The 72,089-nt window shown below is 42.0% G+C and overlaps 1 long non-coding RNA gene across 1 annotated transcript; it reads left to right on the top strand.

The window, feature by feature from the left end:
- Window positions 1–28,592: 28,592 nt before the first annotated feature.
- LOC310846687 lies at window positions 28,593–33,543 on the top strand. The gene is made up of 3 exons (XR_014565472.1): window positions 28,593–28,741; window positions 31,582–31,932; window positions 33,281–33,543. It is a non-coding gene; the product is annotated as an uncharacterized lncRNA (long non-coding RNA).
- Window positions 33,544–72,089: the final 38,546 nt, after the last annotated feature.

Consider the following 72,089-nt stretch of genomic DNA (forward strand, 5'->3'; position numbering starts at 1 on the left):
CCAATGGGATGCAGTCCAAACGGTTCGAGGGACCTATTTATGCCCATGCACGTGACCCAGAGCTTCCTCTTTTGGCGTGTGCATTCGGAACACCCGCCCACCTCTCCCTACTTTTAGGGCTTTGCTCTTGACCTTGCTATGCCGTCATGTGTTGTCTGTCGTTGGGATAGGGGTACGGCAGGAATTTTCCCCACTTGGCTGATTGGCTTTTGCCATTTGGGTTTTGCCTGCCGCGTAGCAAATCATCACAACTTGTAAGGTTGCGGATAGGCTCTGGTTCATGTGATAAGGATGGGAGAATGCTCTCGCCATCCCTAAGGGAAGGGTATTCCATTAAAAGAATCCAGGGACTTGATGGTTTGGTCAACCCCTGAGAAGGGGTTGTGCCCGTGCCTGAGTACAGAGGGGCATTTGGGTGGCGGAGATAGCCTGTTCCCGGCTTTCCGCTTATCCAGGTGTTCACCCTTGGCTGACCTATGCTGGTGCCCTGGGTCAGCGCTACCTGCATGGCGGGGAGCTAGTTTAACCAGAGCCTATGCAACCACTCACTTTCTGTAATCAATAAAGTTGTGGCCTAAATTCTGCCAAAAACCAAGTGTGAGTCAAGTGTGAATTTATTTAGGGGGGAGGTTTCTGGGTCTGAACACACAAAAGGCTGCTTAGTAGTTGCAGTGTGTTGAAAGAGAAAGATGCCGGAGGTTACTATGGTGGTTTGTGTGCACGGGGAGTACACGAAAGGAGGGGAAGGAGGAGGCATGGATATGTGGGTGAAGGTGAAAACGGGTGCAAAGTGGGGCCGCAGAATAGGGGGAAAGAGTGGCTTCAGAAATGGGGGTAGGAAGTTGAACAGCAAAGTAGCGGTCGCATTGGGGTGGGAAGTTGGAGCTCTAGGAGGTTAATGTGGGGGGCTATGGGAGGAGGTTGGTGAGCAGAGTGAAGAGGGGCACACCCCTAATATCACACACATACATACACACACACTTTACCTTTTAGCATAAAAATTATCCCCGCCCCCCTCACCCGCTTTTTATTATCCAGATTTAGGAGGCCAGATTTAGAAACACAAACACAAAACTTTCTGCTAATTTTATATTACTCCATCCCTTCATTCAGACATCTATGCAAATACATAATTGGATTTCAAAAACAATGTTTAATTAGATTGCCTTTTCCTTGTCTCCAGATAAACAATGTTTTAATTTCCTCTGATTTGCATAGGTGTGTATTGGTTAATTTCACTCCTTTCCAAAGAAGCCTTTCAACCTGCCTGTGTGACTCATTTAAGGGAAAATGTGCAGCCTTTTCATCTAAAATCTAATTAAGTAGCCCAGAAGATTTTGCCCTGCTGAGCCTTTCAAAGGGTCCCCACCTCCTTTTTGTGTATCAGAGCGTTCAGCCTCCTTGATGCAGATACATTTAGCATATTAATGAATGCTTCTGTCTAAAGATCTCCTGCTTTGACTTTCTGGATCAGCACCAGGTACCAGCTCTGCTTTGTTTACTTATTTAAGTCATTGCAAAGAGCATCCACTTGCAGATCTCAGTTCCCCATTTTTAAACTGCATGGAGGAATGTAGCATTTGTAACAGTGACAAACTTATATTTTTATCAGACAGCTGTCAATAAAGCTGTCAGGCCAGTCAGATGCTTGCTCTGGATAGCAGTAGCTCTTTGCCAAAATCCATCATTAGCTCACCCAGTATATTCTCACTCTTGTAAAGTTCAGCTGAATTATAAATTGGGCCCCATTTCTTCTCCTTGGAAATTTAAACACAATTCTGCGCAGACCAGGAACCCCAAACCAGCAGCTGCTTTGTGCAATGTACATGTGCAGTTCTTTAATCTTATCCCTTTCACTTCTATGAAATTCTTACTGAACCACAACCTAGGCTTCAAGCGCAGAAGGTATCTAATGTGAATCTCTAAATCTCAGGAGTTGCTTTGAACCACATAGCCAGCCTGAGCTGATTCCAAATTGACCCAAGAGGAGCTTTTCCATTTACTCAACAACATTCGGTAATTTGCTATGTGATTAGTCATTTACCTAATGACATGACGAAGAGATGGTCTTTGGAAATTGACACAGGAAGTCAAGACTGGCAGAAAAGAGAACAGGAAGTTGTAAATTAAGATAAAGGACTGCAGGATTTGTTTAGTAAAGTTATTAGTGTACTCAAGCTTAAGGGTGGATGAATCTGCCAACTTCCGTTTTTCTGATTCTCATTTTTCCTATCCTCAATTCAGTTCTTCACATTTCTGCAGCAATTTACATTTTTTAAAATAATTCTCATGAAAAGTTGTCATCCTTTTAGTGTGACTGGAAAATCTATGGCCCTCCAGATGTTGTTAGACTACAACTTCCATGCTGGGTGGGGCTGATGGGAGTTGGAATCCAACATCATCTGGAGGGTCACACCTTGTGTTAGAGGAATTGCAACAGACAGAATGAAAGAAAGAAGCAGGCTGAGACTGATTAGACTAGAAGAGGGCTTAAATGCTCCTTAGTCTGCCTCAGTCTGGCCATTTAATACTTGCCGTGTAGCTGTTATGTACTGAATTGAATAGGAGCCAAACTGCAACAGTCTGATTGGTCCTAGAACAATAGGATCCAAAAGGCAGCAGTCTGATTGGTCCTAGAACAATAGGATTCAGAATGCAGCAGTCTGATTGGTCCTAGAACAATGCAGCAATATGATTGGTTGGCAGGAACCACCCAATCATGCTCCAGATAGAAGTGAATCCACAACCTGATTGGCTTACAGTAGAATTCCAGAATTAGCCAATCATGTGCAGCCCATTGTGTAAATAATGTATATAAAGCAGATACTTTGAGGGGACATTCATTCATTCCTCCTCACCACTATGAGCTGAATAAAGAGCATGAAATCACTTTGCGACTCTGAGTATATTTCAGTAGCTATTAAAACTTGTGAACTTCACCCAAAAGCACGCTTAGTGCCTCTGAATCCAAAAAAAACCAAATGCCCCCTGGAAGAACAGCTGGCTGCATACAGTCTAACACATGGGTAGACAAACTAAGGCCCGGGGGCCGGATCCGGCCCAATCGACTTCTAAATCTGGCCCATGGACAGTCCAGGAATCAGCGTGTTTTTACCTGAGTAGAATGTGTCTTTTTATTTAAAATACATTTCTGGGTTATTTGTGGGGCCTGCCTGGTGTTTTTACATGAGTAGAATGTGTGCTTTTATTTAAAATGCACCTCTGGTTTATATGTGGGGCATAGGAATTTGTTCTCCCCCCCCCACACACACACAAAATAGTCCGGCTCCCCCACAAGGGCTGAGTGACAGTGGACCGGCCCCTGCTGAAAAGGTTTGCTAACCCCTGTGTCTAACACAAGGATTCCCACTCCCATCAGAGATCAGACCCAACAGGGAACAATCACCCCTGGAGCTGGCTTTCTCCATCTCAAGGTATGGGTTAGAACAGGGGTAGGCAACCTAAGGCCCGTGGGCCGGATGCGGCCCAATCGCCTTCTCAATCCAGCCTGAGGACGGTCCGAGAATCAGCGTGTTTTTACATGAGTAGAATGTGTCCTTTTATTTAAAATACATCTTTGAGTTATTTGTGGGGCATGGGAATTCATTTTTTTTTTCCAAAATATAGTCCGGCCCACCACATGGTCTGAGGGACGGTGGACTGGCCCATGGCTGAAAAAGGTTGCTGACCCCTGGGTTAGAACCTCCGTTTCTGATGGGACCTTATTCTGCCTATAACAGTGCTCCAGTCTCTACATTTTTATACTGCTGTGCTAGGAATATGGCAGACAGCCATGTCCCTCTGTTCATCCAGGAAGCTTAACCCCTACACTGTCAGACCAATATAGACCATCTGCACTGTAGCAATGAATGGTCATGGTTCTCCATGGTTTACAGAGGGGTCTGTTCTAGCCTTACCTGGAGATGCCAGGAATTGAACCAGGCAAAATGCAACACATGTGTTCTGTGTTAGAGTCAGACAATGGAAGTCTCAAATCTGGACTCTTGTGCAGGAATAAATTTTCTTTACTGCAAGGAAAGGTGGATGTGATATTGCATATATATTTTCCCCCATACAAATTTGCAGAGCCAGGAGATGTTGATTTCAGGAAGCCCTCAATAACCTTGCAAAGTTGACATCCTGTTCAGTGAAATGAAAAACTGAGCTGTATTACAATATCAGTTTTAAAAGAGTTCATTTTGTGCTTTCAGACTCTGCAGGAAACTATAATAAAATGCATCTGAATTGTGGCTGAAGTAATGCATAGCAAAAGAAGTCTACTCCGTGGCAATTTTGCTTGCAGCACTTTCTTGAACAATTTAAGGGCTGACTCTTGCTTGAAAGCTCTGTAACAATTCTCTGCTAGTGCAATTTGCTAAAACTGCAAAAAGACCCAACTTTCTACACCCAGGATCAACACAGGATTTGAAAATAATTCCTGAGAAGCCCTTGCAGGATCATTATTTTTCATTTAATAAAATTGGAGATTCACAGTTCATAAAAAAGTTTTATGAGTGTTGAAAGTGACTGAATTTCTAGATCAGTATTTTCTGTATACACCTGCTGGAGGTGCTTCTAATTGCCTTTGCAAGATCATTTCTCATTCACTGCCCAATCTAATGCATGTCTACTGGGATGCAAGGTGTACAGACCTCAACAGAACTTATTTTCCTATTGGCATAAGTTTATGAGTTCAGGTGGTCAAGCACTGCCTAGAATCAGAGTGCAGGACTCATTCCATCCATTCAGTTTTAAGCTATGAAGAACCTTAATCTTGGATATTGGTCCGACGACAATTAAATGCTTTTAAATCATGAGATATTAAAGTTGCAATCCTTTGCCCAGTTTCCAGGGAATAGGTCCCACTGAAGTCAATAAGACTTACCTCTGATTGGACATGTATGGAACTGCGCTTGTAAGTAGATGTTGGCATATTAATGGTCAAAATAGAACTGAACATTGGAAGATGGACTGTGAACAGTGGCGTAGCGTGGGGGGTGCAGGGGGGCCGGCCGCACTGGGCGCAACATCTGGGGGTTAGGGTTAGGGGGCGCAAATTACTTGCCTTGCCCCAGGTGCTGACAACCCACGCTAAGCCACTGACTGTGAATCTGAACAATTGTCACACTTACTTCATTTAAAGTGGCTGTGCTTTATTATCCTGTAAAGGAGGATGGGGGCTTGCATTTTTTTAAGCTTAGAATCATAGAATTGTAGAGTTGGAAGGGATTGCAAGGATTATCTAGTCCAGCCCCTGCAATGCAGGAATCTCAACTAAAGCCATCCAATCTCTGCTTTAAAAACTCCAAGGAAGGAGAGTCCACACCCTCCCAAGGAAGTCTATTCCACTGTTGAACAGCTCTTACTGTCCGAATGTTCTTCCCGATTTTATGACAGATTTTTTAAAAACAGGCCAAAATTGATTTTCTTGAAAGAATGTGTGTGATCCACAGTGTATGATTACAATTGCTCTTTGCTAAGCAGGAGAGAGCATCATTCAGCGTTTGGTTCTGCATCTGAATTCGAATCTGCTTTAGCAAAAAACCCCGAAAGCTTCAATATTCTCTCTCTCTTTCTCTTTCTCTCTCTCTCTCTCTCTCTCTCATTTTTATTAATTTTTCAGTTTTAAAATTTCAAATACTAATTTTACCTCCTTACGATATCAGTGACTTCCCTTCTTCTTTTTCCATGGTTCATTTTGCATATCTTAAATCTCTGCATAGTTTACAAAACTATACCAATCAGTATTCCATTATTCCATCCATCAAAACTTATTTATACTGTTAAATATATCTTAATGCTGCCAGCATTTTCAGCTGTACACAATTATTTTCCGTATATTCAATAAATGTTTTCCAATCTGCTTTAAACATATGCTCTTCTAGTTCTCTTTTTCTATATGTTAAGTCTGCAAGGTGTGCATATTCTTTTAACAAGTCATTCTTCTTTGCTTGGGACCTCGCTTGTTTTCCATTTTGGGGCTTTCAAAACATGGGCCACAGTTGTTGCATACACAAATAATTTTTCTGATACCTGGGGATTTCATTCTGAGTTATCCCCAACAGAAAGGACTCTGGTTATTTGGGGAAAGTACTTTTAAACGTTTTTCTCAGAAAAAAATGGTGGTGGTGAAAAGGACTTTTTAGAAAAACTTAGAGAACATATCTACTCAGAAACTTAGGGAGTCCCTGATCTACCTTCTTAATGGCATGACCTGACTCAAGAATGTGAGCCAGTGTAGTACAGTGGCATAGTGTGGCATGGTGGTTAGAGTGTCAGATTAGGATATGGGAGACCAGGGTTCAAATACCCACTCAGCCATGAAGCTCACTGAGTGACCTTGGAACAGTCACTGCCTCTCCATCTAACCCACCTCACAGGGTTGTTGTGTGGATGAAATGAGGTGGGGGAGTACCATGTATGGTACTGTGAGCTCCTTAGATAAAGGGGGGCTGTAAAAGCAAGAAATAAATAATATCCTGACCCATCTCACCCAAATTCACTTTGTTATTTGGGTACATACAGAGCCAATGCACACCCACTTACACACACACACACAACTTTACATGTATTGTGTTATTAAACATTTAGAATGGCATATAAACAACACCTAACATATCTAACACATGATACCTTACTTTACCTTCACTTGTATGTATGTTGCATACCATGAGTAGCTGCCCATGCAATCAGCAATCCTTTTTATTTTTTATTTTTTCTCCCAGGGTTCCCAGTCCCATATACAATTTGTATGCACACAGATTCTCTCATAAGTTGTGCTGAATGCATTTAGGGCAGCAGACCTGATCCTACTTTCTTTCAATGCTTCAGTGTCTACACATTTACTGTCTGCACAGCCCTGAAGAGGACCTGAAAGATGGAGATAAAAAAACCTGAAGGCATGAAAGAGAAAACACAAGTACTTTGCTGCATTGTTATATAGTAATCCTTCTTTAATTTGAGATCCAGTGCACAAAAGGGATGGGCGAATCAGAATATGTTGATGGAATATATGTCATCATATCATAATCACATAATTGTATAAAGCCTGTGCTTTCTCTAGCTATAGAAAATGTAGTTTATTAATTTTAATTTGCAAAAAACAAAACCTTGAAACTGCCGTTAATGAGGATTTACATTTAGAGTAGCTGTAATTATCAACTCACCGTTCTGAGAATGAAACCTGCATATAAATGCTCCTAAAATGTTGAAGCACCACCTTGACATTTTGATCCTAAGCAATATGTGTGCGGCAGTTCAAAACAATTACTTACTGCAACTCTGTGGGGTGAGGGTACATGTTTGGTAAGAGATCAGTGGAAGGCATAGTGTGTGTGTGTGTGTGTGTGAGAGAGAGAGAGAGAGGGAGGCTAGCTTTGAGTAAGTTGTCAAGTAAAGGGAGCAACAATGCACCTTGTCTGAAATAAAAGTACCACATCACTTGCAGTGGGGCATATGGAAACTCTTGCACTTCCTACCTTTCCCTTTGAGGAAGGACTGTAGCTCAGTGGTAGAGCATCAGCTTTGCATACAGAAGGTCCTGGGGATAATTCCTGGCATCCCTGGAGAGTAAAGAACACTGAACTAAGACTACCAATGGTCTGACCCATTCAGAGGTGCCACTTCCATGCTTCCGTGGAGGCAGTGGGGGGGGCAGCAGAGCATGGGTGCATGTCCGTAGTGGGCCCCAACAGAGGCCCCATGATGGAGGAGGAGGCCCTGGTCTAGTAGTCGCCGTGATTCCGGAGAGCCGGAGGTAAGGCAGCAGGTGGCGGGTGGAGGCCGGGCACCCACAGCAAAAGTTGGCACCAATGGACCCACTATAAAGCAGCTTCCTATGTTCCTCGTCAAGTCTCTAGAATTCTTCTCCAGCTGGGGTTGCAATCTGAGCCAGAGAATATTTCCTTAACCATTTCCCACTTGTCTGGCCTCACAGCAGACAACCCTTGCAGTACTGATATAGGAATTAGGTCCCGGACATGTCTTAATTAAAGGCACATTTTCAAAGTAACAGTTGAAAAGGACCTGTCATCCTTCCTGGGAGACTTTCTTGTTTCAATTCTCCTCTTTCATGTGCCAGGAAAGTAAAATATAATGACCCATCTGGGTCACGAGAAGCAACCTTTCATATAGCAAAATGGATGGATGAAGGAAACATTCTTCCATCGGGAATACGAGAGATCTGAGTGTGATGTTGAAAGATCCGTTCTTCAAGTGCTGACAAAATTTTCTCCTCCGCAAATATAATTCCCTTCTGGCAAGTGGTTAAAGGGCATACAGAGAACATGTATCAACTTCAGGTTTCAGAAGTATTTTTAAAAATAAACTGCACAATGTGCAAATATATTTTGAAATGCTTAGACCTCTTGAAACATCCTTTCTGTAGCAGTTGCTATTTATTACTCCACTCAAAGTATTCAAAAAGCCAGTTCATGTTTTATGGGTGGAAGGAATGATTGGATTCAACATGAACTCTAATGCTATTGCCTTACCTAATGTGCTGCAGCTAGTGTCTATAATGTGGGGTTGAGGAACCTGTGGTCCTCAATATGTTACTGGACTCCAGCTCCCATTTGCCCCAGCCAACATAGCCAGTGGTCTGGGATGGTGAAATTTGCAATCAAATAGCTCCTGGAGGGCCACAGCTTCTCCATCTTTTCTATACATTTATTTACAATTGCACACATTAGCACCAGACTATGCTGATGAATGGCAGTGTCAGAGGTTTATGTTCTCATCGATGTTCTTGGTTGGAAGCCATGAATAAAGCTGAGTTTAGCTCAATGTTGTACATTTGCATTTTCTGTTTAAACACCACCATCATTCAGACCACCAAGATTTACACCCACTCCCCCCACTGGTTCTGTTTGTTTTTAAATCTCCAGTGCTCACAGAGTAAAGAAACTGGCCAAGTTATTGGGCTATAGTTATGTTGTGTGTTTGTATTTCGGTTGCTGTCGTGGCCTTTCACAGAGCCTTGGAACAGACTTTAGAGTTGCACCTGCTCTGTGTTCTCCAGCCAAAGCCTACACAACCAGGTGCTTCAGAAGGAACATCAAAGAAAGAAGGCATTGCTAACCTTCAGTGGCCAGGATGGCATTAGGGATCAGCCCCACTGGGCACCTGCTGCAGCCAGGGCAGACTTGGATCTTTCAGATTTCACTGATGCCCTGTGCAAAGCCAAAATTCAGCATCCACCCCCACCTCTTGCCTTCTGTTCTTCTAAATTCATTATGTCATCATTGTGACACCCTACGGTGTCCCCTAGGCTTGGCACCCAGTGCGGCAGAACCAGTCACACTGCCCTAAATCCACCTCTGACTTTAGCCCGTGTCCAAGGAGGGGACCCCTACATCTCCCTGGTCCTGGTCCTCCTTTACCTCTCCAAGCTTGCCATCAGTAAGTAGGGCAAAGAGAAGGAGCCGCATCCTCCCTTGGCCTTGGCCTCTCCTTCATGGTAGTGGTACAGATTGGGCCCACAGAGCAAGGATGAGTGTCTGGGCAGCAGTGAGGAGGATGGCAGGTGGGAAGGCATTCAGGGAGAGAGAACTTCCAAGGGTATCCTGCCCACCCAACATAAAGTGAAGTCAACCCTTCTTGTTTGCATCACCTCCTGTGGCTTTCATATGGAGCCCCCGGTCGTTTCATGGACTATTGACCCGTACACCACTAATCTGCTGCCACCAACCAGGTTCTCCCCAGTAAAAGACTTAGTCTCAGTTGGGTTCTCAAGTTAACAATGAAGATTGTAGTTTATTGCAAACACAAATAAACTTTAAATGTATTCAATACGCTGTTACCCTTTACCCTCTTAGTCCTATTTTATCCTGTCTCTAACTCTCCTACCTCCCCTTCACACAAGAACTAACTGTCTTTCTATTTCCATCTGTCTTCCAACTGTGTTCCCAACTGCTTTTCCCCAACTGTCTAAACCTCTGGCAAAGCCTTTTTAAAACCAGATAGGCTCCGCCTCTGGGCTTTTCTACTGGTCTACCTATTAACCCATTCTCTCCCCCTGTACAGACATTTCAAAAAGAGCGGGCAAACGCCACACCTCCATTTTCCCTCTGAGGTCCGTCAGCAACACTTCAATCAAGCACAAGGTTCTCAAATCTTGTTACTGAAATGGGACTCTCTTTCATTTGCAGATTGCAATGAAGGACAAGTGGAAGGGTGACAGCTAGAAGCAGGGAGTCTCCTGTGTTTGTGGAAGTTCCCTGCATGCTTCAGAATGCTGGAGAGTCATCTCTGCTGAGATGTAAGCTTCACTAAATCACTGAATCAATCTTCTACCCAGGAGAGTGTACTTAGGTTTACAGTCAAGGTAAGTGAATTGATCTCCCAGTATACCAAGCCATTTTTCCCCTTCTTTCCAGCGCTGTAGGAATAACATACGGTACATTTCATACTCACTCTGCTAACTTCCTGCCCAAAGGATAAAACAGTGAAATGCATCATTATAGCCATCACAGTCATTAGTTAACTACAAGTTTTACAGTATTCGTTTGTTCACCAGCAGGCTCAGATAAGACAATATAGCTTTAATTACATCTGGTTCACACATTGAAATTTATTTTTACCCACAAGGGTTGATTTATTACTTTCCTAAACAAAAGCTTACAGCTCATTTTATGCAGCAAGGTTTCCATTTAAATGAGGAATTATGCAGCTTTTTACATCACAATGAAGTTGCATAACGCCATTATACACAGAAAGCAGACAGCAGGACAGAAAATGTCTAGCCATTTAGATGCTTCCAGAATGTAAATTATAATAAGAAGCCAACCTGTTCCTAATCTTCCAAAGGGGATTTAGTGTAAATAAGAACAAGGTTTGCAACGAGGTCATTCATGGAAGCACTATACAAATGTCAATTATTAATTGCCCTTTTATTTGGACGTCAAACACAGATACACTTTCTCCGACTTTTAGCTCCACTGATTTTATGGCACTTACTCCCATGGACGAGGCAAATTGCAGGCATCTTTCATGTGAAATCACATACTCATGATGCAGATATCCTTAGACACTCCCCAGCAGTGAAAGTAAATGGAATTTATTTTCAAAAACAAAAACAACAGGGTATAAAAGATGTGACACTTACATTCCAGGCTGCATGAAACTCCCAATATTGGCTGTGCAAGCCCACCTGTCAATCAGAGCCCACTTAAGTCAATAACTCTTAAAAATGGAACATCATGAACATTCCTTTGTTCTTTCTTCCCCTCTAACTGACCCCCTAAGGTGCTATGTTAAAGGTAAAGGTAAAGGGACCCCTGACCAATAGGTCCAGTCGTGACCAACTCTGGGGTTGCGGCGCTCATCTTGCTTTATTGGCTGAGGGAGCCGACGAACAGCTTCTGGGTCATGTGGCCAACATGACTAAGCCGCTTCTGGTGAACCAGAGCAGCGCACAGAAACGCCGTTTACCTTCCCGCCAGAACGGTTCCTATTTATCGACTTGCACTTTGACGTGCTTTCAAACTGCTAGGTTGGCAGGAGCAGGGACCAAGCAACGGGAGCTCACCCCGTCACGGGGATTCGAACCGCCGATTCTGATCGGCAAGTCCTAGGCTCTGTGGTTTAACCCACAGCGCCACCTGTGTACTCATGAGCAATTGTCAGCCTAAGTGTATGTACAAGGTAGATCAGGAGTAGCCAGCATGGTACCATCCAGAATTATGGACCACAACTCCCACCCACCTCAGCCATCATGGTCAATCAATAGCCAGGGATGACTGGGTTGTAGTCCAAAACGTTGGGAAATCCCCACATTGACTACCTCTGAGGTAGGTAGACTTCAGATGCAGCTGCTGGACCATTGCCTTGACTCTATGTAATGCAGCTTCCTAAAGGAGGAAGCATTGTGTGAGAATCCAGATGGAGCCCGTTTAGCTCGTGATCAAACTGACAATCATTTTGAACTGCCCGAACAGCTCGCACACACGGCTGTCAAGGAACTTTGGATAATGAGGCAGATCCAGTAATGTCTGCCAGACTATGTGACCAAAATAAAAGGTTCATGCGTTGTAAAGAAGGAAAGTGACATTGCAGTGATTTCCCCCCTTCTGCTACCTTTCTCCACTCTATGCAAGGTCAAGGAACACTGTGTGAGCAGCTGGTTTTTGTGGTTGCCCTAGCTTCCCTCAGCCCTGTTTCCCTTCTTTTAAAGTGTAGATTAGGTTCATTATACAGCAAGGAAACAGGCATTGATTGTAGCCCTGCTTCAGATATTCAGTGCATTCTGCCTTGATCCCTGCTCAGACAGCATCCCTGCAGTTAGACAGCAACCAATGTCTCTGGCAATAGATAACCAGTAATTACTTTTCCTGAAACCGCATTAATGTTCTAAATAATGCAGCAGTTTCTGTGTTAAAGTTTCATGAGGTTGATTGTAATTATTCTTCAGTAGGTGACAGTCTGTGGTGCTTTAGTGTATTATCACTTAAAACGAGGCCTACACCAGTTCTAAAAATAGCCTCAGCTGTGCCTGGTTCCTTTTTCTTTCCCCCCTCTTTTTTTGTTTTTTGAGGGGGAAGGGGAAATGGCACAAAAAGCATAGAAATGCAGCTGGCAAGTCCATTTTAAAAGCTATTAAAAAGTCCCCAGCTATGCAAGTCGCCACAGTTCATTTAATCCAGTCTGTACTGTGCTAACAAAAAAAAGTCACCATTTTTTTATTTGCAGATTGCTGTGATTGTTGTTAATAAAGCAAGTTAAAATGGTAATTTGTTTAATAATACCACTCCCCCCCCCCAAAAAAAAACCAACAACAACAACCTGCAAACATGGTTCAAAAGTTACTTGTGCTCCAGAATATGTGGGAGAAAATGAAGTGACCCATGAGGGAAATAGAATTACAGTGGTACATTGGTTTTCAAACGTAATCCGTTCCGGAAGACCATTCGAGTTCCGAAACATTTGAAAACCGAGGCACAAAGGGCGGTCTGCAAATTTAATAGAGAAAATTAATAAAAAAATACAGTGGTACCTCAGCAAAAGTCGTTTGACTTCTGAGGCGCATTCGAAAACGGAAGCATTTACTTCCAGGTTTTTGACGTTTGAAACATTAGTCAATGGAGACGTTTGAAACTGAGGTACCACTGTATTGTGTACACAAGTAGATCTGAGAAGGGGTTGAAGATATATGGTGCTAGCTTGCTGCTGAACCTGCCAGCCTGAACAGCTCTAGGCCATGCATAAGCCATTCTGAGTTTTTTGAAGAAAGAGCTTGGCTGCTGCCGAATAAGGGTTTATAAGAACTGTCACATATCCAGCAAAATTGTCTTTGAGAATGATCAGGAACATACCAGAGAGTAAATTCTATGGAAGTCTGTGGGACTTTCTGTACTTTTCTGTGTATTAGAGGAGGGTTGTTTTTTTACTAAAAAATAAGGTTAGAAATTTGGGGTCATCTTATTTGAGGATAGTGTGTGGGGGTGTGATTGGCTGCTGCCGCAAGTCGGAGATTGTCTCCCATCCAAGTACTAACCAGGCCTGACCCTGCTTAGCTTCCGAGATCAGACGAGATCGGGCGTGTTCAGGGTAGTATAGCCGTAGACTGAGTTGGAGATTGTCAGTGGATATTAAGTGGGCTGTTGGTGGCTGCTGTTGTTGATTGGCTGTTGCTGCGTCAATTGGGCAGGTGGTTGGTGTCTTCTCCCCAAGAGAGGACAGACGGTAAGTGGCAATTCCGACGCGTGTGAGTGTCAGTGCAGGTCATGCGGGTGAGTGATTTTCTGCTATTCCCCCTAAAAAATGCTCAACAACTCTGTGGAATCCTCTCCAAAACAAAGCTCAACAACCCTGGGCAATCTCTTCCCATTTTCTTCATTTGTAGTCCCCCAAAATTGTTCAGTTTCTGTTAATTGATTCTCATGAAAACTTACAGATTCTGGCTTCACACAATTAACTCAAGGCAGTGTCAATTTACTCTTGGAAGAAAGCCAAGGTCTGCTTGACCTAGAAGCTACTTACTCTGATTGGTTAACGACCAGCACTCAACTCTGTTATCTAGGAATGCTAGCACAGTTTGTGTTAGGTGGGTGTGTTAGGAGTAGAAGTGCTGTGTTTGGTTGAGAGAGAGAGAGAGAGAGAGAAAGAAAGGATTTATTTTGCTTTGTTTTGTATGCAGAAACTCTGCTGGTTTTATTTTTCCTTTTAATAAATCCTGTAAATAGTTATTGAGTCTAGCTGACTAGTCATTTCCACTTCAACTAGCTTCTTTGCTGTGCAGGAAAACTCTGCTACGTTTGGGCTAAAGCCATTGGAGCTATGCCTGACACTTTAAAGTTCCAAGAAAATAGGGGGCCTCTTATACATGGAAAAATACGGTAGTTCTGAGTAAAAATGCTTAGGATTTCAGTGTAAGGCTACACAGCCTTTGCCCAGTTACCTGGCAGTAAGCTCCATTGAATACAGTGGGACTTCTCAGCAGACAGTGTAAGGTTCCATTTACAATTAAGGAATGAACGCTCCACATGTTTCAAAAACAAAATAAAAATGGCTGCCTGCGGAAGCATTGCATTTAAAGAATTCAAAGTGGATTGGTGACGTTTTCATTCTAAATTATAGGAAGGGCTTTGCATGCCAGCTTCGGCATTTCCTTCATTTGGTGCAGAAATTTTATTTTCAGTATAAAAAGGCCTCTGTTTTTGCACCTACACACGCGCGCCTGCAAAACCCTTTTAATTGTTCTGCAAGACGTGGAGGAAAAAAGGAAAACCAGGAAAACAAGGACATTCTGTAATTCTGGGACTGTCCCTGGAAATTAGGGACACTTGAGGTGTATGTTGTCAGGCATTAGTAGCTTGTTTTCCTACTCCATATAAAATTATTAAATGACTTTAACAGAAATTCAACGTTAGCAAAATTATTAAGGTGGATGGAGTCTACTGGATCAGGCCAATGGCCCATCTTGTTCGGCATCCTGTTCACACAGTGGACAAGGAGATGCCTGTGAGGAACCTGGAAGCAGGACTGGAGCATCAGAACATTCTCCCCACGTGGAGTTTCCAGCAGCTGATATTCCCATCTCCAACCTCTGGACCTAATACAGTGGTACCTCGGGTTAAGTACTTAATTCGTTCTGGAGGTCCGTTATTAAGCTGAAACTGTTCTTAATCTGAAACACCACTTTAGCTAATGGGGCCTCCTGCTGCCGCTGCGGCACCGGAGCACGATTTCTGTTCTCATCCTGAAGCAAAGTTCTTAACCTGGAGCACTATTTCTGGGTTAGAGGAGTTTGTAACCTGAAGTGTATGTAACCTGAAGCGTATGTAACCTGAGGTACCACTGTAGTAGTAGTAGTAGTAGTAGTAGTAATAATAATAATAATAATGTATTTATACCCTGCCCATCTGGCTGGGTTTCCCCAGCCACTCTGGGCAGCTTCCAACAAAAGATTAAAAATACATCTTTCACAGGAATAATAATACTGGCTTATTTTACAAGATTGCTGTTAAGATTACTTATGTCAACTACATACTTTGAGCATGTAGGGGAAATGCTGCAGTTATGATGTGCATATCTGGGCTACATTTTCTTTTGAGGAAATAAGGATAGCTCCATCAAGCAGGATATTTAATAAATTACCTTCCAAATTTATCCAGAAATGGTTTTTAGATCTATGCAAGCAGATGTCTTACATTATGATGCTTTCGTGTGGGCGGGAGCATCTTTTGGCAGGAAGAAGAAGAAAATCATTCTAACTACATTTTGTTCTGCATGCTTAGTGACATCAAAGTCTATTCATCATTTTCTCCTGAGCTATTTTGTTCTCCCCATTGGGGGAGATACTTTTAGAAAGCTCAGAGGAAGGGGGCAATAAAAGGCTAGGCTTAGTCCATCCATGAAATCCCTCCCCATGATCTCTCCTCACAAGACTTACAATACTAGTTTTAGGTTGTGTTTTTTTTAAAAAAAAATGACTGGGAGGATGTTTGTGCTTCTGCGCCTTTGTGACATCCTCAGGCAATCCCACCCCTCTTTTCACGGCTATTTTTATCATTCTGTCTTCCAGCAATGGTAAATATTCCAAAACTGCCAAATCAAGAGGTTGCTTAGCAACCAGCAGAGTCTATTCGCCAATGTGAGGTTGAAGAGGCATTTGAGAGTTGTCTGAAATGGAAAGACAAAGGGGATGTAAATCCAGACTTCCACCTGAAGCTTTCTGGTGACAGGGTCACACCCACCAGTCATGACCAGTCGTACAAGAACAACAAACATGTCTGGATGAGCTGGGCAGCAAGCAGTGATGGCCAAGCTTGCCAGATATGGGAGGAAGGAATAATGGCAGGGCTTAGAAACAAGCAAAACTCTCTCTCTCTCTCTCTCTCTCTCTCTCTCTCTCTCTCTCACACACACACACACACACACACACACACACACACACCACCGTGGTGTAGTGGTTAAGAACAGTGGACTCATAATCTGGTGAACCGGGTTTGCTTCCCCACTCCTCCACATGCAACTGCTGGGTGACCTTGGGCCAGTCACACTTATTTGAAGTCTCTCAGCTCCACTCACCTCACAGGGTGTCTGTGGTGGGGGAGGAAGAGGAAGGAGATTGTTAGCCGCTTTGAGACTCCTTAAGGGGAGTGAAAGACGGGATATCAAGTCCAAACTCCTCCTCCTTCTCCTCTTCTTCAGAACACCAAAAATGCTCATTCTGCAAGGAATCTCCTATGCTACCCCAGTAAAAATGTGTATAGCAGCCTTCCTCAACAAGGCCCTCCCAGAACTACAGTTACCATCAGACCTGCAGCACAGAAAATGATCAGGGATGATGGGAGTTGTAGTCCAGAACATCTAGAGGGCACTGAGTTGGGGGAAGGATGGCATATGGACATTTAAGCAGGAAAAAGAAGCTGCCTGATGCTGAGTCAGACCATTAGTCCATCTAGCCCAGTATTGTCTGCACTACCTGGCAGCATCTGTCCTGTTTTTGTCTGTTTTTAACTATCTGTAGCTAGAAAGGATTAAACCTGAGACCTTCTGCATGCAGAGCATAAGTGGAAGAGAGCCAAAAGAGTGGCAGGTAGAAACAGGGGATTGAGGGAAGGGAGAGGGAATGAGGAAATATAGAGAAAGTAGGGCAGGACCAAGTATGAAGAGCCTTAAGAAAAGGAGGACCAAGCAAGAGGTACATTGGAGGCTATGAGGGAAGTGGGTGCTTGAGACAACAGATGGGTGCAAAGAAGCTAAAAGAAAGAAGGGAAAGCAGAGCAAAAGGGAAATAAATGTGGGGCAAATTTGGCTGTGAGAAGGGTCACAGGCGCTCACAGACCTATGGCGTGTCTCCATGGACATTCCCTTCATTGTTGGATCTCACTAGTTTTATTACAATGACTATCTGACAGACCTGCTCTCATGCCAGTGTAGATCAACTTTTTAAATTTCATATGGCATAATAATGTTTTTTATATAGTGAAAGAAAAATTATGCACTTCGTGCAACGCGCAGCTTATCACTGACTGTGCTCATAGTCTTCATTTCTTTTTATTGATTGTACCTGAAAGAATCTATCTGTTCCCCATTGATTTTCACCCTAAGGGTGAGCTGAAGACAATATGCTGCCTGAAGCAAAGGGCAAGATGATGCTTTATCCCATGTACAGAAGCCAACAAGGCTGAGGTTAAACATTACCTCAGTGCAGATGATAGGGAGTGCAGCCAGCTAGCTAAGGAGGCAAATGACAGGCCATGCGTCACACACAACTCCATCTGCCTCAAGCACCTCAGCATTTGATGCCTGAGCGTGACTGCCTCACTCTGCCTAATGATAGCGCTGTCCCTGTTCACTGCCATCTACAACTGCTAACTCAAGCAAACAAGGATTCTCAGTTTTTCACTGTTGTTTTTCATATTGTACAGTAAAATATACATGCAATACAGGCACTAAACCTTCAGTTATCTGAAAGAATCTTGTTTCAGCTGGTTGGGGGCAGATTTCTTTCCTACGTCTTCCTGTGCATTATGCCCAGTGTTGTTGCTCTAGGGCTTTGCCCCTGGTTTTAATATTCTAACCTCTTTCCAGCTTCTTCTAAGTACCTGCTCTGCTTCATATGACACTATCGATACATTCTATATCTTTTCCAAACTCTTCAATATCCTAATTTAAGCATTCGAAATATATTTTAAAAAATTAAAAAATTGTCCAGTAGCACCTTAGAGAACAACTAAGTTTGTTCTTGGTACAGTGGTACCTTGGGTTAAGAACTTAATTCATTCTGGAGGTCCATTCTTAACCTGAAACTGTTCTTAACCTGAAGCACCACTTTAGCTAATGGGGCCTCCTGCTGCTGCTGCACCGCCACTGCATGATTTCTGTTCTCATCCTGAAGCAAAGTTCTTAACCTGAGGTAATATTTCTGGGTTAGCGGAGTCTGTAACCTGAAGCGTATGTAACCCGAGGTACCACTGTATAAGCTTTCGTGTGCATGCACACTTCTTCAGATACACTGAAACAGAAGTCACCAGACCCTTATATATAGTGGGAGGGTGGGGTGGGGTTTTTCTCAGGAGGGTAGTAGGAGATGGGTGATTGACTCAATGGATATGGTAAACCTGTTAATGACTGTAAACAACTGCAATTAGTCCTACAGGAAAAAGCAAGGGATAGTATGCAGATGGTTAGCATATGTAATGAGACAGGAATCTAATTTAAGCATATTGATCTGAAAGCAATCTTGAGTTAAGACACTAAAAATGACAGGTTTACTTGTGACACCATGCACGCACAATACACGCGAGCCCCCACATCACAAATGCAACGCATGGACTCTCTTCTGCAAATGGAAATCAATCTTATGGCGCCAATGTGCCATCACAGGATAACACCCTGTCTTCACCCATACAAAAGCTACCCAAATATATATTTCAATCTCATTTTTGAAAGGTTTTTGCTTTGCCCTCTTCCCTAATATAAAGCAAGAATTTCTAGAAATAGTTTTTTCCCCTCCACCAGTGATTTTAAAAAGAGGGTGAGTCATATCTGAAGTAAAGAAGGATAAAGAGATGCTGCAAATCAAAAACTCAACAATCAAGACCACCTGAACTTTTGTGCCAGTTCTACAGAGCATTCAGAAAATGGGTTTTTCAAGGGAGGGGGGTGGCATTTCTGTAACTGGAAAAGTGCAGAGCAGTGTCAAGCCTGCCTTCAGAGCTGTTAAATGAAGATATTATTTTCAGTAAAGCAACAGCAATATGTCATAGCGAGCCAGCTGTTGGGCCTTGTAGAATTCATTTTAATGTGTTTGACTTTGGTTTAAATGTTGAAGTAAATGCTAACATAGATTAGGAATGATTCATTCTTGTCAAAATTTTGTATACGAAGACTGGTTTGCTGATCAGGGGATACTTTTGATTGTTTGGCTGTAGGACCAACTGCAAATGAGATCAGACATATTTGGGGAGGTTTTTTTATCATTAGCAATGATGTCAATAAGCAAAGGTGGCTGGTGCTCATTGGAGATGATAGGGTGGAAGGCATAGAGACCAACAGTAAGTGAAGCCAATGGCAGACACTGTGGAAAGCAATCTTGCTGAACTATAGATATCTTTGGTATAATCCATCAGGACCCTTCTGAAGTTATTACTTTCATCTAATTATTATTTGAACTTATAGTCAACCCTTCACCAAATGGCCCCAGGGTGGGTCGCAAGAATATAACAATTATAGTAAGTGCAGTGTGCTATTAAAACCATAGATTTAAATGAAGATTTAGCACCCAACTGCCTAAGGAAGGCTTTTATACCACTCCATTTTCAAATAAAGCAATGAGCTTATATAGCTGAGAAGTATATAAATATGTCAGTAGATCAATCCCTGGGTCCATTACATATTGTTCTGTCTACTTTATGTAGTCCCCAGAGCTCAATTTTGCAGTCGAATCCTCTGGATGTTTCCACGAAGAATTAATTTTGACAGACAGACAGATACACATGCACACATTTTGTCAGATTAAGATAAAAATGTGGAAGTCAATGTCATTTTGTATACAGTAGTGGGCGGTGGGGAAAATCAGAGAGGCTCCTGTGATGCGCTGGAGATAATCTATATTAAGACTTAGTCAAGATTTCAGAGGATAGATTTATAAAGTCCTATAAAAGCTATTTTACTCTTTGTGATCCATTATCCCATGGATGGGAAACCTGTGTCCTTCCAGATGTTCTGGACTCCAACTCCCATCAGCCTTAGCTCTCACAACAAATGTCAGGGATGATGGGAGTCATAGTTCCACAACATCTTGAGAACCACAGGTTCACCACCCTATTTTCAGCACATTAACTGAACAAAGTTTGCAGTACACTATTATAGTAGGATATCATTTTGACAGAAATCTCTGATCTTTTGGAAAGACCTCAACAGTCTTCTTACATTAACTGAAAGGCAATGAATAACAGTTTAGCAGGGGACTGACAGAATATATACAGTGGTACCTCAGGTTACGTACGCTTCAGGTTACATACGCTTCAGGTGAAAGACTCCGCTAACCCAGAAATAATACCTAGGATTAAGAACTTTGCTTTAGGATGAGAACAGAAATTGTGCAGCGGCGACACGGCAGCAGCAGGAGGCCCCATTAGCTAAAGTGGTGCTTCAGGTTAAGAACAGTTTCAGGTTAAGAACAGACCTCCGGAACGAATTAAGTACTTAACCCGAGGTACCACCGTATATAGAAGAAATGATACATATATGAAGAAATATATTTCTCATTCCTTGTCTACTGCTATCATTGTTGTCTTTCCCAACTTCAAGACTAGCCAGCCTTGGACAATGGCCTTTTGTTAGGGTTGGGTTCTGTAATGCAACAATGGTGTGCTTTATAACCATCAAGTTGCTAAACCCTTCTGAGCATAACAATGAATGTGGCATCTATAGAGTATTGCATATTTCCTTGAAATCTTGACCATCGTCATTCCTCACAAAAACACAGAATAGAAAAACATGGAAGCTGAATCGCAGTGGTAGTATTTGTAACATATCGGAAGGGTAAGCAATCTCTTCACCCACAGGCAAGATCAGACAGCTGCAAATTGCTCACAAAGCCCCATTTTCTCTGTTCAGCACTGCATCACTCAGTGGCAGACTGTATGCAAAAGGCTCCAGGCTCAGTCTTGGTTCTCCAGTTAAATAATCTCAAGCTGTAGGGCTGAGAATAATCGCTCCTTAGGATCTGGTGAGGCATTGGACATGTGACCTGAGCCAATATGATGCAGGTTTTGCACATCAATAGTAATCTAAGGCACATGCATTTGACTTGCACTATACTGTGTAACTCCACAACAGGCAGCCAATTGTTTACAGATGTTCATAGAGGAAGTTCACATACAATGTTTTCCATGGAATAATCGCAAATATTAAATTATATACCGAACATGTGACTCCTATCAGCAGACTGAGTGCCTGTCTGTGCCTCTGCATAGCATCTGAAGTCATTCTCAGTTACCAAGGCATGTTTTTGTCTCTTAATCACAAAAGGCAATTGACTAACAATGGCACTCTGTTGTGTCATCAGCATGTAGAGGGCACATTATTTCCAGCTTGGCTCCTTTTTCTCGGTGATTGTCTTACTCTATAAGAGACAATGGTGACAGATCGTAACAGTAATAGTTTGGGATATTTAGGTTATCAAGAAATAACTGCAGTTATCTCATGAATGACGTAATTTATGGAGACTCTGAGAATCAAGCTGGGTGGGGTAACATTCCTATCATGCCTGCTATCATATATCATCACCCTTCACCTCCCACATGTTGCACCTCTTGGCATTCTTCCACATCTATTAAAAGCTTAACTGCCAGAGATTTCATACATTTCAGATTATTTTCATCAAATACCCATATGGCCTCTAACTTCATACTTGAGATTAAATATATCAAATAGATGAGCAGATAGCTGTATGGATTCTTGATGTCATTACCAGAATTAATGAGATTTTGGAAATATCCTCCATGAGAGCAGAAAAAAACTGTTCGGCTTAAAAGATAATATGTTCACAGCAGTTGATATGTAAGCACACAAAAAAGATAAATAAGGAGATATGCATGAAAAGGTAGAGTTATGTAAGCATGTGGATCTAAGCACAAGTCAGTGGGAGTTGAATTGTTGGATGGACGTGCTGACAGGAAGCTGACAGGAAGATCAGAATAATTATTTATCGCTTCAGTTTGTAAGACTACCCTTCTTCAGGCCAATTTGCTCCCAAGGCAGTTTCCAACAATGCACAAAATACCATAATACATAAAATATAGCAATTATTAAAACAGCCCAATTAATAAACAAGGAAGCAATGTGTCGCCGTTGACCACCAATGTGCATGAGCTGTGTCTTCTTGACTCAGGCGACATTTCCTAAGGCCAGAACACTAAGCAACTAGTGATGGGTGTTGTCAAGAAATCCAAAGTTATTTGGAGTTGGAATTATTTGAGTTTTTGTTTTCTTGTTGCTTATGTTTTATAGGATTTATAAGCTGCCCCATCACTTCTCAGCCTTTTGGCTAAGATCAAGTATAGTATGTCTTCTGTTGAGGACTATATATTAAATGGATTTTTGGAGCTGGGAGATGGAATAGGGGCTTGCTCCATCCACTCCATGCATCAACCTGGTATTGCAATGCCTCCAGGAATGGTGTGTGTGCACGCACATGCACGCACACACACACACACACACAGATTTATAAGCTGTCTTTGGGGCTAATTATCCTTACAATATTGAAAGTTAGAAAAAGAACTAGGAACCGCAAAGTTTATTAAAAACCCTTGTACAAAATTTAAAAAATAGATAAATAAAACTTGATAGAGTTTTTTTAATAAAAAAAAACACACCTAAACAAACCAGTGTAAAACCACGTAAAAGAACTACATCTTAAAGTCCTTAATGCCAATTGAAATATTATGGCATCTTGGCATATTTTACAGAAAAGCCATCTGGAATCGCTAAGTCATTAGTGCCCACTTAACAGCGTGCAAAGAAGGCACCACTTGCACACATAGCAATGGGACCATTGTTGAAAGTCCCTCCCTCCCTCCCATGCCCACCAATCTACTTGTCAATCAGACTGGTGGGTATACATGGACAGCTGATTTTACAGCGCAGGAAGGTTGGTACAGGGGAAGGTAGACTTTCAACTAGCCAGTGAGGAAATGTTATCAGTTCCTACGTATTTGTTTAATTTATAGTCCCAGAGTGAATAGCTATGTACTAAGTTAACTCTGAAACCGACCTCATTTGCTGATCAAGATACTTCAGAAATTGTTGTTGTTGTTGAAGTGAATTGGTAAATCTTCATTTACTGCTCTCGATCAGGACTAGGTCTCTTGTCTACAAAGTTTATTGCTATACTGGGATTAATGAGAATGGAACTGTCTTTTGTAAAGTCTCCAGTTATCATCATACATCATTCTCTGTTAATTATGACAACCTTGCAGTTGTAAGGATTTTCTGTATCTTCTTCCTGCTGTGCTTATTCGACAATGCAATACTAATGAAATCCTTTTCCCTGTTATGGATCATTAGATACAAGAAACTGACTGTGTAAAACTCTATCACAGTATTTACATCCCATTCCTGCTGCTTATGCTTTTATTCCCTTCCTTCCCCAGCCCCCATTTTTTGAGGAGGATGCTGCTACTTCTCTGATGACAACACAGTTCAGCTAGGGTTGCTATTCTAAAAGCAATTTATTGCAGATGCATACTCTGTCAGTGAAGCAAGCAGTGATTTAATTTTTTTAAAAGTCTGTATTTCCATGTTGGGGACGCAGGTGGCGCTGTGGGTTAAAGCCTCAGCACCTAGGACTTGCCGATCGAAAGGTCGGCGGTTCGAATCCCTGCGGCGGGGTGCGCTCCCGCTGCTCGGTCCCAGCGCCTGCCAACCTAGCAGTTCGAAAGCACCCCCGGGTGCAAGTAGATAAATAGGGACCGCTTACCAGCGGGAAGGTAAACGGCGTTTCCGTGTGCGGCTCTGGCTCGCCAGAGCAGCGATGTCACGCTGGCCACGTGACCAGGAAGTGTCTCCGGACAGCGCTGGCCCCTGGCCTCTTAAGTGAGATGGGCGCACAACCCCAGAGTCTGGCAAGACTGGCCCGTACGGGCAGGGGTACCTTTACCTTTACTATTTCCATGTTAAGAAAATATTTGAGGAAAGTTCCCAGTTTTGTTTGGTCCTGTAGCTGAGCTTATCTCTTTGGCAGTTTCTAATTATTGTGGTTATTAATATTCTGCTTTCAGAAGCAATGGGATGAATAAAAAATCTGATTCTTCTTGAAATAAAAAATGTCCAGACCAAAAATAAGGTTCCAAAGTTTTACTAACAGAACTTGTTGCAAAACAGACTTACAGCAATAATGATACATGCAAATAGTTACATAAAATACTGTGTGCTTGTCCAAGCACAGGTTCAGCATCTTTAAAAAATGAAATTACTTCAAAGAGAACTGAAATCAAGACTCTTTCTCTCCACACAGACACCATTACCTTCCTGAGGCTGTGTTCTCTCCAGGAGAGAGATCATTAACACACTTTCTCTCAAGTGGCTTGAGAACAAAGACTAGCTCACACAAAATGGTGTTTTGCAACTGAATATCTTACTCATGTTATCTAAGGTTACTGTAAATACCACATGAGAGCTAGCAGAGGCACATTCTTAGTTCATTATCAACCTGTCAGGCACTCAGAGAGCCTCACTTAGCTTCAGTGGGATTTTCCATGTTCCCTTTGAATGAAAAGCCATTTTCCATTTCCACATACAATTAAACCATTATACTTAACACTCATTGGTAGTTTCTTGCAATTCACCCGTAAATTCTACAGTAAAATCGCTGGAAAGCATATTTTAGTGTGACTATCAGTGCAACTTATGTTTCTGAGCTCGTCTTTTGAGAAATGGGTTTGAGGGGTTGAGAGAGGTTGCCTTTTTATGAGCTGCTGTATGCTTCATGGTGGACACATCTATTTCCTAGTGAGCTTTTGAAAACATTGCCACTCATTGCATACAGTGAATTTAAATACCCAATCATTTTTTCCCCACATATTAGTGCCTGTACTTGTGTGCATGATCTTTTTATGATTACAAAACATTCATTTTTAAATGAACTTAGAGGATTTATTCCTCGCATCAATTTTATTACCTTGCAAAAATCTTGAATCCATCATCTTTAATTGTTGCTTTTATTATTTAGTATAGATATTTATTGCCTTCTCTATATTTTTGCAATTTGTTGATTTTATAGCCTAACATTTAGTATTGTTACTGGATGACATTAAAATCTCCAGCTAATATATTTAAATAAATGAGGGAGGAGGAGATTTGTGGCACCCACTGCATTTGAATTATACTGCCTAACCAAGATTTGAATCATAGCATTCTCCTCTGGGATTTTTCTTTCTTCTTTCTTTTTTTACATAATCATTAAATATAATTTTATGCAGTATACTCATTTCTTTCCATGTCTCAGCTAGTTTCTGCTGAAATAGTAATACATTTCTATCCTTATCCTGAAATTTTCTATTTTAAATAGTGACAGACCTTTTACGACAGTGATATAATCAAATCCAGCTCAGATCAAGGTCATAACAATAAGACGACTAATGAAGGGCTGTGATAATCTCTTTTTTCCACGCTACATCCCACATTGTGTTCATTAATTTTAGTCAAAGGCCTGATAATTCCACTTAATATTCTGGAAAAGGGTGTTCTTCAAGATAGAATTGTGAACCTGGACGTTGAGATGAATAGCAAAGGTGTTGGCATGGTCTTTCCCTGTGCTCTGGCTAACTGGTATTCATTTAAATCAAGCATCTTGTAAAATCGTCTCCATTTAAGATCTGCTATACTGTTGCATCTCGTGGTCATCAGATTTCATGCTGACTTGCATTTGCATTTTTCCATGGCATCCATTGTTCACCAGAGTATGATTATTTATCAGATGGAAGCAACTCGGTTCAATACAGCATTCTATTTCTTCATACATACACAATCCACAGACAGAAAGAAGCACACTCTTGTTCACATCTCAGCTTGTGGACCAGGAGCTACATACTGGTGGTCACCTGTTCTTCCAGAGCCTGATTCCCCATATTCTCCCCCAGCCTTTTAATTTCTTCAAACTCTGCAACCTCCAATTCTCTCCATCTTTTTCTATTATTTCTCAATATTTTGGCCATTTGACCTCCATATTGAGTCTTTTCCGGGTCTTAGCTTCCATTGGTGATAACCACCTTGGGGTCTTATTTTCCAATAAGTCTTTATATTTTATCCAGACATTGAACACTGCTTTCCTGACAATATGGTTCTTGAAAGCCTTATGAATTTTAACCTTGTCATACCACAAATATGCATGCCACCCAAAAACGTTGTTAAATCCTTCCAAATCTAAAACATCAGTGTTTTCAAGAAGCAGCCAATCTTTCAACCAGCAGAAAGCTGCTGATTCATAGTACAGCTTTAAGTCTGGCAGGGCAAAGCCCCCTCTTTCTTTAGCATCAGTTAGTATCTTAAACTTAATTCTGGGCTTTTTGCCCTGCCAGACAAATTTGGAGATATCTCTTTGCCACCTCCCAAAACACTCCATTTTATCCACAATCTGTAAAGTCTGGAATAAAAACAGCATCTTTGGCAATGCATTCATCTTTATAGCAGCAATTCGTCCTGACAAGGAAAGTTTCAATCTTGACCAAACTTCTAAATCCCTTTTAATTTCAGACCAACACTTTTCATAGTTAACCTTAATACACTCCTGAGATTCTTATGTGTATGTGTATTCCACAAAAGATAACATATTTAAAGCCATTGTAATCATTGGACTTAAGTGTGCCCTAATCTGTGCTGATCTATGGTCATTCAGTTACTTTTATCAGGCAATTCTATATTAAGAAGCAAGTCCTACTAAAGTCAATGGAATTTGCTCCCAGGTAAATAATTGCAAAAGTTTGTACATTTTAGATATAACATGTTCATCATCATAATCCGTCTTACTTTGTTCCATACCCCAAGTCAATTTTTCTCCAACTTGAATCTTGTCTTTGTACATAACCTAGGTTTATATCTATTCTAGATTCTTATATGGCATGTAAAATAAATAAAGTCCTCATTTACTTTACATTTTGTGGTATGATAAATATCCATGCCATCCAAACCTTAAGTCATATCTTTTTGATTTCAAAAGTCTCTTATTTCTGAGTGTCACCCATTCCTTCAGGCATACCAAGTAACAAACTGCAAAATACAATATTTAGTGAGGTTGGCCAGTCCTCCCCTATCCTTTGCTGGAATGTGTGCAGAGGAGGGCAACCAAGATGATCAAGGGTCTGGAAACCAAGCCTTATTAGGAACAGTTGAAGGATCTGGGTATGTTTAGCCTGGAAAAGAGAGAGGACTGAGAGGAGATATGATAGCCATATTTAAATATCTCAAAGACTGTCACATACATGGAAGAGAGAACAAGCTTGTTTTCTCCTACTCTGGAAGGTAAATCCTGAACAAGTGCATTCAAGCTACAAGAAAGAAGATTCCAACTAACCATCAGGAAGAACTTTCTGATGGTAAGAGCTGTTAGTGGAATGGAATCCCTCAGGAGATGGCGAACTCTCCTTCCTTAGAGGTTTTTAAGCAGAGGTTGGATGGCCATCTGTCATGGATGCTTTAGCTGAGATTCCAACTTTGCAGAGGGGTGGACTACATGACCCTTTGAGTCCCTTCCAACTTTCTAATTCTATGATTTTATGATTCTATGATCACCAGTGCACCATAAAAAGGTTGTCGGAAGGGCCCTTTGTGTCTGTATGTGTTAAGTGTGTGTATGTGTGTCTTTATGTTAAGGGTGTGCAATTGTGTGCATGCCTGGTCTCTCCCACTTTAGGGTCAGTTTTCCATTGGGGTAATGCACCCCCTGCTATAACCCCTCATAGACCCACTAATAATGGGACTTAGATCTGAGTACAGAATGTGTAGTACTGCAATCTCCCTATTTGCCAAGCTTACTTTTGAGATTGATGGACACTACATACATGTGACAGACACCAGAGGACTCAAAGAACAGTCCTCTCATGCTTTTCAGCTTTCTTGGTTTGTTTTAAATGTGTGAATCAGTTTAACGTGAGCAATGGGATATATCATTTGGGAAAGAATAAGAGGGATTAGTTAGGGAGCTATTTTCATTTATTAACCTGATTCAAAAAGCCTTTTTATGTGCTCTCCATTCCTTATTGACTTTCTGCACAAAGCATAAAACTTAAAGTCTTATTTTAAATGGCCTATCACATCTATATCATTTAGAACCTACCTTGTAGATCTTTTAGCCTCTCTGCTCTGTTTTTATGCTGAGTCTGCTGTCCTTTGGCTTTTAATAATTCTCAGTTTTATTGCAATTGTTGTTTTAAATTGTTTGAGCTGCTCTGGGAGTCTTTGGCCTGAATATTGGGTTATTCAGTCCTTCTAATAAATAACTAACGGGCTATGTCAAGTTTCTTTTTCAAAGAAAGCAAAATATTGTTTTCCATTTGATCAAGCACATAGAATACTTCCAGCCCAAACACTACAGATATGCAAAGCAGGTGGAAGAAACAGGAAGATGTGATTGGTGGAGATACTGCTGATGTCACAAAGCACCCCAGTTCTGACTGAGCAACCCAGTATATTGACACAACTCATGCACTAGATAATGTTGTCACCCCATGGCCAAAGCTAAGAGGAAGTGGGGGTTCTGCAGTCACCACAAAATGTGAATCCCACATCAGAGGTAATGTTATGTGTCATTTGATGGTGCATGATCAGTCTATTTAAAGCTTGTAATAGCAGGTGGGGGGGTCTATGCAGATGATCAGCATAGGGTCTGCAGTGTGCAAGGAGAGACCTTAACCCCAGGCCACAGTCCTGATGAAATAATAATAATAATAATAATAATAATAATAATAATAATAATTTATTTATTTATTTATTTATTTATTTATTTCCCACAACAACCCCATGAGGTAGGCTGAGAGTCAGTGACTGGCCCACAATCACCCAGTAAGCTTCATGGCTGAGGGGGGGTTTGAACCTGAGTCTGCCAGGTCCTAGTCCAACACTCTAACCACTACACCACACTCGATCCCAAGTTGTTGACATGGGAAGAAGCTGCTCTTGGTGGAGCGGATATATTGTACATTCACGAAGTGGTAATGGGACAGTGTGTGAGCTTTTTATTATGATACCTGTGTTTCGAATATTCACATACATTACATTGTAATTCAGAAAGGCCCTTGCCTCATTGGTAGCACTTCTGTTTAGGATTCAGAAAGTCTCGGGTTTCTTATCTCGCATCTCCAGGCAAGGCTGGGAAAGACTCCACTCTGAAACCCTGCAGCAAGGGTAGCCCATATGATGCTCTCCTGATGTTGCCAGACTACAACTCCCATCACCCCACACCATTGCCATGCTTGCTGGAGCTCATGGGAGTTGGAGTCCAATAGCATCCAAAAGTCACCATCACATTGACTACTTCTGCCCTGGAGCCTTGCTGTCAGTCAATGTGCAGACCAAACTGAGTCAGGTGGGCAATAGTCTGATCTGTTATATGGTAGCTTCTTAGGTTCCTAACTTGTAATCATCACAGCAGCCTTGTAAAGTTTCTGCCACAGAGGAAACTTAAGGCCTAGATTTTTTAAGAAACAACAACACAAAACCTTAAAAGTCTTACAGGTTTGTTTTTCTCCTGAAATGAATTATCCTGAGTGAAAAACAAGATGTCAATTCAGGCAGAGCTGTCTTCCCAGACTGTCTTCTTTTTAAGACGAGTAAAATAATTGTGTTCAGCCAGAGCTTGAGGGGATACACTTTATTAGGAAAGGGCTTTAAGGTGGTTTTTCTCTAATTGTCTGCCTCTCTCTCTCTAAAAACTACATCTATCAACATTCAGTCCACTCTATTCTAGGTTCTGGTGTTAAGCACTTCAGGCAGGGAATTGTATTAGAGGTTTTCAGAAAGTACTAGCAACAATGCATATTTTTTAAAAGCATTCCGACTGGATCTTTGGCTGGAAAGGCTCCCAGAGCACTAGACTAATTAAAGAAAGACCATCCCTGACCTCACACAGCCTCTGAACTATAATGTAGAAGACACAACACAAAAAAGAAAGAAAAGCTCTCATAATTACCAATGTACAGTTTTATACATTGACCAGTAGCAAAGGGCTATGGCTCAGTATTAGAGCATCTGCTTTGCATGCAGAAGTTTTGATAACCAGCACGTCCAGGTATAATAATAATAATAATAATAATAATAATAATAATAATAATTTATTATTTATACCCCGCCCATCTGGCTGGGCTTCCCCAGCCACTCTGGGTGGCTTCAATGTCCGGGTAAAACGATGGGGGTGAAGACGCTCCTTCACATATACTGAAGGTAGGGATGGAATTGACCCCTGCCCGAAACTCTGGAGAGCTGCTGCCAGTCAGTGTAGACAGTTCTGAGCTGCATGGACCAATGGTCTGTCTCGATATAATGCAGCTTCCTATGTTACTCATGAAAACAGGTCAGGGAGAGGAGGAGCCAAATAAATAGAGATGTTGTCTCAGGCGAGCTCTATAGCCCCATCTCTTCCCTCTGCTGCAGCCAGATGGAATGTTGAAGAAGGAGCCACATGGAAGGGATCTCTTTACAGAACCAACGGAGGATCCCTCCTTCCCACCTGTACTTCAGCCTGATGGAATAGCTGGTGCTGGGTGACAGCCTGTGTGTGTGTGTGTGTGTGTGTGTGTGTGCTGGGTTGCTCAACAGCACAGAAACTGTTAACTTTCTAAGGTTTAATATTTTATTATGTTTTTATATATTTGGAAGCCACCCAGAGTGGCTGGGGCAACCCAACCAGATGGGCACGGCACAAATTTATTACAGTCGTACCTTGGAAGTCAAATGGAATCCATTCCGGAAGTCCGTTAGACTTCCAAAACGTTCGAAAATCAAAGCGCGGCTTCTGATTGGCTGCAGGAAACTCCTGCAGCCAATCGGAAGCCGTGGAAGCTCTGTCAGACACTCAGTTTCCAAAAGAACCTTAAAAAACCAGAACAGTCACTTTTGGGTTTCGATTATTCGGGAGCCAAAATGTTGGAGAACTAGGCTGTTCGACTTCCAACTGTATTATTATTATTATTATTATTATTATTATTATTATTATTATTATTATTAAACTTCTTGCTGCAAGGCTTGTTGAACTACAAAATGCAAAAAAAAGACAGATATTGCCCGTGTATTATGGTTGCCATACCTCCTTAAAGCACACACCTCCTTAAAAACATGTTTTTAAATACATGTTTTTTAAAAAGGATATAAAAGTCTTGTGGAAACCAGTCTGAGTTCTCTGCATAAGCATATGAAAACTCATCATGTTCAGCAAAATGCCTTGATGTGTCTTAATATAAGCAAGTAAAAAAACAAACAAACCAGACCATAAATACTGTACCATGCAACAATGCCCAGCTAACAGCACATCAGGTAGATTCTTCAACACCAGAATTAAATTGGGTAAATTCCTTACTACCATGTTCATCCTGCTTCCGTGTGGCTTCCACTACTTTTAACACTTTTGCTTACTTGAAGGAATATACAGGATGATCCACAGATAAGGAATCTACAGTCGGCAAATGGAAGAGGGTGACGGCGCTAGAAACTCAGTTGAGCAGCCCCAAACTATCCAGAATGTACACATAGTAACAACACAGGAAGGGCAGTCTACTCATCCTTCTGGCAGCCGGAGAACTGCTGCCGAACACCCAGCCGTGGATTCCCCATTGCTACCCCAGGTTCCTGTAGGCGAGAATCTTACTGGGGAGCGAGCGCAATGCTCTGCGAGAGGAGAACCAGCTATACATCTTCCCCCACCCATTCAGGATTCGACGCTGGCAACATGTCAGCACATTGTTGGTCTCCTTGGACAAATCACTGATCAGCGTGAGTACGAGGTGCTTTGATTAGGTACAACAGCATTTCATTTGCTTACCTCCTCCAAATCCAGAGGGGCTTTTGGTCTGGTTTCAATTGGAGAAACATCTCACATAGCCCTGGAAAAGTTCTAGAACATTCTACCAGTTTCCATTGGTGCCCCTTAAGAGGTTCCTCTGGATTTCACAAAGTGCATCAGGGTCTTAAATAACAACAACAACAACAACAATTTATTATTTATACTCCGCCCATTTGGTTGAGTTTCTGGGTGGCTTCCAACAAAATATTAAAAAACAATAGTACTTCAGGTACTAAAAGCTTCCCTAAACAGGGCTTCCCTAAACGGGGCTGCCTTCAGATGTCTTCTGTAGTTTGGTAGTTGTTGTTTTCTTTGACATCTGGTGGGAGAGTGTTATACAGGACGGGCGCCACTACCGAGAAGGCCCTCTGCCTGGTTCACTGTAACTTCGCTTCTCTCAGTGAGGGAACTGCCAGAAGGCCCTCGGTGTTAGACCTCAGTGTCCAGGCAGAACGATGGGGGTGAAGACGCTTATTTAGGTATAATGGACCGAGGCTGTTTAGGGCTTTAAAGGTCAGCACCAACACTTTGAATTGTGCTTGGAAACGTACTGGGAGCCAATGTAGGTCTTTCAAGACCGGTGTTATGTGGTCTCGGCAGCTGCTCCCAGTCACCAGTCTAGCTGCCGCATTCTGGATTAGTTGTAGTTTCCGGGTCACCTTCAAAGGTAGTTCCACGTAGAGCGCATTGCAGTAGTCCAAGCGGGAGATAACCAGAGCATGCACCACTCTGGTGAGACATTCTGCGGGCAGATAGGGTCTCAGCCTGCGTATCAGATGGAGCTGGTAAACAGCTGCCCTGGATACAGAATTTACCTTTGCCTCCATGGACAGCTGTGAGTCCAGAATGACTCCCAGACTGTGCACCTGGTCCTTCAGGGGCACAGTTACCTCATTCAGGAGCATACCTGCCCACCTCCTGTCCCCTAAAAACAGTACTTCTGTCTGGTCAGGATTCAACCTCAATCTGTTAGCCTGTTAGACGATTAATATAGTCCATTCTCACACATGGTCATTTGAAACACAAAAAGGGGTGACATATGTAATACCAAGAGACCTGTGTTAGCTGGCGGGGCAGCTAACCTTCATACCTTACTGTGTGTGTGGGGGGGTCTAACTAGTGGATCTCCTTCATACCTTGCTGCGGGGGGGGGGGGGATGAGTTTAAAGAGTATGGTGCGCCATTTCTGCTTCTACTGGGCTTGGCTATTTGATGGAATCACAGGCTTATTTGCTGAAGGAATATAACTGACTGTGCAACACCCTGTCTTCTTGGCAGAGGACGGCATCATGAGAGAACTGCGGGTCATGCGCAGAGAGATGCGGCTTTTGAAAGGTGAACAGCGCCGGACCACTGCCAGAGTAGTCTCCGTGGCACATGCCTTTGAAGCATTCAAGGAACAGTTTCAGTGGCCACAGGGTTGAAGTCACATGATTCCTTCCTATGCATGCACCTTCAGCCAACCATTCAGAACTTTTGGGTGCTTCCCTTTCTCCATGGATGTTGTTCAGCCATGTTTATTAAAATCTTCACTGTACAAACTACTGCCCACTTGACTGGTGATCAAAAGTCAGAAGACTGGCTGTCTATGAGTCTATAAAAGTCACCCTACTAGAGGTGGGGGGAAGAGTGTGTACTTTAGAGTAAGATGTTCTTGGAGGGTAGAACAGGTGATTGAACAGGTGGGGTTGGGTGGGAAAATTGGGCATCTCCCAGTCTACAGTTGCCTGTAACACAATAAGTGTTTTTATTTTTACTGCTTTCCTACCACTGGATCTACTTAGAAGTAAGCTCCATTACTTCCGGGGGGGGGGGGGGAATCTGTTTGCAATCCTGTTGGCTCAGAAAATGGTGGGAACTTTGTTCTATAATTTCCCCATGGTTTTCATAGATGACGCCATGTGAAAAACCTTGAGACAGTATTCTAGCACACAGTTATTTAGGGAGGGGTAGTACTTCTGGTGGGGAACACATTGTGCTCCTTCTGGGGTAGTTGGTCTACCTTTGGTCCCCAACAGCTTTGACTGGCCGACTAAACCAGGTGAGGGTAGCCGATGGGTCTCAAACCCTTGGGGACTTCTCCAGCATGTGGAGACAGGCTCTGGCGATTAGAAAAGACAAGGCCAATAGTGGGTCCAATGGTCAATAAAGCGGTTTCTACATCTGCTGTAGAGGGAAGTGAGGAGCAAACAGGGCTCGTTTACCTGGGAAGGTAGCCCAACTAGGAGAGGTTAACCTCTGATCCTTAACCGCAGCCTTGCAATATATCTTCAGGAGAAAAAGAGGATAAGGAGTCAATCCTACACAAATCCAGAGTGGAGTCCCGAAGGCTGTTGGATGGCGCCTTGTGTGCTTCCTTACAAGTCTGAAGACAGAGACCACCTGAATGCTGAAATTTGTAAGCCACTCTCTTTGGGAGCCCTTTTTGGCAGAAGAGGGGAATAAAATGCTGTAATAGATTAATGATTCCGGTCCATGGTTTTTTCACATTCTAGAGATTGCTGCTGGTTAGTTTGGTGTCTAAAGTTTGAGAGGGGGAAAACCTAAATAATGGACACTAGATTCCTGGGCTGCCTATCCCACTAATAACTCTAATAACAAAAAAAGAAAGGCATTGTATTTTCAGGAATAACTTCAAAGATGAGTACATGCAACACCAGACAAATAATGACTTTTCTGAGGCAAAGTGGGCTTTGTGATAACCTTGTGATACAGACCAGGTAGAGGCACCAAAAATCAATACTATCAAATCTGCTTAAAATCCTGGCAATGAAAAACGGCTTCCTATCATTTTCTCAGGCAAGTTTTAATGGTTCCATATAAAATCAATGGAACAGAAGAACGTTTTCTTTTTCATTTGCTCATCCTGTCTAAATGTCTTTCCTGGGAATTGGAAAATAATTTTCACAGATATCTTCCATTAAGTGCACAAGGAGAAATTCATACCACAGCAGGGTCACTGTGTCAGTATCTACAAGCATTATTCTGCCTACCTTACACTATTAAGGCTGTAGACCTATAGCTATTTACCTAGGAGTAATCTCCGTTGAACTCAATGGAGACTTGATTTCACCATAAACAAATGCACTATTAATTTGGTTAGACATATTCTAGTTCTCTTTTTGACACGCAACAATTAAATTTAGACTAACACTCTCTAAAGTTGGAAATAATTATAAACATCATCATCATTTTTTTAAAAAAATAATTGTATAATAATTAATAGGAAAAGTAATGCAGTAAGCCAGCAACTTACCCAGGAGTTACATTCTAGGGATCACGTCTAAAGCCAAAATGGTGTATAGTCAAAACACATTGTGTTCAATGGTGGGTGGGATTGCCAAAGTCTTTTTTTCCCAGACACCCACGCTCTTTCCATGCCCTTTTTATTTATTTAATATTTATTTATTTTCCAAGCGTGTGAGGCTGAATGCGCACAAGTGAAATGCACATAAGTTGCAGACTTATGGTTATTCATATGACATTATGTCTGCATCTCTACCTTATAATTTTTATTGTCCCAACTTCAGAAGCCACTGATCTTTAAAGTGATGGATATTCACTCCATTGCTGGTGTGTGGGTCTGGGCGTGTGTGCTTTTAACTTAATAATTGCACTTGTATTCTGCACTCATTTGTATTTTGTCTCGCTCCAGCAGTTTTGCCATGCTCCAATGGGCAAAACATTTTAGCATTTTAGTGCACTAAAAATGCTAATTAGGAAAAAGGGTCGCTATACATTAGTCTCATTTTACTGAGCTGCATGCTTAAATAAAGGCTGGTGGTCTCAGGCATTGGGATCTGTGGGCAGAATTTTCTTCTCAGTTTTTCTGTAGTAAGTTGCTGACAGGTGGGTGATATAATAGACTGGTACTAGGCCAGTGCAAAACAGGTGTCACATCTGCTGGGGAATGATGAAGTGGCTGTAGCCTAGATGTTCCTTGTGGAATTTAAAGATTGCATTCCTTTTATAGATTTATCTAGCTCATTAAAACAACACAGAAAGCTTTGTTGCATTTGACTTTAAAATTAAAATACTCCACAAAGAGCTATTTAATGCTCACAGTGCTTGTATAAATATTTCATGGAGAAGGAAAGCAGAATAGATATATCAGAATCTCTTACCCCTAGCCAACAGCTTTTCACTGGGACAACTTCAAAGTAACAAGTTGTATCCCATCTGCAAGAGAGAGAGAGAGAGAGAGAGAGAGAGAGAGAGAGAGAGAAGGAGGCAAATTTTGCCAATTGCCCCATCTCTCTGTAGCCCCATCACCACCACCACAGCACCTTCCATACTGATCTGAGGGGGGGCCTTGCCCTCAGCAGCATATTTGCAGGACTGCAGGGGGAACAGAGAGCTGTCCCAAATTCCCTCCTCTTTCAATGGTTGCAACTTCTCCTGGATTCAACCCTGTCTGTTTAAACCCTTTTATTGGTTGGTTGGTTGGTTGGTTGGTTGGTTATTTGCACTTAGAGCCCGCCATTCCCCAAAAGGTCTCAGGGTGGGTTGCAAACATAATCCAATCAAAAATTAGGGTTGCCATATTTCAAGAAGTAAAAATCCACCCACAAAAGTTGCCCATTGAAAGAGCTGCTACTGATAAAAAAGGTGGTGCTTGTTCATTCATCCAAAATGAATGCTCCATTTTCTATATCCAAGACTATCAATATTTTGGGATATACTCTTTTGTCCTCTTATATCGCTTTGCCATGGCATCAAATGTGGTTAATTCCTTATTTACATTTCCTAATAAATGTGAAATTCCCACTATAAAGCTATTTGGAAAGGGGTGATTTGTAATTACTCGTTTTTGAATTTCTCTCATTTAAGTCATTATTTCACCATTAGAAGTCACAAGAGTGTCCCTTTCCCCCAAAGCACCAGCAAGAGTTGCTGTTAAGCCATTCATTGTAATTATGATAGGAGTCAAAAGTGAAAATATAGATATATGTGAAAAATCAGGCTGTCCATTTTTTAAAAAAATTATCTGCAGTTATTTTTGGTTTATCTATTGGATGTGCTGCTATATCACAAAGTAGAATGTAATTATGTAATGTAATTATGTATTAAAATCTATATAGTCTAAATGCAGCCAAGATCTGTGAGGAGCTGGTTCCACTCAGTTCACATAAGGACACATTAAGAAAGTTGTAATATGGTTCCAATCTCCCACTTCAATAAAAGAAACCACAAAGGCAGTCAAGGTTGCTATGAACCTACTCTATATACATTAAGATGGATTCTTTGACCACTAGGTCAGTTGTCATACATTTTCTAGTTTGAGTGATACAGAATTTGTAAAATATAGGCAACCTGGAAGTAATAACAGAAAATAACTGTCCATCTGCATGTTGACTATCCATTTTGTGTTGCCAATTGTGTTGCCACCAGGTAAGAGTGGATCACACTCATCCTGGTTTGATCTTTAACTTTTTCCACTGGGGTAGGTTTACATTTGAATCTGAAAATTAATGGGTCATACTTACTGCATTGTTAGGCTTTCTGGCATCACTTCATAATGACACCTCTCTGCCACCCTCCTCACGCCCCATCTATGTGTGAGCTGTGTATAATAAATAGATGAACACCAATTAAACGTAACACTACATTTGTCTGACAAACTGTGTGCTGGCCTACGAAAGCTCATGTGACAATTAGCTAATGTGCCACATCCCTCATTGCTGCTCAAACTCATGGTTGTGAATTGCTACTTTAGTAAACATTAAAAGGGTGGGGTGGAGTGGGGGTAAAATCAGTGCTGGTTCCTGATTTTGGCAGAACAACCAGAAATGTACTTTCATTGGGTTTTTCCTCCCTGAGTAGGCTTATCTCCTCCTCCTTTAGGGTTGCCATACGTCCAGAATTTCCCAGAACACTGTAGTCGGAAGCAGTGTCTGAGCAGAAACTGCTGAAATGACTGGGAAAATCCTGACATTTGGCAACCAATGTTGGAAGTCAACATTCTGGCAAACTCCCTTAAAAATAGCTCAACAACATTGGAGCCTTGGAGCCCCCAAAAGCTAAAAAACTGAAGAAGAAGAGGAGGAGGAGGAGGAGCTCAACAACATTTGTGTCCGGATTTTCACTTTTTGAGATATGGTAACCCTACCTCATTGCCACTGTTGCCTACCTCCCCTCAAAGAATGAGGGCAAGGTGTGTTTCACCTCCTTGCTCCCTCCTGGCTTATTTGGAGAAGGCGAGTGTGAACTGGCAGCAACAGCAAGGAGGAGGAACATCAGGGCCAGCAGACTGGATCCACAGCTGCACTCAAAATTTATGAATGGATAAATCTGGGGAGGCCATTTTCCCAAATTTTCTCCAGGGGAATATTACAATTGTCCAACAGTTTAGCAGGAGCTTGAAAAAATTTCCAAAAAAATTGTCAACTAATGATTGTCTGCACACTTTCGGCTCAGCCTTAAAATAATCTAAGAATATCTATTGCCTAGGAATAGATTCCCATTCATTAAAGGGTCAACAGATAAAGCATAGGCATTGTCAATATTTCAGAAGTAAATGGTTGATATGTGAATTCATACAGATATTCCTGCAGTGAGAAATGAAATTGGTATCTGGAAAATTTAAATCAAAATAATTTAAGCAATACTTTGCATGTGAAAGAGGGTATTAAATATTTGAAGCTTAGAGCAGCACAGCCTGTGGAAAAAATATTGATAAAATCTTTTTTTTTAATGCTTCCAGCTATTTAGTGTGGAAAAACCAAAAGGTTTCATCCATTATGTGCTAAATTTAAAAAGCATAGCCAAGCAAAAAATATAATTATCGATTAATATTTAATCATCAGGGCCACTGGTGCAGTATCAGAACAAGAAAATACATGAGTTTATTTGGCAAATTGCTTGTTTAATTGGCTCTAGAGATTATTTTTCTCTCTAATCACAGCGTATAGGTCTTTACATGCATGGAACAGAATAGAAAAGGCAGCCACTGAATTGTGCTGCCTTGGTTAGCTTTGCAAACATACTGCTGAATTCAGTGACAGACTAGAAAAAGAATATAATAGATATTTAGGGAATGCTGCAGGTCACGACTATAATTTTCTGGGCCCACTACAAAATACTTATTTTTTACTTTTAAAACTCTTCAGGGCTTGGGGCCATAGGTATGTTAATTATGAGCCCCCTAATCTGATATGCCTTCAAAATCTACACCAAAAAATTTTGCTCTGTGCCCTAAACTTAAAGTTTTGTGCTGCCACTCAGAAGCGTAGACTGACAGGTTTCCTAGTTAAGAGCCCCTCCACAACCCCAAACATTTTTATATTCCTTCCAAATCAGGGTCAAAGCTGTATGCAAGTTTAGTGGTGTTTTCTGCCATGCCTTGAACATCACAGGCAGAGGGAGCCCTAGCGACCACCTCAAATTTAATGCTTTTGTATCTACCAAAAAACAACACCAAAGTTTTGGGCTGTTTTGTGCCACAAATCCAGAATGTTAGGTTGGCACTCCAAGTGTGTAATTGGGGTGGGGTGGGCTCCTAGTGAAGACTCCAAACCAACATAATAATATATATTCTAAATGTATGTCTTTTTTTAAAAAAAACAAAAGCTTTTTAGGTTTATACATTGCACTAATGTATTTTAGCATTTCAGAAATTGACTTCCTTCTCCCTCTTTCTGCAGTTCCTTAAATTTGTTTTTAATATCTTCTGTATATCCAAATTAACTTAATTTGCTCATTTATTCATCTTTAAATATATACTCTTATAAAACTGCATGTTATTACAATATAGCTATTGTATATATTGCTACACATGCCGTAAATTTTATCTCTTTCTTGCAGTTTTTCCCATTCTTCCATCTGAATATTGTGTCCTGTTAAATTGTTAAATTAGCAAAAATGTATAAATCCCCAAAAAAGTAAGTGTTGGAAATGTAAAACAACAGATAGAACATTTTTTCATATGGAGTGGGATTGCAAAATTGTTAAGAAATATTGGGAAATGATTTACAAGGACATAAAGAAGTTGTCTAAAATAACTTTTGTTAAAAAACCAGACAGGAATGGATTTATCAAGATCACAAAAGAATTTGTTTATATATGCAACTACGGCTGCATGAACATTATTAGCATAACATTGGAAAGAAGAACATGTCCCAGCTAAAGAAACTAACGGAATATGCTGAAATGGCAAAATTGACAATGAAATTAAGAGGAAGAGACGACAACGAATTTAAGGAAGAATGGAAGGACTTTATTGCATATATACAGAAGCAACGTACACAGGTCAATACATTGGCAGGGTTTTAAGACTACTTGTAATTTTATTATCTCCTGCCAACCTAGCAGTTTGAAAGCACGTCAAGTGCAAGTAGATAAATAGGTACCGCTCCAGCGGGAAGGTAAACAGCGTTTCCGTGCGCTGCTCTGGTTCGCCAGAAGCGGCTTAGTCATGCTGGCCACATGACCCGGAAGCTGTACGTCGGCTCCTCAGCCAATAAAGTGAGATGAGCGACGCAACCCCAGAGTCAGTCACGACTGGACCTAATGGTCAGGGGTCCCTTTACCTTTACCTTTAATTTTATTATGAATGGACAGTAAGTAATTTAAATGGTTAAAACTTTATAATGGACATGTAGCACATTGATATACACTGGAACCAAGGAAGGGATAGGGGAAGTCAATCTGTTTTGCTTTGTTTTTGCTTTTATTACTGTTGTTTGCTTTATTTTTGTTATTGTTGGAAAATGAATAAAATGTTATGGGGGAAAAATAAGTGGGATCAAGGCTGTGGAATGCCTTCAGCGGACAGGCTTGCACGATGCCATTCTTAATATCATTTCAACATGTATTGCCCATCTATTTTGTCTCTGTTTTATGCAGTTTCTATATTTTATTAAATTGAGAGCTGGACCGCAAAGAAGGCTGATTGCTGAAGAATTGATGCTTTTGAATTATGGTGCTGGAGGAGACTCCTGAGAGTCTCATGGACTGCAAGAAGATAAAACCTATCCATTCTGAAGGAAATCAGCCCTGAGTGCTCACTGGAAGGACAGATCTGGAAGCTAAGACTCCAATACTTTGGCCACCTCATGGGAAGAGAATACTCCCTGGAAAAGACCCTGATGTTGGGAAAGATGGAGGGCACAAGGAGAAGGGGACGACAGAGGACAAGATGGTTGGACAGTGTTCTTGAAGCTACTAACATGAGTTTAACCAAACTGCAGGAGGCAGTGGAAGACAGGAGTGCCTGGCATGCTCTGGTCCATGGGGTCACGAAGAGTCGGACATGACTAAATGACTAAACAACAACAAATATTTTATTATCGTTTGTAATTTACTTATTTCCCCCCCCCCAAAAAAAAATGTTCTTAAATATTGGGAATGGATAAAGGGAAGCATGACATTTTTGTGCCTTCTTTTGTCAGCAGCTTTATGAACCTCTGTGATCAAGTATTTGCATGGGAATGAGTGTTGGGGGAAAGAGAATGTGTCGCTTTTGCTACAGCAAGCAAGCTGATAATCCCTCACCTTGACCCAAGAACACACAGCTGACGAGTCAGGATGGAATGGGGCAAGGGATGCATTTCCAGATGTATATGTGAATCCATTTACAAGGAGCGGCCGTGGGAATGAGCCTCACGGTTTGCCTTCTATCTATGCATTTTCAAGCCGTTTCTGGGCTCTCTCCACTTCGGTCAGTAATTTGGCTTCAGATCTGTTTTGTATAAAATGAAACTTTGTGTTGTCCTATTCACTATAATGGAGTTGGGATTCCTACGCCCTGTCTTTGCTACAGAAAAGCAACATGGCATTGGGAAGGGGAGTTGTTAAGTGCAACTGAGGGGCCTTCCTTGCCTACAGTCACATTCTGATAGAGCCAAATCCAACTGGAAATAATGTCACACCAACACGTACACTAGATGATCTCTGACTGGCTGGCACCACATAGTGAAGGAGCTTCTTCTGTTAAGTGCAAAGCAGCTGACCTGGGGAACAGTGAAGCAGCACCAAAAATAGGCAAAATAGTAGAAAGTGAGCATTTAATGGACTGTTCCATTTTTCCACAAGATTTCCCTTGGCCATCTTTACATCTAAGTTCATATAAATTCAATGTGTCACTAAATGAAGCATGGGGGGTGGGGGGGGGGAAATCCTTATGAAACCTCTCTACTCTGAATCAAAGCCCTGTGGCAGACTTTGAGACACCAGCTGTTATCACAGAACACATCACAGATTCTTTTGGGTTCTTCCCTTTTTAGAATTTCTCTTTACAAATTTCCTTCTTTTTCAGATTGTGTTTTTCCCTCAATATCAAAGCAGACCACATGGTGATAAGAATTTAGTATCTACAGATAGACAGGAAATTAAGGATAAAGTTATGGAGAGACGGCACACACGAGCTGGTTTGGGCCAGTTTCTGTTCCTCTTCTTGTGCAGTGATGATGAGAGATGATGTGATTTATTTTTGATATAATCTGACATTTTTATGAATAGGTGATTCTAAAAGAAGCCAGCTTTCTTTTTCTTTTTTTCAACAGATCCTGCAGCATTTGTCTAGCCCATTTTATGTTGCCCTTCACCCCATCTCCACCTTCCAACCACACACACACACACACACACACACACACACACTTGCTCCTGTAGAATCAGTGTGATTCCAGCTCACCATACAAACATCTCAGATCACAATACAATACTACTTCCCATATTATATTGATAATTGAGCGAGAATTATGATGACTTTGTTGCTTAAAAAAAGTAGGATTAACCCAATGCCCTGTTGTATTTCACAGCAAAGCGAAATGAGGCTCATGTGCAAAGTTGCAGGGCAAATGCTAGCCTGAGGAGCGTTGAGAGAAAATACAGAATTGCATTTCCATAATGCTCCAGAGCATGTCATTGGAACAAATGCAATCAGTATTTTTACAATCATATAGGATGCCCAAATATTGTCCCCCCGCCTTAATGTGTACTGGTTCATTAAAGATGAGAGTAACAGAACTGGGAAAGCCCTGCTGTGTGTCTCTGGGCAGGTACTAGCCTGCCATTCTGTTGCTTTTGCAGAAGCCTCCCATCTGACCACAGTGAAAGGAAAACTCCCTGAAGTCAGCTGCTGTTTCGTTCCAGAAGTGTTTACTCTCACTTGTTGGTTTCACTTCCCTTTGAACCTTAATCAGCTGGCCATTGCCAGATCCATTGGAGTTCTGTTCACTGATTTAGGTTTAATTAGGATGAGGCTTCACCAGAGAGGGCTTTAGTTTGAGCACGGAAAACCAGTAAACCAGCCAATGCTACTGTCAGTTCCTGCAGCCCCTGTTAGCTCTGCTGGCTCAGCTCTCCCTCGCCTCCTGCAGGGACCCCGAATCACAAGAGCAGGTGCCAGCAAAAATCACGATGCAGGGGAAATCATGAAACCAGCCAATGCCTCTACATAGCTCCATTCTTATTTCAGACATTGTGATATATCAGTATATTGCGATGTTTAGCTGATGATATATCACGATGTTGAAAACCAGATGCCAGCCAGCCCTAGTCTTGATGAGAAACATCCTGCCATTGGCCCATCACCAGACATTTGTCTGCATTGGGCACCATTTTCCACGAAGCTGCTAACAGGGGATGCAGGCACCACAGCATAACAGTACAAAAGCTACACGGGGCTGACAGCAAGACAACCGAGTACAGCAATTCTGGCTCTGTGGCTATGGCTGTGTCAAACTGTGTGGTTTTAAGGATTCATTGTCTTCTTGAGGGTGTTTTAATGGCAGATTAATGACTGGTTGTCAATAGCCGTAGAAGTGCTAATTATGTGGGAGAACAGGATGAAAGAGGGGTTTAGGGGTCATTCTGGAGCACATATTGAACTGAGTGGAACATGAGAGAAAAAGTGGCCACAAAAGCAAATTGAACACTGAAGTTAGCAGGGGGAAAGAAAAGATCAACATATGGAGTATACTAGACAGCGGCTGAGCAAAATGTAAAGTAGAAACCAACATTGCAGGATGTATGCTATCAGCCTGGAATTGGGACCTCATGAAATCTGGATTCATAGGTGTTGCCTGCTTCTGGTTGGTTGAGTGAGAACATCACCCTCCTTCCTAGCCGGTCTGTGATGAAGAGGATGGACTTTTCCAACCCTGGTTCCATGAGCAGGTCCATAAAATTTTATAACCTCCCACCACAGGTGCCTCACTCCCCCCTCTTGCGGCAACCAGTCACCACCACCCCTTCAAAGCAATGGAGCATCCACAAATAACACGTTGTTGTTGTTTAGTCGTTTAGTCGTGTCCGACTCTTCGTGACCCCAGGGACCAGAGAACGCCAGGCACCTCTGTCCTCCACTGCCTCCCGCAGTTTGCTCAAACTCATGCTGGTAACCTCGAAAACACTATCCAACCATCTCGTCCTCTGCCGTCCCCTTCTCCTTGTGCCCTCCATCTTTCCCAACATCAGGGTCTTCTCCAGGGAGTCTTCTCTTCTCATGAGGTGGCCAAAGTACTGGAGCCTCAGCTTCACAATCTGTCCTTCCAGTGAGCACTCAGGGTTGATTTCCTTCAGTATGGAGAGGTTTGATCTTCTTGCAGTCCATGGGACTCTCAAGAGTCTCCTCCAGCACCATAATTCAAAAGCATCAATTCTTCGGCGATCAGCCTTCTTTATGGTCCAGCTCTCACTTCCATGCATCACTACTGGGAAAACCATAGCTTTAACTATACGAACCTTTGTTGGCAAGGTGATGTCTCTACTTCTCAAGATGCTGTCTAGGCCTGTCATTGCCCTTCTCCCAAGAAGCAGGCGTCTTTTAATTTCGTGGCTGCTGTCACCATCTGCAGTGATCATTGAGCCCAAGAAAGTAAAATCTCTCACTACCTCCATTTCTTCCCCTTCTATTTGCCAGGAGGTGATGGGACCAGTGGCCATGATCTTCGTTTTTTTGATGTTGAGCTTCAGGCCATATTTTGCGCTCTCCTCTTTCACCCTCATTAAAAGGTTCTTTAATTCCTCCTCACTTTCTGCCATCAAGGTTGTGTCATCTGCATATCTGAGGTTGTTGATATTTCTTCCGGCAATCTTAATTCCGGCTAGGGATTCATCCAGCCCAGCCTTTCGCATGATGAATTCTGCATATAAGTTAAATAAGCAGGGAGACAAAATACAGCCTTGTCGTACTCCTTTCCCAATTTTGAACCAATCAGTTGTTCCATATCCAGTTCTAACTGTAGCTTCTTGTCCCACATAGAGATTTCTCAGGAGACAGATGAGGTGATCTGGCACTCCCATTTCTTTAAGAACTTGCCATAGTTTGCCGTGGTCGACAAATAACACACACCCTACAAATAACACATACCCTACTTATTACCAGTTTTTATGAGGGCAAGAAGAGGATGTTGTGGTTTCAATTGACTGTGCCTGCCTGAAGTGGAACACACAGTCCAAGGAAAGTTTTGAAACTATTCTGTTAATTGCATAAACTGCCCCCCTGACATGGCATTCACAATGTTCTATGTCGGCTTTCAACTATGCTGGTAGATCATTCACACTGCCAAGTGTTACTGAAGCTGTCAATCTTACGGTCCCCCAACACAATGTGTGAACGTACACTGCCAAAGTGTTGACAGCATGTCTATAGTTTTGACAGCATGTTCAAAGTATTGAATATTTCCCCATATTCCTTGCATAAGAGTACTATCCTTTTCAAAGACCATGTCTTCAGTTGCATTCCACTTGATTCTTAACCAGTGGGCAAGGATCATGGCCTGTAATTTCCAGGGTCATAAGTCACAGTGTAGTCAAATAACTGGAAGTAAGAAAGCCACAATTCCTCTCCTTCCTCAATTGTGGGTAAAGTACATTTTCGTAGTTGATTTTTAAGACCTGCATTGTCTGCTTATTTGAATCACGTTTCTACAATGAAAGTACTCAATGTGACCTATGCTTCAACAGCAAATCCAATATAAAAATGATAATAGGCACATAAAAGCAATTCTATTTTAAGATAAGACTGGTCAATAGCTTACAAAAACCTTACTGAAATAAGATATATGAATCGTTATGTTGATTCTATTTTCTATTTGATCCACAATTTTCTTGGTACTTCATCCTATTCATACTCCCTAGACGTGGGTAGCACTGTGGTCTAAACCACTGAGCCTCTTGAGCTTGCCAATTGGAAGGTTGGTGGTTCGAATCCAACTGATAGGGTGAGCTCCCGTTGCTGTGTCCCAGCTCCTGCCAACCTAGCAGTTTGAAAGCATGCCAGTGCAAGTAGATAAATAGGTACCTCTGCGGCAGGAAGGTAAATGGCGTTTCATGCACTCTGACTTCCATCATGGTGTTCCATTGCGCCAGAAGCAGTTTAGTCATGCTGGCCACATAACCCGGAAAGCTGTCTGTGGACAAACGCCAGCTCCCTCAGCCTGAAAGTGAGATGAACGCTGCATCACATAGTCGCCTTTGACTGGACTTAATCATCCAGGGGTCCTTTACCTTTTCCTTACCTTTACTCCCTTGATCAAAAACTTAGGCAAAATAGTTGACCCATTCCACTAGCAATTCATTTGTTGGATGATTACATGAATCATTTCTGAACAAAGATATTCTGAATGTCAGCTGAGCTCTCAGTCAAACTGAGAAGCAGTGACTGTGGCAGAAAAAATAACTCAATCCAATTCAATCCCTTTAGTCAAGAATGTTATAAAATATGGTACCAGCAAATGCATCCCCTGCTGTGAAAAGCTCTCTCTTTTTTCCTTGTTACTTTAACTTGCTTTTCCAGTAGCTTTTACATTTTATAAAAGGCCATTATTCCAATTTGATCTATAGGGGAATTGAAGTGTGCAAAAATAAGCCTATGGTCTAAGCCAGAACATTTGTGAGCTAATCTTTCCTTTTACAGCCGGGAAGAGAGCCTGTTGTGTACTATGAGAAAATTTACCTGGGTAAACACCCCGAAATGTGCCTATCATTTAATGTTTGCTTCAACATTGCTCCAATCTAAGAAGCTACTAAACGAGAAGTGATTAATCTCCTCTTAGAGTTGGCACAGAGTCGTGCATGATTCTTAGTGAGGGAGACCAAGAAGATTTTCAGTCCCACTCAGTGATCATAAAGATCCCCAAGTCAGGTACCCTCAGGGTATTTCCTCTGAAACTAGTTCTCATATGATACACTAAAAAGGATTTCCTAGATGAGGTCACTGTGTAAAATTAAAGAGTCTAGAGTTGCAAAGTACATCACTTCAAATAGATGTTTGTTTGTTTGTTTGTTTGTTTGTTTGTTTGTTTGTTTGTTTGTCTGTCTGTCTGTCTGTCTGTCTGTTTGTTTCTTGCATTTAAAACTCTTCGGCTGGGGAGGGCGGGATATAAATAAAAATTATTATTATTATTATTATTATTATTATTATTATTATTATGCTGCCTTCCTCCTGAAGGAGGTCAGGGCAGCAAACGCAGACAAGATAGAACAATTAAAACATCTAAAAACAATTCCAATACAGATGCAAACTGGGCTGTTAGCATATAAGAAGGGCAAATGTTGATTTTATGTATATTTTGACAATTTCATCACTGTTTTTAATGTCTGTTTTTTTGCAATTGCTAATGAATATTTTATACTATTTTCAACAAACTGCTTTAAGATATTTTTATTAAAACAAAGTTATATATAAATCTCTCCTAACATAAATTAAATTAGATATAACGGGTAAATGTGTTGTTGTTGCCAAGGATGACCACTTCACAGAGGGGAGATTATGAACATATCTTGTGTTCTGCTTGTGGGCTTCCTGTAGACATCTGGTTGGACACTATGAGAAGAGGATGCTGGACTTGTTAGGCCTTTCTTCTGATCCAGAAGAAGAAGAAGAGGAAAAAGAATTTTGGATTTGATATCCCGCTTTATCACTACCCTAAGGAGTCTCAAAGCATCTAACAATCTCCTTTCCCTTCCTGCCCCACAACAAACACTCTGTGAGGTGAGTGGGGCTGAGAGACTTCAGAGAAGTATGACTGGCCCAAGGTCACCCGGCAGCTCCATGTGGAGGAGCAGAGACGCGAATCTGGTTCCCCAGATTACGAGTCTCCCACTACACTGGCTAGCACCACCCCAAGTGAATTCCATCACACCAAAAGGACAATTGATACTTACAGGGAAGCATGCACTTCCTGGGCCCTAAAGGTAAAGGTAACAGACCCCTGACAGTTATGTCCAGTTATGAACGACTCTGGGGTTGTGGCACTCATCTCGCTTTACTGGCTGAGGGAGCTGATGTTTGTCCGCAGACAGCTTCCAGGTCATATGGCCAACATGACTAAGCCGCTTCTGGCGAAACCAGAGCAGTGCATGGAAATGCCATTTACCTTCCCGCCGGAGCGGTGCCTATTTATCTACTTGCACTTTGATGTGCTTCCGAACTGCTAGGTTGGCAGGAGCTGGGACCGAGCAACGAGAGCTCACCCCCATTGCGGGGATTCAAACCACCGACCTTCCAATCAGCAAGCCCTAGGCTCAGTGGTTTAGACCACAGCGCCACCCGCGTCCCTCCTAGGCCCTACAACACGGCTTATTGGATTTGGGATTATTACAGCATTTGGAAACATAAGAACAAAAGGGCTCTTCAGCAACAAGATGAAGCCAAAGCATCTTACAAATGGGCCAGCAGAGATGAAACTAGGACAAGTGGTTTCAGTATGGAGTAGCCTCCATTGCCACCAGATGGAGGAATCATGGCCCAGGAAAGATGGCATTTCAAGGCATTCCAAGAACATACCATGCCATAGCAGCAATAATGCATTTTTGCTCATGGGTGGGGAATAACAAGTCTTCAGTTTCTCAACTTTGCTTTGTGGATCAGATCCATGTGAAATGGCTTTCCAAAATTGACATGTTAGGAGACCAGCTTATCCTGCCAATCACTTTGCAAGCAGCAAAGCTCAGCATTCCAGATATTATCATTACACAGCTGTGTGTGAGAATGACCTTCTTCTTAAAAAAAAAAAAAAAAGCTTTGACATCATTTGGTGGTATGAAAGAATCTGAAACTGTGCCAGAAGCAGTGCCTCCATGTTTAGCTGCGGGTATCATTGGAGATGTGGCAGAGCACTAAGGTCCTAGAGTAGGTCAAACTTGCTAGGAGAAAGAAAATGGACAAAGCAATATGGGACCTTGCATTTACAGCAAATGATGGCATTATCAGAATCCTGGGATTTCACACTCATAAGCTTTATTGTGATGAGAGGGTCCTCTTGTTAAAGGAATACAGCAACATTTGGGTGGATTACTAGAGCATGTGGGGCTTCCTGTTAACGGGTTATGGCTGGTGAGTTGGGCTTCTGATCTCCCATGCTGCTTCTACTTCAAACAAGGACTTGGTCTAAAGGGATAACCAGTTTTAGGTACCCATAATCTGTCTCTAGGAATTCTACATAAAGTACAGTGGTACCTTGGGTTAAGAACTTAACTCGTTCTGGAGGTCCGTTCTTAACCTGAAACTGTTCTTAACCTGAGGTACCACTTTACCTAATGGGGCCTCCCGCTGCCTCTCCTTCGCTGGAGGCATTGACGTTGTCCCAACCAAAGAAGAATGGCAACATAAGCTGACAGAATATGCACAACTTGCAGACCTTACATATAGAATAAGAGAACAAGAAGAATACACATTTAAAGAAAACGTTTATTTAGTATATGGAAAATAATTGTGTATAGCTGAAAACACTGGCAGCATTAAGATAAATTCAAGTATAAATAAGCTAATGGGGCCTCCCACTGCTGCAGCGCCTCCGCCGCGTGATTTCTGTTCTCATCCTGAAGCAAAGTTCTTAACCCGAAGTACAATTTCTGGGTTAGCGGAGTCTGTAACCTGAAGTGTCTATAACCTGAAGCGTCTGTATCCTGAGATACCACTGTATTGAATACCCCAAGCAAGACAGAAGTTAGAGTAGGGTTCAGAAGCCACATTCCTGGAACCACTCTTCCTCTTGGACTCCCTCAGTAGATGGGTGTCACAGAGCGAGCTGGTCAGTAAATCATACAGTTCAAAGTTGAAGTTAACTTTATTAGCCAAAACACAATCTTCACAGACTTAGCTGAGCATCCAGCCAAATGCCCTGTAGGTCTTACTCCGCGAAATCAGTTGCTGAGAAAAAAGGTCCCCACCTCCCAACAACTGTCTATGTCTCCTGCTCTCTAGGGCTTATTCCAAGCAATTGGAGACTGTACCTGCATGCAGACTGCCTTTGCGCTGCCTGTTTCATGCCTTTTCTGGTTCTGGGAAACAGTGGGGAGGGGAGCTTGTCACAGCAGGAGGGGAAGACACCCATGACTCTTCACCAGCCTGAGTCATCTCTGCCTCTTAGTCTCCCTCCTCTGCTGGAATTCTCTCTACACAGACTATACCTGCTCACTAAACCCTGTCATCTCTTCAGCTTCCGACACCTCCTGTTCCCAGTCTTCTTCCTCTGGCCACTCATCATCTTCCCACTACCACTCCCTAGGCTCTGAGCCTTCTTCCCTTGGTGGTTCCCCAGTTCGTTCCTCCCACCATTCCTCTGTGTCCAACCAGTCCATGACAGTAGCTTGGGATTTTAATGTCTGAGAATGTTGTCCTTGGTCACGTACCTGCTTGTCATGCACAATATCCCAGGTTCAATCCCTGACATCTCCAGGTAGGGCTGGGAATGCTCCTGCCTGAAACCAAGAGCTGCTGCCAGTCAGAATAGGCAGTATTACGCTAGATGGGCCCAATAGTCTGACTCAGCTTCCTATATTCCTCAACCATTTAATATTAGTTTTTAGTATTTGTTTGCTTTTGTGTTTAATATATCTGTTTGTTGTAAGTGTGGCTCTCTTATTTCTCTGTGTGTATCTCCATTTAATTTCGGCATTCTGTCCTCCATTATTGCTGAGATTTTCCTCTCTTACGCTCTCATTGCATTACTTAACTTTAAACTTTGCTTAAGATTAAATTTGGCTCTATATTTCCAGATTGCAGTCTAATTTTCAGAAAAACAGAACTAAGTAAACCCCCATTTGTCCTCCTCTCAGTGGACTGCAAGATATAATCAAACTGTCTAATAACTCCTTGCCATAAATGAATTCAACGATTAAGCAAATTATGAACTTTAAAGGTACAATTTGCAGATTAATGGCAATTCATCTCTTTTCCACAACACTTCTGTAAAGTCCTCTTCCTAGGTTATAAAATGTTATACTGAATGTGCAGCTATTTTATGTACATTATTTTGTGTTCATTTATTTTCTGCACAATTTATATTTTATGCTCCTTTTTTTTACCCCATCTGCATCCCTCTCCCCAACTGGAGCGTGGGGTTGCCTTATGTGCTCTTTTTCCAGGACACATCCTCCTTTTCAGGGGTACGTAAAATGAGTTGCCATAGCGATCCATAATTAAATGTAGAAATCAGCAAATGTCTCCTCTTTTTTGCTCTTCAAAATATGGCAACCCTAAAACCCCTTTCCAGTCCTGGGAAGAGCACGAGCAGCATTTACGCTGCAGCTGACAGTTCAGAATTACAACAGTGGTTTGGGGGAGATCACAGCTCAGGGGAAGATGAGGGGAGAAGTTGGGAAATAATGGGAGAGGAGGAGGAGGCAGAGCTGGAGCAGCTGGCTGACACGTTATCACTAGAAAGCATTCCAGACCCACCATCTCCCAGAACCCGGCAAGCCTTAAAAATAGGAGAGCAAAGGTCTCAGAAGCAAAGGGCCCTCAGCGCCAACCATAGAAGGAATGGTGAATGAGGACGTGGTAGAGATGGGGAGGGGAGATTTACTCAGGGCAACACCATTAGTCCAAGTAGATGCATTCCCAAGCCTCTCTCTGTAAATATTGACTAAAAAGCAGGTGGTAAAAATTTTTCCTTATCTTATCCGTTCCTGGCAACCTGCCATGGGGGTTGGTTCCTCTGCCTGACAAATATGCACTGATCTCCTTGACAAACTTACACTGTGATTGATAATGTTCCTCCTTTGGAGTGCTGTAGGAAGGAAATGCTTCTGTGCCCTCAGTTTATATTCTACCCATGATCCAATTTATATTCTACCCAACATATTTCCCCCTCCTCTGTGTGTGAAACCCACGCAGCACATCAGGCTAGTAAAAAGAGTGGGGAGTTTGGGAGTGGGGAGAGTACAGTCTTATTTGCCAGCGCAACTTTCCCCCGTTAATGGAATTTTGAATACCATCCAGGTTCCCTTCTCTGCACATATAGCGACCCTGCTTGGGAGACTTCACTGGGAGACGTTTCTCTGTGGGTGTAATTATTATGTTTGCTTGCGCAGGTTACATTCATTTATGCTGTTACAGCGCTATAACAGCAATATTGAGCAATATTCCCTTAGGGACAGTCAATGTGGAAATCTAACTCATTTTATGGTCTGTTGCATAAAAGCTACAGCATGAGTTCCCTTTATGAGCTTCTCTAGAGAGGTATTCCTAACAAACTCCCAAGCGCTTCAGTCACAATATTCTTTGGGAGCATCATGCTTGCTCTGCTCGATCTTTGTTTACGTGTTGACATGCAATGTGTTTGAGCAGTTGGTCACTAAGACACTTTATCTTTCTTTTTCTAGTAGTGGAGTCTGCCCTGTGGAATGCCCTCTTGTCACAATCTGTAAAATGGGGATAGAGTTTTCCCCCAGATACATGGGAGTTTAATATTTGTTGGTTACAATTATACCCCACTGTAGGGCTGATCGCGGGGTCCGGAGGGAGCACACTCCCCACCCACAGGCAGCCACAGTCTGCCTGCACGCGTGACCTTGGGGTGCGGGGCACACTCCCCCTCAAAGACAAGCCACAGCTGTCTGAACATTATGCCCGCTGTCAAACCCTTTGCAGTCTCGGTAGTCTGCAGTGCCCTGTCTGTAACCTTTGTCTCTGAGACCTTTTGTCTACTTCGCCATACACTGTGCAAGGGGGAAATGATATGGTGCAAACAGGTGCCAAAATAGCTTTGTACCACCCCTTGATCTCGGGACTAGAAGATGTGTAAAGATCACAGCCCAAAATGTATCTGCTTGGGTTTGCATATTTGTGTCAATAAAAGGAGGCTCTACAGAGCTGGCCGGCAGCTTGCATGCAGCCCACCTGTGCGCAGCTCACCTGCAGTATCAGCTCCTGCCTCATGTCTATCACTTCACCCCACTTTTGTTCAAAGGAACTCAGGGTAATATTTATGGCACATACAGAAGATCTCCCATCCCAGCAGTGACTTAACACAGACCTAGCAATGCCTTTGACTTCAGTCAATGTTGGTACATCTTGTTGCCCTGGACCATAACCTTATAGCTAATAGCTCATCATAGTGTGGGACCTATTTTATATACCATGTCTACCATTCAAATCGATTCTCATTGCTGATCCAGGTCCTATAAGGCAGTTTACAGATACAGAAATGTTGGGAATATAGTTCTTTGTTTTGAAGAAGATGTAATAACTGGGTGGTAGGCAATTGAAATCACAGGAGAACTGCATGGGCGATTAGCAACAAGAATGCAGCCTTCACTGTAGTAAAAGCTAGAATTTCTGTTACTGCCACTGAAGCAAGTTGAAAAAATTTGCATAATTGCTAGCCACCCATCCACTTGAAAGAAAATATGCTGTGAAGTCCTATTAGCAAGTGTCAGTTAAAATATAGCTATCCTTATAGGATGTGAGTGATTCATCTGATAGACTTGAAATGTTTTCGTTGCTCCAAGGCAAGAGTATATATATATATATATATGCAGGTTTTGGTGTCCTCGGGTGTCTTCCCGTGTAAAAGTTGGGGTGTCTAGGCGACGTTTCGACGAGGTCTCACTCGTCATCTTCAGGCTGGTGCTTTCGGCTTCTTGTTACTGGAACAGAGCGGGATCTCAATGTTTGAGTTCCTATAAATACTGTAGAGGGGGTGTGGTGTCTAGCCTCCAATGTTCTGGGCAGAGAGGAAGTTCCCAGGCTAGTGTGCCTTTTCTTCTTTTGTTCCTTAATTACTTGAGAGATACCTTGAGTGATTTCTTGAGTGATATCCTGAGTACCACTTAGGTGGGTCATTAGGTGTGGATTAGTTGCTAAAGTCTTTGTGTCTTGACCTCTTGAACTTTGTGAAGAGTTTTCCTGAGAAGATGGCTGTATTGCACTTAGTTGTGCTTTGGCTTGGCTTCTTCTCAGGAAAACTCTTCACAAAGTTCAAGAGGTCAAGACACAAAGACTTTAGCAACTAATCCACACCTAATGACCCACCTAAGTGGTACTCAGGATATCACTCAAGAAATCACTCAAGGTATCTCTCAAGTAATTAAGGAACAAAAGAAGAAAAGGCACACTAGCCTGGGAACTTCCTCTCTGCCCAGAACATTGGAGGCTAGACACCACACCCCCTCTACAGTATTTATAGGAACTCAAACATTGAGATCCCGCTCTGTTCCAGTAACAAGAAGCCGAAAGCACCAGCCTGAAGATGACGAGTGAGACCTCGTCGAAACGTCGCCTAGACACCCCAACTTTTACACGGGAAGACACCCGAGGACACCAAAACCTGCATTCCTGTACCCGTGAAAATCTACGAAAGCAAATATATATATATATATATATATATATGGAAATCTTTGCAAGCAGACCACTGTGATATAGACCTGTTTCTTTCTCTCTCTTTTTACAATTAATGTTTTGGTTTTTTTGCCCCGTCATACTTTTCATCCAAGCTTAAGTATACCAAGGAAGTGGCTCTTCAAATTAAAGGAAAATACAAAATTGATTATACTGATATGCCAGTGAACAAGGTTATGTCCTTTATGAGGAGTCAAGGTAGCACTCTAAGCTTCAGGCATGGCAACTTCAGAAATTCAGAATAAAATATCTGGCTCCTCTAGTTAAGAATGCTGTAAGTGCAAAAGAGATAAAGGATGTGGTAGAAATATGAATTTGCAAAGAAGCACCGGGAATCTGGGAAGATACATATGGAACTTAAAAAAAAAAAATCAACTTCCTTTATATCCTTTGCTTTTTTAATTAGCCTTTACAAAGAATGTACCTTTGACATACCAAGAACCGATATCATATACAATTATAGCAACTTGGATGTTTTTTGCAAGATACGGGAAGTTTTTAATAATGCCTAAATTGCCTGGATGGGAGAAGAATATGCTATAATGAGGTAGCTAACGTTGTGCCCTCTAGCTATTGTTAGACTGACATTCACATCTTCCCTCTCTGACCAGGTTGGCTGGAGCTGATGGGAGCTGGAGTCCAGCAGCATCTTGAGAACACCAATTTGGCAACTGCTGAGCTAATGTTATTCCAAGGTTTAGGAGGATGAAATGTGTTGGCTATTCTTTTGCTATAATGTCAAAACTAACTAATTGTATATGTACACAAGAAAAGAGGCAGAGTTACAAACATTTTGCAAATTGACCACTTTTGCCATCCACTGGAGAAACAGTATACCTGAAGGAGTGTCTCCACCCCCATCATTCAGCCCGGACACTGAGGTCCACTTCCAAGGATCTTCTGGTGGTTCCCTCACTGTAGAAAGTGAAGTTACAGAGAATCAAGCAGAGGGCCTTCTTGGCAGTGGCGCCCTCTGGTCATATGTCAAGGAGATAAAGAACTAAAAGATAAAGAACTATACAACTTTTAGAAGACATCTGAAGGCAGCCCTGTATTGGGAAGTTTTTAATGTTTGACATTTTACTATATTTTTATATTTTGCTGGAAGCCACCCAGAGTAGCTGGGGAAAATCAGCCAGATAGGTGGAGTATTATTATTATTATTATTATTATTATTATTATTATTATTATTATTATTATTAAACAAACCACATACTTCAAATATTATAAACTAGGTGTTTGGAATGTTATAATTTATATTGCATCTATTCTAGATGTTATTATTGTATTTTGTATTATTGCCTTTTGTATGTTGTTGTAGAAAACACAAAAAATTATGAGACCAGTGTCTACATTTCTCATTTCAAGAGAGTACTAGGGGTGCCAGTCCCAAAATAGATGCTGGGAGAAGGGGGATAACATGACATGACTGCCATGGGGAGTGCAGCATAACACAAAAATGGAGAAACATCTACTTCCAAAAACCTTGTGCTTACTGTGGGAAGTCAGCTATGTCCTGCTGGTCCTGAGAACATACAATGATCAACAATCCTTGTTGTGATCATACAATATTGATTTTACACACACACACACACACACACACACACACACACACAGTTGCTGTCTAACAGCAGCAGTGAGCATTCCTCAGCACCAGGAAAAATATACAAGGAGGACACACCATAAATGTATCCACATAAATCTCTTGGGAGGAATCTGCACCTTTTCCTCCGTAACTTTATTTTTAGGAGGGCTAGAGACTTAAACAAAAGAAAAGAAAGCTCACAGGCTGGGGCACCAGCAAAAGCCTTCAGCAGGCCCAAGGCATCCACAGACACCAGGTGACAACACTAACTTACAAAGTCCTCACACAAGTAATAAAGGGAAGAGAGAACACATGTTGCAATATCTAATTTTCGCAACTGTCTCCCGTCCCCTCCCCAGTTGTGAATATTGTACCATCTGCACTGTAATGCTCTAATACTTTAGCCAGCCTTTCTCCACCTTGGATCTCCAGATGTTTTTGGACTACAACTCCCATCATCCCTGACTAATGGTCCTCCCAGCTGGGGATGATGGGAGTTGTAGTCCAACAACATCTGGGGACCCAAGGTGGAGAAAGGCTATACTAGCCACACAATAGTGGGCGACAATGTCATCCGCATGCAGGGAAGTGACTTACCCCACATGCAGGTACATAGCCAACAAAAGAGCAGGACAAGCTTGTATTTGACCTCCGGTCTTTCATTATAATTCCTAGTATACCCACAGTCACTGCAATATCTGACCCATGGGTGAAGAGGCGGAGGCATGAGCTCCGTCTAAGCACCTAGGTGGATTTTTGTAAAAATGTTTACCCATTTCCTTCTGAACATTGGTTATGGCAGATGTTCTGCTGGCATAGCAGAAGCATGTCACTGCTCCCAGCCTAATGTGAGTACAGTGGTACTTCGGGTTAAGAACTTAATTCGTTCCAGAGGTCCGTTCTTAACCTGAAACTGTTCTTAACCTGAAGCACCACTTTAGCTAATGGGGCCTCTCGCTGCCACCGCGCTGCCAGAGCACGATTTCTGTTCTCATCCTGAAGCAAAGTTCTTTACCCGAGGTACTATTTCTGGTTAGAGGAGTCTGTAACCTGAAGCGTCTGTAACCTGAAGCATCTTTAACCAAAGGTACCACTGTATAAGATTCCTCTCCCTATAATGAAAGTTTCTCCTGTCTGTAAGGCCATTCTGGGAACTCTTGACTTGCTTTGTCGGGTTCCTGATTTATAAATTTATTTATTAAAAATATGTAAATACTACTATTCATAAAAAAAATAAGAGAGGTTTGCAATAATTCTGCATAAAACCACACAATGTAAACTATATAAAAGGTTTAAATTAGAAATCAGTTAGCTATTATGGAAATGTGTCTTCCTGATTGCCTGCATAAGCCAGATGGAATACAAGAGTTTTCAGCAGACATTTAAAAGTTGAATCAGAAGGTGCTTGCTGGATCCAGTTGGTTGAGTGTTACACAATACTGGGCTGACGACACTAAAGGCTTAGTTTCTTCTTGTTGTTAAATGAGCCTTGCTAAATTGAGGAATGACCAATGGTGGTATTGCAGATGATCTCAGGGATTGGACTCAGATATAAGGGTTCAAACAGTCCCTAAGGTACCCTTGACTTAAGCTGCTGTGTGTTTTGTAAATTAATACAAGGGCCTTAAACCTGGCATGGTAGTAGATGGCAGCAAGTGCAGGATTTTTATTAAAACTATGGTTTCATCCAGATGCCCTCATCGGCAGCCTGACTGCCAAATTCTGCGCCAGCTGGAACTTCTTCTTTTTTTATATATAAATATTTATTAAACTTTTTCAAAAGAAATACATTGAAAAACAAAAAGAAAAACAACAAAAATACAAAACCAGGCCCAAGGGCAGCCCCACATAAAGCCCATTGCAGTAATCCAACCTCAAGGCTGGACAACATTTAATTCTGTGGTGCTGTTTAAGGAACTGTTCTGTTATTGTGGGGAGGCAGTGCTGAACATTTACTGTGCTATAATTCTTTGAAAGTGCCTTGGAAATGGTCTGTAAACTAATCTTTGAGAGATGATTATGTAGGAGATGTCAAACAAATGGAATTTGCTGTCATTAACTGAAATTTACTGGACTCAAAATAAGGGGGGAAATGTAGCGTATGCAGCTAACCATAGAATTCTTCTTAGCAGATGATGGCATAAAAAGGACTGGGAGTGTGGGTGAGTGTCACAAGTGAAGCCTCACTGTCTTTTCTGTCTCCCAATTAGGACTTACCAAGCAAGTTCATATTTTTAGTTCTTCACTTTCAGGCTTCAGGCTAAAGAATGTATTTTCTGCTGAGATTTGTTGAACATTCTGTCCTGGTTAAGAAACCTCTGAGAAGACATTTTCTTAAAGGTGCACCCTGTGTGTTTTGCTAATTCTTGCACATGAGGGTCAGACCTGGATATGAGGGCGCCTGTTAATTCCAAATGCCAAGCACAACAGCACAAAGCAATGTGAGAAGTTTTTGTCTATGGGCATAAGGAAAAGCGCAGCTACACCAACAGACAAAGCGTTGACCTTTAAGGCAATGCTACTTGACATCACATGTGAGCATTAGCTTCAGGTTGTTTGCTGTCCCTGTAGGGACACTCTGTGCCACAGAAAGAGGGGGAAGGCATAATAGGCCCCATGATACACTCACCTAGCTGTGTGGGCATTCCTTTTCCATGGTTCTACCTCACCACAGTTGCATGTGTGTGTATAGTTTAACCCCCAACAGACTAACAGATTATTTTATCCACCCTTCACCAGCAAGCCCCAGGGCAGGTTACACCAATTTAAAATTCAAAATGACATTAAAATGACATTAAAATTGAAAATAGTGAAAACAGATCACAAGGGGGTGAACTCTGAAAACAAACACACATCTCAGGCATCAAAGCCCAGGATAAAGAGGTGCCCAGAACTACAATGTGCCCAGAATTATTTGAGGGGAAATGTGCTTCAAATGTGTGTTAAAGATACAGTGTGTACACTTTGGCAATTACATGGGAAAGACTCACATCTATGGATTTATTGTATTTGCTGAAGACAAATAATGCTTTCCCACTCACATTCCCCAGTTAGTGGTGGCATACTACTTCTGATACTGCTGTTCATATATCGCTTATCCTTCACGAATTTGTGTTATCCATATTTAAATCTATCCAGGTTAGCAGTCATTGCTTCATCTTGTGGTAAAATGAGGCATATTTTATTGAAAAACTATCTTCTTCCTTTTTTTAAAAAAAAAAGAGAGATTTAGCTGTCCTGGCTTCCTGAAAAGAATCCTGGCAATAGTTGGCTGACTTTTCAGGAATGGTAAATGAGACCATATTTTGGTGTCCAGCTCACATGTAAGCCTTGTATGCAAGCAGGAATGAGCACCCTAAGCTATGCCCACAGTTGAAGGGTGATGTGGATAGTGACATAGCATGGAGGAAAGAAAAGAAAAGAAAAAGATAAATACAATCCTTATTCCTTGACTATGGACACCCTAGGGACACCCTAGGGACACAGGTGTAAACCACTGAGCCTTGGGCTTGCTGATTGGAAGGTCAGCGGTTCGAATCCCTGCAACGGGGTGAGCTCCCGTTGTTCGGTCCCAGCTCCTGCCAACCTAGCTGTTCAAAAGCACGTCAAAGTGCAAGTAGATAAATAGGTACCGCCCCGGTGGGAAGGTAAACGGCGTTTCCATGCGCTGCTCTGGTTTTGGAAAAACTGTCTGTGGAGAAACATCGGCTCCCTCGGCCAGTAAAGCGAGATGAGTGCCACAACCCCAGAGTCGTTCACGAATGGACTTAACTGTCAGGGGTTCTTTACCTTTTTTTTATGGACACTCTAAAACTCACCAGCAGACCCTCCAAGTGTCCCTATTTTCCAGGGATTTCCCTGATTTAGAGAAGCTGCCCCGGTTTCTGATTTGATCCTAGAATGTCCTGATTTTCCTTAGGATGTCCCTATTTTCACTGGAGGATATGGAGGATATGGAGATATCCAACCCCCAAGCCATCTGAAGGCAAACCTGTATAGGGAAGTTTTTTTTAATGTTTAATATTTTATTATGTTTTTATATATGTTCGAAGCTGCCCAGAGTGACTGGGGCAACCCAATAAGATGTGTGGGGTATAAATAGTAAAATTATCATTATGGAATGGGACGTCTCTATTTTCACTGGAGAAATGTTGGTATGCACCAATCTCTCAGTAGATTCCCTTCTCATTGTTCCTTCAAGCCTCTCTCCTGGCCTTCGAAAAGTCTGTTATCACTGATATCTGTCCTTGATCTCTAGAACTTCCTGGCTCTGCCTGTTTATAAAGTCTCCGCTTGTCAGATCCCTCCCTCAGGTTACAGATTTTGGAAGCCTGGTGATTTAAATCTTCTTCCCTTAGACCAAGGGATATGCATATCTGTTCATACACGATGGCAGGTGCCTCTGTTTTCAGGACTATACAGTGGTAGCTCGGGTTACATACTCTTCAGGTTACAGATGCTTCAGGTTACAGACTCCGCTAACCCAGAAATAGTACCTCCAGTTAAGAACTTTGCCTCAGGATGAGAACAGAAATCGTGCTCCGGCGGTGCGGCAGCAGCAGGAGGCCCCATTAGCTAAAGTGGTGCTTCAGGTTAAGAACAGTTTCAGGTTAAGAATGGACCTCCGGAACAAGTTAAGTACCTAACCTGAGGTACCACTGTAGTTCAGTTCCTTCACAGGCATTGAATGATATACACAATAAAAACAGACTAAAACACACAAATACAAGCTCTAAAAAGAAAAACATCGATTCATCAAACTCTTAAAAACCACAAGAGAGTTTCATCAGACACACAGTTCACCTTCCATAAATGCCTGGGTCACACCTGAGAGAAAGCCTTCCTAAACAAGAACGTCTTCAGAATTCACAATAGATAAATGGTGCTATGTCTTAGACTAATGGTTAGGAAAGGCTCAGGTGAACAATGAAGTTTTTAAGATATGCAGACAAAACAACATGGTGAGCACATGTGTGATTTATTTATTTTTTTAAACAACTTTATTTTTCAGAAATATAAATAAATACATAGTTAACAAATACATACATTGATAACCTATATGAAAAGAAAAGAAGAAGAAAAACAAAAAACTTACATCACATGTGTGATTTTTGAGGGAAGGTTGGCCCTCTTCCTGAGAGCCAGTTGAATCACTGACCACACTACATGTGCTGTGTTCATGTGGAATAAATGGGTTGCATGTGGATGCACTGACATGCCACATGTGCCAGCAACATGACATGGGTGAGAAGCCAGTCATGTGAAATGTACCTGGTAAGTACTTTGAGGTCAATTGCTTCAGGTTTCAATCGGTCCTGAGGTTTGGAGGTGTGGCACTGCATTATATTCTGCCAGAGAGAGCAGCTGTCCTGCAAAGGTTATCATTATCATTAACATCATGATATATCGCAAAAGACTGATAGCAAATGTCCCCCTGCACTTTATTTATTCCAAAATAAATGTAGCCAGCTTACTAGTTCAAGGGTTTGTTCCATTTTCTTTCTTCAAAAAGCATCTTTCATTTACGGCACTTTTTATGTAGACGTATTTTTTTAAAAAAAAGTTTAGTAGGCACAGCTTGTGATTATAGTCCATATTTGAATGCAGCTGGGATGCTTGTTTTTCTTCTGTGTTCAAATAAGCATATGCTGTAGCCACTATTATAAGCAATTCATCCAGGGCCTGTTCCCTCTCCCACTTTAGGAAGGATTGTCTAAGGCATATTTCCAATTTTTAATGGATCTCCATTGCAAAAGGAAACGTGTAAAGCCTGGGGAATCTTAAACGGAAAAATACATGCATCTTCTCATAAGTGCTTATCGACAGGACGTTACAGGTGACTGAGTGACCAGGTGGTTATGTGCACAAATGAGTTTGGTAGATGGTAATCTCTGATTACTCTGTGTGAACTGTTGCTAACCCAATGCTAAATGAGCCAGCAGCTTAGTAGCCAAGCACATGATCCCTTGCTCGTTCATTAGGTAATCTTTAATAGTAGAGCTAAGTGTGCATTGGGACGTGGGTGGAGCTGTGGGTTAAACCACAGAGCCTAGGACTTGCTGATCAGAAGGTCAGCGGTTCGAATCCCCGCGATGGGGTGAGCTCCCGTTGCACAGTCCCTGCTGCTGCCAACCTAGCAGTTTGAAATCATGTCAAAGTGCAAGTAGATAAATAGGTACCACTCTGGCGGAAACGTAAATGGGGTTTCTGTGTGTTGCTCTGTGTGCTGCTCTGCTGGCCACATGACCTGGAAGCTGTACGCCACCTCCCTCAGCCAATAAAGCAAGATGAGCGCCGCACCCCAGAGTCGGTCACGACTGGACCTAATGGTCAGGGGTCCCTTTACCTTATAAGTGTACATTAGCAAGGTGCACGGTGTGTATGGGTCACTAGATAATATATATATATACCCCGCCCATATTTGGCTTCCCGCCAAATATTAAAAACAATACAGCGTCAGACATTCAAAACTTCCCTAAACAGGGCTGCCTTCAAGTGTCTTTTAAAAGTAAAATAGTTGTTTATTCCCTTGACATCTGCTGGGAGGGCGTTCCACAGGGCAGGCACCACTACCGAGAAGGCCCTCTGCCTGGTTCCCTGTAACCTCACTTCTCGCAGTGAGGGAACCGCCAGAAGGCCCTCGGCACTGGACCTCAGTGTCCAGGCTGGATGAGGGGGATGGAGAGGAGCTCAAAAGCATGGTTTCATATTCCGTAGTTTCAGCATTAGGACAAGTACCACACATTACCACCAACATGGGTAAGCCTCTGAAAGCAGCAGGCCTGTGCTGCGATTTCCCCTGCAGTGTGTATGCACTGGGGTTGTGGTGGCATCGCAATGTGTCTTTCCTTATCCCTTCTCCACGCCATTACCCCCACATCATTAAAGCTAGCAGGGAAATGCACAACATGATAATGTCACACTAATGGAAACTGGTGGTGCACATTGCAGGGGAGAGGAGGAGTCCACAACACAGGGGGCTTCATTGTCAGCAGGACTCCATGTCAACGATAATGTCACTCCCTCAGTGTGCTTCTGCCCTAAGGATCACCCCCCACCCTCCACTTTGAAAAGCAATAACTATAATAACTATAAATGGAGCATCACATAAACAAGAGAACACATCATATCCTGGCTGATACAATAAGGAGGCAGTGCACTGGATTTGGCTGAAGCATAGATCTTGAACTGAATTGGGATAATTTGGGGGAGGGATCCGTTTTCACCCAAGCTGGGTAGAAACAGCCCCAGATCACCCTGGCTCAGGTTGGGCCAGTTGGAGCAACTAAAAACCCAGGTGAAATTTTTATCCGCTCCAGTGTCAGCAAGATTATGATCAAGCTTCCGTTTCATTTATTTTTGTTGCTAGGAGGTCTGGGGAGCAATTATCTTTACATTCAACCCTGAATATGGCAGTTGCTGTAAGGGGGTGCACTTAATTAATTCTCTTAGAAATACCATTACCGCACAGCATGGCTTTGTATTAAATGCTTTGACCTCCAGGGCTTCTGAACTTCTAGACTTAATTTTAGATAATTAATGTAATCACATAGCTGCAGTTTGAGCCCAAACATGTGGAAGAATTACATGCTTTGAAAAGTTCTGTCTGAGACCCAATAATCTGGGGAAAGGGTAAATGGCTTTGAGTGGGGAACCTGGCTTTTAATATCCATTCTATTCCACTTATAAACTTTCATAACAAAATCCAAATATGAAAAGGTGAGGGGGAGCAGAAGTAATGTATCACAAAAATGTGCTATGTATATATTTAATTATACTGGTACAAAAGAGAGAGTCTGAAGGCTCCTACAGAGGAAAAGATTGCATATGTTTGATTAATCATCAAATAATACATGAGACATGCTGAAGGTTTATAATAGATAAAAGGCATTGGTTGCTGGGCTTGACTAAATGTCCTAGAAACCAAAATTCGACCTACTTCCTATTACGTTTCAGTGAGGTCAGTGAACTTGAAAACAATTACTCTGAAACACAGCAATAGTCCATTTAGCTCAGTATCCTGTCTTCAGATGTGGTTCCTTCAGGATGTTTTAATAGTACAATATATTATTACATGAAGAAAGGGTACACTTACTTAAAAGTACTCTTCCCCTCACCTGCTGGGATCGAGGAAGATGCTGAATTTCATTTTTTCAAAAGTGATGCTTTACATAACCCAAGTAACTGCATACATAGCTGCTTAGGCAGAAAATCACACTTGAAAAATGAAATTCTGTGTCTTCCTGGATCTTGGCAGAAGGGGAAAGAGTATCAGATCCTGGCTTATTATCCTGGTTTCTTAGCTGACATGATGCCAGAGTTCAGATATAACAGAGAATTCTGACATTTTTTTAAAATTTTAAATTTTTAAATTTTAAATTTTAATATTTTTTTTTTAAAAAATTGTTTTTATTGAATATTTCCTTGTGTAACAAAAAAGGACGTGTAGCATCTTCACTTTCAATTCATAGAGCCTTTTTCACAGTTCATTTGTCAAAGACATTATGTGGTTGGGGGGGAAAGAGAGTGGGGGGAGAGTGGGGCAACGTCTCTGCTCCAAAGCCACCATCCAGTTAGAAGAGAGGAGGGGCAAGGAAGCAATGCTTGGCCATGACACTCATTTACATTTTCCTAAACAAGGCATAGGCAAACTCTGGCCCTCCAGATGTTTTGAGATTACAATTCCCATCATCCCTGACCACAGGTCCTGTTAGCTAGGGTTGATGGGAATTGTAGTTCCAAAACATCTGGAGGGCCAGAGTTTGCCTATGCCTGTCCTAAACCATCATTTCTTGAGCCATCTCAATACAGCATATATAGACAATGTGGTACTATTATTCCAACAATACAATCTTTGTTGTAAAACTGCTCTTTACTTTGCCAGTGATGGAAATGGGATTACATCCAACGCAGTGTGAGCAGAAGGCAATTTGCACAACCTAACTTTCCCTCTCCCTACTGTCCTCTGTACTTCCCCAAAAAGGATTCCTCAGAAGGTTGGAGGGACTTAGCAGACTGCATTTAAATCTCTCAACATCAGTTGGAGAAATCTTGCAAACAGTGTTCCTGATTTCAGTAAATTCCCTGCTCTCATTCCAGCCCCCATAAGACACAGCTCACAATATTCAAAAGTTTATGGGACAGCCATTCCTTAACCTAGGCCAGGATTCCATAACTCTGCTCTGGGCTAAGCATAGGTAAGCCCAGCCCATAGGCAGAGAGAGGTAAGCGGAATTCTGGAAGGAAGAACACTGGTCTGCATGTAACTACAGTGGTACCTCGGGTTAAGAACTGAATTCGTTCTGGAGGTCTGTTCTTAACCTGAAACTGTTCTTAACCTGAAGTACCACTTTAGCCAATGGGGCCTCCTGCTGCCGCTGCGCTGCCAAAGCACGATTTCTGTTCTCATCCTGAAGCAAAGTTCTTAACCCAAGGTAATATTTCTGGGTTAGCGGAGTCTGTAACCTGAAGCGTATGTAACCTGAAGTGTATGTAACCTGAGGTGTGACTGTATAAGCAAGGAAGAAACTCTAAAATAAAGAAATGTACTCCCTGATAAGCAGAAACTGAGTCCAGGTTCTTCTTTCCCAGGCTTCTGAATACAGCAGGTCCCCTGATCCTCTGGAAAGGTTTTTTGGAAGAGCAAAAGGGAAACATTGGTTGCATAAGCTACCTTCTACTGATGTAGTATTAGATACTGCCCAGGGCTCCTCCAAGCAGCTGATTTATTCTATATTCAACCTGATTTCCTTTGCCAAAGCTTACATAGTGATTAGGCTGTGGCTACATTCAGACAGGTTTATTGTGTTAGTTTTATAGGTTATAATGCTAACGCTTCTGTCCTGATTTCTGATGTTCCTTTTACACAGAAATACCTTGTTGTGTTGTTTTTCTTCAATATACCTTTCCCTAGCACTGAATTTGAAATTCCCACGTTAACAGGGTTCCATTTTTTCTGGAAACAAGACAGAAATGAGCACTAAGCCTCTCCTGGATTCCACTAGATTTCCAGAAGCGGCTTTTATGTCATGTGAAAGATCACGGAAAATGCAAACACAAACAGGTAAGGAAATGTTGTGAATAAAGTGTGGTCTGAATTTAGCCTATGCCCAGGTTTTACTGGAGCCCAAGAAAGTAAGATCTCTCAATGTTGTTTTTGTCCATGGAGTTTTCTTGGCAGGGATACTGGAGTGGCTTGCCGGTTCCTCCTCCAGGTGGATCACGTTTGGTCAAAACTCTCCACTATGGCCTGTCCATCTTGGGTGCCCTGCTCGGCATAGTTCGTAGCTTTTCTGAGTTATTCAAGCCGCTTCGCCATGGCAAGGCAGTGATCCATGAAGGGCTCCGTGATCACTGCAGATGGTGACAGCAGCCACAAAATTAAAAGACGCCTGCTTCTTGGGAGAAAAGCAATGACAAATCTAGACAGCATCTTAAAAAGTAGAGACATCACCTTGCCAACAAAGGTCCGTATAGTAAGCTATGGTTTTCCCAGTAGTGATTTATGGAAGTGAAAGCTGGACCATAAAGAAGGCTGATCACCGAAGATCACTGAAGAATTGATGCTTTTGAATTATGGTGCTGGAGGAGACTCTTGAGAGTCCCATGGACTGCAAGAAGATCAAACCTATCCATTCTGAAGGAAATCAGCCCTGAGTGCTCACTGGAAGGACAGATCGTGAAGCTGAGGCTCCAATATTTTGGCCACCTCATGAGAAGATAAGACTCCCTGGAAAAGACCCTGATGTTGGGAAAGATGGAGGGCACAAGGAGAAGGGGATGACAGAGGACGAGATGGTTGGATAGTGTTCTCGAAGCTACCAGCATGAGTTTGACCAAACTGCGGGAGGCAGTGGAAGACAGAAGTGCCTGGTGTGCTCTGGTCCATGGGGTCACGAAGAGTCAGACATGACTAAACGACTAAACAACAACAACAACAGGTTTTACTGAGCATTTGTTCTGATTTGTTCACAAGGGTGGTTATATGTCAATGATTCATATGTCAGAAAGACAGAGGTGTGTATTCCTTTGAACTCTTGAACATCTTTCCATTGTTTTCAAGAATCTCTTGTGGCACCTCAAAGAGTAAAAAATTGTGTGCAGAGGAGGGTGACCAAGATGATCAAGGGTCTGGAAACCAGGCCTTATGAGGAATGGCTGAGGGAGTTGGGTATGGTTATCCTGGAAAAGAGGAGACAGAGATAAATATGATCGCCACCTTCATATATCTAGGATTGTCACATGGATCACCACCTTCATATATCTAGGATTGTCACATGGAGGACAGAGCAAGCATGTTTTCTCCTGCTCTGGAGGGTAGGACTTAAACTAATGGCTTCAAGTTACAAGAGAGGAGTTTCCAACTAAACACTAGGAAGAGCTTTCTGACAGTAAGAGCAGTTTGACAGTGGAACAGATTCCCTCAGAAGGCTGTGGACTCTCCTTCCTTGGAGGATTTTAAGCAGAGGCTGAATAACCATCTGTTATGGATGCTTTAATTGAGATTCCTCCATTGCAGGGGGTTGGACTAGATGACCCTCGGGATCCCTTCCAACTCTACGGTTCTATGAGATTCTTTGATTCTAAGTATAATGGCTTTCTTTCTGGTTGACTGTGTTCATTTTGAAATCTGTCATGCAACTGTCAGCATCATTTAAAAGTTAAATAAAACTGGAGTTTTTATTAAAAGATTTAAACCAGTTGCCGTTAAAACATTCTTTTATTACTTTATTTTATACTTTTAATGCAAGAATAATTCCATCAGCACACACATGATAATCCCCTCTTTGCAGAGGAAAGATCTCGAGCTGTCTTTTAAGACTTAATCGTTAATCATCCAAGGAGGAAAACAGTTGACTGCAATATGTTGATAAGGGTCATAGCTACATATTTACAACGAAAAGCAAATGAAGTAATATACGGTGGGTATGTTGATGGATTTTTTCCCCCTTATAGAAACTTGTTCAATGAGATAAAAAGAATTTTTCCAAGCTGATGGTTTTTGCCAAGGAGCTAAAAGATGTTGTAATTAAAAGAGGATAGAATTTATTGCAACCTTTACAGAACTATCAAGGCATTTTTCTTCTCCTTTGTTTTCCAGCTTCTCCTTATACCATGGCACTTGCATTTTTCTGTTTTATACTCTGTGACCTTTAGGGGAACTAGCTATGGAGCTGACCTGTTGAATTTAGATTATCAGTCCAGTTGAAGATTTGTAGGAAGTGTTCAATACTCAAAGGGAAAGGCGGTTTGGGCCTAGATGCTGGTATGCTGTCAACAGCCCCAACCTGGCCTAGCTGCAAAACCCCTTTTCATGTGGCCGTCACTACAGAAATGGCTGCACTAGCTGGGAGATGGAATCTATTTTCTGGGGTCCAATATAATGTACTTAGAGCATTTGGAAATGCTATGGTCTCACAATAGAGTTGCTCAAGGGGGAATGGTTGGATCTACTGCTGCATATTAATAACAGCTGCACATTTATCTAGCCAAAAGATAATTGTGTGGAAAGGCAATTGGTTTGATTATCTGTATTAAATTACCTTTGATTATGTCAATCTTGCTAGTGTTCTATTTGCTCCTAAACCAAGCAACTGCTTGATACTGATTTTCTTTTCACTGACAAGTTTTTGGCCATTGGAGAAATTGGAAATTTGAATGTGCACCCCAATCTCCAAGGTCAGGAATACAAGAGGGCTTAGAGAATACCTTGGGTTTCATTTCCTTGGAAGGAAGGTCACTGGAAGCTTGCGATGTCTTTATGATACATGGTTTTATATACACATACATCCAGGTGGAGCAGAAGATAGAAGGGATATTAACAGACTTAGGTTTCTAAGGGAGCCCCCAAAAGCACAGCTGTAATGGCATATGCCGCTGTGTCTGCCTAAATGTTAACTCTAATAATGCAAAATTGCAAATTGATGGTTGCGGTTCACAAGTCAAAAGAGCCCTTCACCATGAGCAGGAAGGCATCATGAGGAAGTGGCCACAATAGCGTGCATCCACTCACAGCCATATTTGTTTTGTGAACCTCGTGGATTAGCTAGCAGCTATTTGAGAGCATTAGGCATGACTCTTCCAGAATCTCCTAAGACCATAAGAGCCTGTTGAATCAGACCAATGGCACATTTAGTTCAGTATCCTGCTCTTACAGTGGCCAATCAGATGCCTGTAGAAACCCAGGAGGAGGAGCGGGGCACAAGTGCACTCTTGCCTCCTCAGGTTTCCAGGAACCATAGGCACCAACTCATAGGGGCTGAGGCAGTTTCACACACACCCCATGTATTTTTGAGAGAGCTGGGGCCCCTCAGTTTTCAGAGAGTGTATCCCTATGCCCCCTGACACCTCAGGATGTCGTGCAGCATCACATCTGGGCCCCTCAATCCTCTGGAGAAGCTGGCGCCTCTGCCAGCAACTGGTACTCCAAAGAAAATTCCATGTTGCAAAACAGAACACTCTAAACAACAACGAGCAACACGTCGGCTAATAATATACTAACAATGTTTTTAAACACTATACGTAAGTGTAGTAGTAGTAAGTGTAGTAAGCTTACAAGTGATTGCTGATCCGTGGCTATTTGTTGTACCTTTGGGGACAATTAATTTGCTGATGAAGACTTATCATTGAAAAAGTTCATTATCCTGGAACTGTTTGCTGCTGTGCTTGGAGCACCCTCTTGCTACATTTGGAGCACCCATCGTCTCACATTTATAGGATATTGACTTTGGAAAGGCTTTCTGCCTCCATTCCAGTGATCTTTAATAGTAACTTATCACTCTTTCCATTCCTGTTCATGGAACACTTATTTGATGTTTATTAGTTTGTGACTCCATGCACATATTGTATATCTTCTGTTTATGTATTTTGACACAGAATAGTGTTATAAAAATATTGTTAGTATATTGTTAGCCTACATGTCGCTCGTTGTTGTTTAGAGCAACTGGTACTCAGCAGCACCCTGCTTTGATGAAGTAATCTCTTTAGCCTCTAAAAGCTTGTGCCACTGTAAATTGGTTAGTCTTCAAAGAGCCACAGGAATCATTCCTAGAAATTGCTGGCCTGATTACACCTGGGAGATGCCGTTTATTTGCAGCAATTATTTATAATTATATCCTGAAAAACTTGTGAGGCTTGTTCGCTCGGTTTTCTTTGAAACAAAGCCACTTGCATATTCCCTTGGAGGTGTTCAGTAGAGACATCTTTGGTCTTTAAATATCCTGCCTCGCAGATGCTCTATAAACCAATGAATTAAATGGAAGGGAATAAATGGAGAGAATTTCATGAAAGGCTGTAATGCAGCAAGATAGGTTTATCCAAAGGCAAGCAGAACTTTTGCTATTTCTGAAAGCCATGCAGGTTAGCAGAGCAACTAGTTAACTTCCTGTTAATACCCCAGCCTTTCAATATATTCTATTCCATGGAATCATATTGCTTTGGGATTTGGGGACAGTAATTGCATATAGCCAAGGCTGGACTGAAATATTTACTAGCATAGTAGCTCCTTGAGGGTGGGATTCCTCATGAAGTCATGCCGTCTGGTACTAATGCTGTGGTTCTAAATCAATGTCCTCTGTTGCATGCTGTAGTGAAGTTTAAACTGAGTACTAATAACAAGTAATTAGCCATGTGGAGCAGGATTAATTAGTGCACAATGAGCCTGCAGTACCTTGTCTTGTGGCAGCAGACATCAAAGGAGAAGCTGATAAGCAACTGAAGTCTGCTAATAAAGAATATTGATATGGCTTCAAACAGCATAATACCATTCATATCCAAGACTGCAAGTTCACTAAGTGCCCTTCAGCAACACTGCAGCCTAATTTACCCCTGAGAAGTATTGTATATAGGAAAAGGGCATATTGAGTGGTTGCAGTAGTCTTTATTTATTGTGCTGCTCTCGTGATTTATTTCTCCTTGTTAGCAGCTTGACATATCTCAGTGTCCATCGGAGTGTGCCTGTTATTATTCCTTGTTTCATTTGTGAACTGCTTCCCATGAGTCAGCCTGAAGTGATTTACAATACGATAAAAACATATACCAAACAATTGCATGTATTCAAGTAGCTCAGAGATTTCCATTGTGTGTGTGTGTGTGTGTGTGTGTGTGTGTACATGTACAGGGACGTGGGTGGCACTGTGGTCTAAACCACTGAGCCTCTGGAGCTTGCCGATCAGAATCAGTTTGAATCAGCATGATGGGGTGAGCTCCTGTTGCTCTGTCCCAGCTTCTGCCAACCTAGCAGTTTGAAAGCACACCAGTGCAAGTAGATAATTAGGTACTGCTGAGGCGGGAAGGTAAATGGCTCTGGCTTCCATCACGGTGTTCCGTTGCGCCAGAAGCGGTTTAGTAATGCTGGTCACATGTCGCAGAAAGCTGTCTGTGGACAAACGCCGGCTCCCTCGGCATGAAAGCGGCATGATAGGCTGCACCCCATAGTCATCTTTGACTGGACTTAACCATCGAGAGGTCCTTTACCTATATACACACACAGCAGAGAGAACAAGAGTTGATATGATATGAATGATTATTAAGATTGAAATCAAAGTAGGGTAAAGAGGCTTAAGTCACATTTCTTCTTCATTGCAATTATTTATCCCTTTATTAATTTATTATTTATTTCTAAGTTCGAGGGATATTATTATGTTGCAAAAACACTGACATTCCCCACGGTAGCATTTCATAAATATGGGCTGCGTGATACGGTCTTTTCATTTCCCCCAGTTGCTTGTACCCTCGTTAGCGTTTGCCCGTTTCTGTACGTGTGAGTTGGTTGACTTTATCTCCACTAGGGGCCGCTGTTCTATAGAATCATCTAAATTCTGGGGATGGTGAAAGGTTAGATAAAGATATTCTATCACCCAGGAGAGATCTGCATCCCCATCAGAGCACCATGTTATTCCCACCCCAATATAATCTTTGGGTAGGCAGAAATA

The sequence above is a fragment of the Podarcis gaigeae genome (genome assembly GCF_964106915.1).
Source record: "Podarcis gaigeae genome assembly, chromosome: 1".
NCBI lineage: Eukaryota > Metazoa > Chordata > Lepidosauria > Squamata > Lacertidae > Podarcis > Podarcis gaigeae.